Raw genomic sequence first — 70655 nt, 5'->3', positions numbered from 1 at the left:
TTATACATTCATGATATAAACACATAATATTAATTTATCCTTAAAATTAAATAATAAAAAAATATTTTTATAAAACAAGAGCCTTAATTATCCAGTTTTAATTAGCTAAACAGTTACTAAATCAACTTTGGTTGACTTTCACTCGACTTGTTTTCTCACTTCTTTCTTCTTTTCTTTCTTAGTTGTGTATAAGACAAATCAATCACGTGGTTTGATTCATTGAATGAGAATTACATTTTTTACTTTTATGCTCATCTTGCAACATGCGATCAGAATACGTTGGGCCCGATTCATTCAGTTTAATTTCAAATGCGGCTGCATTCAAATTTAGATTTTAAGAGACGATTTCAAGTTTCAAGCATCGATTGGATTAATCGATGCCACCGATTAGATTAATCCATGCTTTGACTGTGACTTAAAGGAAAATATCAAGAGTCCTACGTTTAAAAGAGAAAGACGCTTTAATGATTTTATTAGGGTCAAGGTCAAGAGTCAACTGATTAATTCATCAATTTTAACTTATTAACGATAATTGATGATAACAAAAGGTTCAATTTTATTGACTGTTGATTCAGCAATAACATTTTTTTCACGAGCATAATACAGAAAATGGTGGTCCCAATTCATCCTCCACTCACAGGCTCCAGCTAGTTAACATATTAGCTTGATGACCATAATAATGTATTAATGGCTTTGAATAATGTTTTAAGATCTCGGCGTCTGTCTAGTCTTTTTGTAATTTTTCCAATCGTACCTGACTTCCATCTCATCAGACATCAGCTCAAAAGAAACTAAAGTTTCATAGTTTTAGGAAGAAGGTGTCATGCGTGCATGCTACCGGATTTGGTTTCTTTTACGCGCCCCCACTTCTTCCATCACATCGCCGTACACACCAAACATAGCCTTGGATCTCTCACCATAATTTTAAGTAAATAAATAAATAATTATTTATTCTTTAAATATTTTTTAAGTTTTATAATAAAAAAAAAATCAGTTTTAATATTTTAAATTAAAAAAAAATATATATATATATATATATATATATATATATATATATGTGCTGTTCAAACAGCATGCGCAATAAATAGTTCCAGAAATGTGGGCCAAAGCATCAGAACTGGTTTCCCACTGTGGTACATGTAATGTGTGTAAATTGTTACAATCCAAATGGATCAGGCTAGCTCTGGACTCTCCATCTAGCCCACTTAGTTTTTCACGTTGTGGTGTGCTTGTGCTATGTCTTACCCTTCAGCTACTGAGAATTCGGATGATTTTTAAAGTTCCATATTCAACTTTAAAGTAAGCAATTCGTAATGAATATGTTCATGTGTAACAAAAATAATTTTTTATATGGTCTTAGAAATTTATTGCGTTCATATTTTTATGGATTTTTTACTTAATTTATTATTATATAAAATTAAATTTTACATATTGATTCATGTATTAATTCAATCCAATATTAATATCATTCTAATATTAATTCATTTATTAATTTGTAATTTTATTTTTAAGATAACTTTAAAATTTTTTTAGAGTTAAATGAGTGATATTAAACAAGTGAATAAGCTTTTAAACAAATGGCACGTGTGTGCACCTGAAGATATTATATCGTATGATATTGGAGAAAATAGTGAATCCTTGTTAGAGATGTATATGTTTTAAAAAATAATCAGATATCTTTCAGTGCAAATGTAAGAGCCTTTGAGAAATGTGTTCTTCTTTCAAAACAAATCAAATATCCATTAGGCCCGAAAGATAAAAATCCATCTAATAATACTGCCATCCTAGGATCGTAAAAAATACTGCCATCCTAGTCTCGATTTTACGATCCGCCCTATATTAAAGAAGTCACTAAGCCAACCTCAACATCGAAAGTAGTCATATAGTCCATATAATGGAAAATGTAGACAACTATCAATTTACTCTAAGAGAAATCATATCGATAATATTCATTCATATTAAACGGATAAGTCATGATGAATCCCCTGAGATAAAATACTTGATACGATAAGTAAACACATAAATATAAAAAATAAAATCTTTTATATGACTATCACTTTACTAATTGTCCTACATGCTGCTCAAAAAAGCAAGGATTTGAGGCTTAGTCTTATATGAGCGTAGTTTATATAGTTTTTCGACTTGCTTAAGTCATAGTATTTTCCATAAGTAGGTCGGCATACCCACTAGCCCTACAAGAAATTAATCGGACTAGTTTCCAATTACGTCAACCCAATTGGGTATCGCGTACTATTATTGGTCCCTGTGTCACTAAGCCATTATTACTTTAAAGACAATTTAATTGGACATTGAAATAGGCCCTAATGATTAAGATAATTCACTTATTGACACTTTAGGCATGTCCACTAAACATTGACTCACTTACTCCATAAATAAGGATCTGCCACACCAATTTTTCAAATCCTTATCATGCCGCTTAATACACTCCCATGTCATCCTCATCAGAAACAACCGTAGTGTTACAATTATAAAGCAGTCATATTCCTCTCAAAAAACACTTTTAACACCCGTATTTCTTTAGATTTCTCAGCTATGTGTTGCCATCTAAGACACCCACTTTACCCTTAGTCATCAATGTTTATGGAAAATATTGAAGTTACCTTCTTCCTGTATGCAAATTTTACTGTAACTGAATTAACCTCTTACCAAGACGCGGAAATTTAAAAACGAGTACTCAGTAGTCTTCGCCATTTCCCTCTGTATACATTTAATTCTGTTCTTTTCTCTGATGGGGACCTTTTTCCCTTTGATAGTTTGATGGTACCCAACGTCATGCTCTGAATCACAAGCTACGGTTCATTTGCAATACCAAATTTCCAAAACTACCCTTGGAAAATATATATAATTTTATCAAATAAAATAGTGAATTAGTAATGGGAATAATAAAATGTGATTGTGACTTTGATTAGCATATTAATTAGTAATACTACCTTTTCTTCATTGACGACTGCAATGCAGAGCCTAAAGCTCCTTTCTCCTTCCTCCCTCAGGTCAAACCATCATCTGTGACTGAAAAAGTAGCTTAGCAAAGGTACCATGATTTTGCAGTAGAAAAAGTACTATGTTTTTAAGCATAAAAAAATGGAACCGCAATGGAAGAAGAAGTGTATGTGTGTGTGTCTATATATATATATATATATATAAACGTTTTATTAATTTTTTTTTTTAATGAGCCAGGGGATACTTATTACTGTTATAGAGAGAGAGATAAGGCCAGTCAAAGAACAAAAACACTGTTTCACAAGGATATTTTGCATATATCATTATCATTATTATTATTATTATTATTATTATTATTTTAAACTGTTTTATCTCACTCCTGATCTTTATATAAGGCTGGGGGCCTGCTAGTTTGTCATCACAGACCTACTTTTCTTGACTGCTACTGCTGGCTTCCTCAAAGTATCATAATCTCAGCTCTCTTCCATCACTTTCTCGCAAACTTGCAATTTTCAATTTCAGAGCTCTCTCTCTCTCAAATGGCAGCCTTTTCATACCAACACCACTGTTTTCATCTTGACTCGGTTTTCTTGCCAAACACTTCCATTAAGAATCTGTCCGGCTTTATGGAGGAAGAGAACATCAATACCAGCTGCTTTTCCCAATTTGAGCCTCCTGAACTTCCCCTTCAAATTCCTCTTGATGTTAGATTTAAGGACACTAGTCGTCTTGATCAAAGCTCTATGCTTGCTCCTTGTGATAATGAGCCTTCTGTGACCAAGAAACAGAGCACAGACAACTCCACTGTGGTAGATAAGCTTGAAAGCGGTGAGCAAGTTACCCAGAAGGTGCCTCCTATGGACAAGAAGAGGAAGCATGCAAATGAGTCATCTTTGAATTCCGCTCAATCAAAGGTAGACCATCTCATAAGTTCATTTAAAAAGAGGGATTTACTTGAATGATCAGAATTTTACTGATTCATAATTATACTTTGTTAGCTTATATGGTCATTAATTTTGCTTATGGATTAGGATGCTAGAGATGGAAAAAGCAAGAAACAAAAGAAATGCAATATTAGTGAATTGAAGGATGAAGATAAGAGGCCTAAAGCTGAGAAGAAAGTCCCTGAAGAGCCCCCAACAGGTTACATTCATGTAAGAGCAAGGAGGGGCCAAGCAACAGACAGCCACAGCCTTGCAGAGAGGGTGCCACATTAATTCCCTACTCATAAACTTTTAGAATCTATTTCATTTAGATTTCAATTTCCCATTTTGCCCCCGCAAGAATTAATTAATATCTGTAAATGGGTTCCAGGTAAGAAGAGAGAAAATTAGCGAGAGGATGAAGATTTTGCAACAACTTGTTCCTGGCTGTGACAAGGTGAAGTAATATAGTTTCTTGTCTTAATTTTTGTCTCTTTTAAGAAAATACTGTCTTCTATATTTTCCTTTAGGTTATGTACATATATCTCACAGCTTCATGTGATACGGTTTAAAAATAGGTAACTGGAAAGGCCCTCATGTTGGATGAAATTATTAATTATGTCCAGTCTCTACAGAATCAAGTGGAGGTAAACATAATTATACACATTAAGAAACAGTATGTTGTAGCTGTAATTATGCTTAATTATGATAGAGATTGCTTTCGTGTCATTTTCCCAGTTCCTTTCCATGAAGCTTGCTTCCGTTAATCCTTTGTTCTATAACTTTGGAATGGATCTAGATGCATTGATGGTCAACAGTATAGAGGTAAAAAAAAAAAAAGTTAAAAATCAATAGTATAAATTATTATTATTGTCCAACTTTAAAAACTGTTTATGATTAAAGCTGATGATAGATCTTTGTCTTTGACACGAATTATGCAGGGATTGAGTAGCTTGGCATCATCATCCCCACCTATGCAGCAATGCAACCCGACCCAGCCAACAGATTTTGCTGATGCGGCCACCACCACTACCTTTGCCACGGCAAATAACTATCCTTTCATTGATAATTCATCAGCATCAATACTAATTCAAGGGCAAAGGCCTAATGACTTCATTCATGAGGTATAGCAAGCCTCCAGGCTCCAGGTGTTTAGATAATTATTAATTTAATTGCTGACCATTTTTCTAACAATGACAAAAACATCATTTTCAGGTTAGTGGTACTGATCTATTGTGGAACGTAGATGAACAAGGACAAAAATTTCTTAATCCATCTGGGTTCAGCAACAAATTGTGTTCTTTCCATTAAAATAATACCAGATCGAGCTGCCCTACAAACATCTGGTAAGCCGTCATGTCCTGTCTCATACAAATATTATAATAATTTCAAAAACGCGAATTCATGATATAAATATACATAATATTTGCTCTTTTCTTGGATATATCTTAATTTCCAGCAATGGGATCGATGTCAAAGCCAGAGAGAAAGAAGAAACACAAAGACATGATAAAAGTCAAAACGTACGAGGCTTCTTTAATTTGTTCTTGTAGCATAAGTTCCAATGGAGAGGGCTTCTGCATCTTCAATCAAAAGCTCTGGTTCCAAGTCCAATAACAGTAAAAAAGTGGCATCTAAAACATGAATAAAGGGCAGCAAAATCAATGGAGGAAGATCATAAAGGACATATACAACCGACCAAATAAGACCAGATCTTTTTCTAGATACCTTGTTCTTGTCTATTTTCAACAATTCATAACTCTCTTCCATGCACAAATACCAAGGACCATGTTTGGTGGTTAAGCCTAACTCTAGGAGCTATTTTGCATGGAAAGCTAGCATAGTATATTTAAGTTCCTGTTATGGAATTGGAATTGAATCATTGTGGTTACAGTTATTCGGTTATTGTTGTTATTTTTACTGTTGCCTCTTGAGTTTGAGAGAGGGGTAAAGGAGATGCTGTTACTGTAATTGACATGACTAGTTATGCAAATATTTTTGGGTACAGTTGGCTCATTCGTGCAGTGGAATCTTCTGTGTTTTAGCATTTTTTTTAAGCTTAATTTCCTCACTTTGTCTTGAGTGTTGTGGACAAAGCATCTAAATGTGGGCTTCTTTTTTTTTTTAAAAAAATAATAATAAAAAACCTGTTCATGAACAGCCACTCGCTTGGTTTTTCTCTGACAAGTTGCATCTTAACAGTGCTAATGAATAATTGCTCTTTTCAGTCTTAGAAGAGAAGGAACATAAACATTATTGTTCACAAAATTAAAATTATGGGCTAACTTGATTATTTTTTAGACAATTTTCATTGGAAATACTCAAAGCATGTCTAGCTATGGAATACCCATAACATAGCAGGAATTAATTATTAATATACAATCTACTTTTTTTAAAAAATATATATATACAATATATTTGGAAAATGAAAAATACAAAAATTAATAATTAACAAAATGCCCCAACCAAACTATGGCAATTGTATCAAACCAAAAGAGACAGAACTTGAGTTCAAGCACTACCGTCATAGTAAATAATTTCAAGGATAATTATGAAATTATCTTCTCCTATAATTAAAGTGGGCAATAAGCTGGAAGCCCTCCAATAAAGCCACTTGTCACTTGGTTGCCTATAGTTGACAAAGCTCAAATTAATAAACAATATGTAATATCCAGGCAATCAAAGGCTAATTATATCATTATCTAAAGACAAATCTTATTCCATATCTTGATTACTTCAGATGATTGCAACATGATATGGAATGATTATAAAGATGAAAGAGGGGATTAGCTAGCTCTCATATCTATATATCATAGCTGGTGGACACAGAAAAAAGTACAATAATAATTACCCTTTGATTAATCCATGTGGATTTTGTATAGGTGATCTGCCTGGGCGTAGAGGTGAACCACAAGTTGATTTCTTGCATAATAACTGGTCCATAGCAGAAAATTCAATATTTCCTTTATAGCTTCTAGTCCCAACTGTCCAGGCTCTTCTTCATTTGCTTTTCGTCTACTATACTATACTCTTCCAGCAGCCTTGAGTAGTGTCCATCAAAAAAAAAAAAAAAAAAAGCAGTGCTCACAAAGGTTGATCTCAAAATCATAAACAGATGGTAATTGAAACCAATGATGACCAATCAAATTGAAGATTGTGGTCCAGTGAACTCAGTTTTTGTTTAACCATTGTACGTTAGCCACTTGGCATTTAAACCTGGATGTGAGAGGACATCATTAATTTCTCAGCTTTGCTTTGTCCTCATCTAGAAGTTTTGAACTCTCAAAATTAGCTATCAAAAGTACCTGTTGCCAACTCGATAAGCTAGCAGCTGGAGAGATCAGTCACGTTTGTAGCTCACCAACTGATCAATTTTCCTCTTCCGGGTCCCTTCTGCTCTTGTAGTTTCTTTCTGTTCTTTTATTTATGTTTGGGGTCTCTATGTTGATTGCTCAAGAGACACTTCCATTCCCTTGTTTAATCTTTTTACTTATCCCATTGGTGTGCCTTTTTTTTTTATATCTTTTTTTTGTCAATGCATGTTAATGAAATTTATTTGTTAGTTGTCACCCTGCTGCTACTACAATTTCACTTTTATCAATTACTAACACATTAATATCTGAAACTTCCTTCTCTTTGGGTTGGATGCTTGTCAGAATAGTAAGACCAATTAATAGGAAGAAGATATCATAGCCGCTGGTCCAAATTTGAGCCTTTATTGCATCAAACTACTAACAACTGCTTAATCAATGTTACCAAGAACGAATCTGGTAGAAATAGGCAAGAAAGGGGACAAATAATCAATATGATATAATCAAAGCCATAACATTAAAAATGATTTTAGATGTAGTCGGAGTAAATTGTATAAAAAAGAAAAATTGGGTGCATATATACTTCAGAAATTACACTATAAGAAAAAAGAATTCTGACCACTTTCTAATTATTATTAGCTCAGTTATTTAATAAAGAAGAAGTACAAACGGTGCTAGCTTGTAATACTTAGCTAATAACTTCAAATCCCAATTAGTTATAGTTCTGATCAAGATATATATAGAGTTATGCCATATGCCTTTGTCCTGTCGCCGCTGTTCCCTTTCCAAAGGCATTAAACAGACTGTCCACCAGATTTGCAAGCAAAGGCATTAGCGTGTACAATTGGGGCTGAGTATTTTGTTTACTATTTGATCCTGTCAAACTTTTATCAAATTTATTTAAGTAATATATGATTGAATTCATGGCGAATTTAAATTTAATAAATAATATTAATATTGAGTTCAAGTAGACTCAAATTTCTTGTGTTGGACTTATTATTTGAATTCGTTTATATAAATCATCAATTAAATATAAATGTATATTTTATAATAATATTTATAAATATTTTTCTATATTATATTTTAAATAAATAGACTTTAAAATTGAATATAAACTATTAATTAAGTTATATAAAGCTAAACATGTTCAAATATTATTGAAGTAATAATAATTAGATTTGTAAGGAGTTCGGAAATCGGATATCGTAAAATAAATTTTAATCAAATATGAGATGAATTTCAACATTAAAAAAACTAATTGAATTTGAATCATTAAGTTGATTTTTATGAGCATCATACCCCTATGTATAATTCATAATTTTTTTCCTATTCAAGTCATCATCGATATATATTTAATTTTCTGTAAAGTGCTTTCATATACGTGCACTTCATTTATAAAATCGTGAATCTCACATTAATAAATTTAAAATATAATTTTATTTGAACGATAGATGCACTGTGTAATATCTTCAGGGGATATGCCACACAAACATACCTGGAGAGTTCCCTTTGCTTTTATGAAAATGACAATACAAATGCATCAAAATCTTGGATTGGAATTCACTACTTCAAGCCAATATATATGTGAGCGTTAACATTTCACATCCAATGGGTAATTTGATAAAAGTATTTAATTTTTTTCTATATATATAATTTACACAATCTTTCTTTTATGAAATCTTGCTTAAATAGAGTTAAACCTATTTTATTTTATTAATATAATATATTAGAGTCAATTTAAGTTTTAATGTTATACCACCTATAAGAGAATGTAACAACTGAATACAATTTTCTCACTAATAAAAGCCTCTCAAGTATATTCATATAAATAAAAAATTTACTGTTTCATTTAAAATTTAGAAACGAAAAAACATGGACTTGAAAACATATTGAGTAAACATTTGGCTTTCACAATGGTAACCTTTTCTCCTAAAATCTCAAAGACCAATTTATATAAAATATTATTTAATGCACTAAAATAGAGTCTGCCTTCTTTATTTTATAAGAAATCCACTTTTGTATAAGTTAAAAGAGCATTAAATTCATGTGCCTTCGGTGCACTTCAGAATTTTCAGTGGTGAGTCTCCATTTCACAGTCAGGTTTATAGGACAATGCTTGCTTAGTCGCATGTCTATAGAAGTGGAGGGTGGCCCGACATCAACGTATGGTGACCTTGGCTTTTTGTTTGGCTTTTCCTTCCCTGACTAAGAAGTTCCACCATCCATCTAAATTTGACTTCAACGTAAACCGCCCTTCTCCCCCTCTCTTTTTCGATTTCGTGCTCGTCTCTCTCTCTTGCAATGAGAAACTTGTATATCACGTATAAAAAATTTTTAAAATGTGTTCTAACAAAACTAAAAGTGGCAATATGGAAGCCTTGGACAGCAATAAGATATAATAATTTAATAAACTAAAAGAAAAGCTTTAACTAACATGTTTTTAACGTTTGAGCTTTCAATAATATATTATAATTTAATAGAAATTTAAAATATTAAATAGATTATAAAAAAATGGGGCCTTTTATTATAGTTATACGTCAACGTATAATGTAATACATGCATGGATGGACTCCATCCATAGTATTAAACATCATTTCTACTATAATTCCAATATATAATATAATATAATCCCAATTGGCCATAATCTTGATGGAGGTTAGTGGCCTGCTGGGGCGGGACCATCTGGGCGAGATGCGTTAATTGAGGACGAGGTCCCACTAGGTCCGCTTGGCAATAGAGGAGCAAGCTCGCATGGCAACTTGGGCAGGGCCCCATTATCATTGAATTGCCTTGTCTGTTTTATATATTAGAGATCAGAGAGATGTTAAAGGAGATGGATGACGTTGATTCAATTTGGTAGAGTTCTCATCTATTTGTTGCTCAGGCATGGGTTGTCCAACAAATTAGTGGATTTTATTTTGCATTTTCTACTCTCCATATTGTGCTACTTTTGTCAATTTTTTTTAATTGCTGTATTAATAAAAATTACAATACTTTGACATTTTAACAGTGCTAATTATAACGGTAGACAAGATCAATTAGATTCAACTCAGCTCGAAAAGTTGACTTAAAGGAGAAAATTGTTTAAATCTTTTTATGGAGTACTCTTAACTTATAACCCCATCAATGAGGGACAAATGATAACTATGCTGTATATATATAGAGAAACGATGCATCATATATTTCTTTAAAAACCATTACAAGCATTACATAATTAAACTTTGACAACGTTTTTTAGCCAACTACAATAAGGCAGCTAATTAGCTAATACAGAATGTTGAGCCCCAGCAGCCCTACAATGAGCAAATTCAAGCCCCCTACTGCAACAAGAATCATGGGACCAGATGCCTGAGCAACTGCATCTGCTATAGACATAAAACATAGTATCGTGGGTTGTTTTTCCCTTTATGAACACAACAATTCTAAGGAGAAAAAAAGGAGACATTATTGGAGGGCAAATGTGAAGTGAAAAGAAAAACATATACATGCTCTTTGGACAACAAACATATTTACGTACAAAATCCAAAAATTTTTGAAAATGGTCCCCTTTGTGGCCTTTAATCTTTTGGGTAATGAGCTTGGGTTGGGCTAAATTTAGTAATGGATTACATTTGTGAAAGTTCCCTAATTAAGGTTCTGAAAATGAGAAATTTATTGTGAAAGGGACGAAAGAATGAGCAGTGTCATCTCTCCGTCCAAAGTCTGAGTTGGATTTAGCACGCATGCATGCACCAATATAGAATCAGTACAATTTCATCTTTAAGACTTGATATTGATACCAGAGGAACTCTGCTTTGGTGGTCCTGCGACCATCGTCTATATATGGTCTAAATCAATTCCTCTCCTGTCTCACAAATATCTTGACTCATATGGCAGTATTCAATTATTCATTACTTCTTTGTTTTGATCTACAGAGCTTTTGAAACAAAAAAAAAATGTTTTTTCAATTCATTGAATAGGCATATTTATAGTATCTAAAAATTGATCCGTGATAACATTTAAATTTAATAAAAGAAAAACTTTACGTTAAGCCATTAGCTCAATAGTTTAATGGTCGGGTCTTGTCCCCCTTCCACTTAAGCTGCGCGAAAAAAGCTCAGAGTCAATCTCCCGGAAAAATGAAACTTCACAAGGTCTTTTCCATCTAGATGCAAAGTAGTCTACATCTTCACAGACATATGTCCATTTCATCAAATCTTTGTTTGAGACATTACCCAGATAGTTACATCATGTATATGGATCACCTTAGGACCATTATAGTTAGGACCACCACTCGCGGGGCTTCCGTAATGTATGCTTGCGTAGTAAAAGAGCTAAAGAATTCAATCCCATCATCTTTAAAAATTGCGTGCGTACATAAATACAACTTTAGGCTAAGCCCAACGGAGAGACAGTGTCTAATTAACCAGAAAATTGCATTGACTCACTAGAGCTTGTGTTGGCCGACTAAAGTTGGGCGTCTTCTAAGTCTTACTCCTGGGCTGGACAAAGCTTTGAGAATTGATGGGCTCTCATATCCAGTGACCAAAAGAAGGCCTTGTTCACATTAAAACGACGGCGTTTCTCTTGATGAAAAATAACGCACAAATAAATCCCTTTCCAGAAAGAGATGGCTGTTTTTTTTCTTCCTTCAGTTTTGAGGCTCCAAATTTTAGTTAGAAGAGGCTTTTGCAGTTTGGTATTTTAGTTGCTTTGGCGTCGGGCCTCTCGGCGATCCTCATCTGTATCACCGGCGTATCCAATCTAAGTACGTTTCTATATGAATGCAGATATGTACTCTCGTCTTTGGTAATGAACTGATTTTTAATTTATACGATTATGTAGATGTGATCAACCAGCTGTTGAATGAAGATATAGAAGCATTGGAGTCTCTACAGAGCAGTTTCCTGAAGTGCGTGGTAATTCTTTGGAGCTCACTGTTGTATATTTCAAATGCATCTTCAGTGCTATAAAGTAAGCCATACCTTTTGTAACAGTTTTTGATATGCTGCATTTTGTTAATTTTGGGGGGTGCAAATGGATTAGGTTTACAAGTCGTTACTGGTAGTGATAATTGCCAAGTCTCGCCTTTCCTAGCAACACTGTCCCTAAATGTGTATTTATCTGTTTCAAGCATTTAACGGGTTTTCATTAATATTTTAGTTGGTGGCAAGTGGTATAAACATGGAGATGCTTGAGAAACTTGGGTGTATTTCTTTTGATTTTATTTTATTTTTTCATTACATACGGTGGTTCTCAACTAATATTTAATCCTGCTATTTAATTTTGCTGTACATTTTACTTGAAAACAGAGAGATCCTAAAACTGGAGAACTTGAAGGTTTATCATTTGAATTTAATCTGTGTGAAGCTGTGGTTACATGGGAACAGGTGAGGTTTCTGTTTTGTTGTTTTATGGTCTCATTATATTTCTGTGGAAGCTTACTAACTGTTACTGCATATGGTTCTTAACAAAGGGGTACCTATGACCTCCTCTCAATATTTCCCACAAATGTACCAGCTGGGTTAATCCCCATTTCTTGCTATTATTGGATACTGAAAACAGTATAATGACTCCCTCTTTCTTTTTGCATAAAGTGATTGCTAAGTCCTTTATTTATTTTCCCCCCACACGCACGTACACACTCGCACACACATTTATTTATATTTATATTTATGTATTGATGTATTTGCTTATTGCTTTACAGTTTTTTTATGCTTTAAAATTGATTTTTTATTCAGTGAGTTGATTGTCAGGTGCAGAATAGTACTACTATACTCACAAGGGAGTTCATTGTTGCTTTACCAAATGGATGGGAGGACTATGCGTGGCACAGGTTTAATAAGGGGATACTTATGTATGTATTTACTGGCAACTTGTTAGTAAAATAAATGATTATTTTTGAGTGGATGAATAACAGCTGAAATAATAAATAGAAAAGGAAATTACATTTACTAGTTCCATGTGTGAAGCAGATAAAGTTTATGTAGCTTATATTACATCCTCCTAGCAGGAGAGTATATGGGGAAAATGTCAAACCCTGCCCATAGTTGTAAATATGCCTTAACATAAAAACTTTTATTTGATAAAGAAGTAGTGAAACTTTTTTGATATTTTCATGAGATAAAAGTTTGACTTGGTTGCAGATATAATATTTAGTCAAAATATTACTTTTGATAAAAGAAAAAGTATAAACTCCCAAGGAAGCGGGGGAATCTTCTTTATTTTCCTCTTTGTGAGGAAAATTCACAAGTCATTATTTGGTTTGGCCTTTGCACTCATAAAATTGGACTTTGTGAGCTGGTAGGGACTATCAACGGCTAGTTGCAGTTTTGATGTAGTCTATTTGTGTACTGCAGTAATCATTCTCAGAATAAAACTTTATGCACGGAGAAACTATCATTGGTGCTCCCTGATACACCACCATATGTTCTGTGACAGTTTGACCGATGTGCTGTTATTGGTAATTCAGGTGATCTTTTGAAGACAAAGTTTGGGAAGGAAATAGATGGCTATGATGCTGTTGTCAGAGAAAATGGTGCCCTCATATGGGTTAAGCTTTATATTTGTTGTTATGAATACTAGCTTATTTTCACTTTAAGGATCTGTCTAACCTTTTCTGTTCTGTTTTATGGCAGAACTATACAGAGTATGTTGGCAAGAAAAGTGCATTTCATCTCCTTAACAGGGGATCGGCCAAAGCCCTTGATAAAGTTGTGGAGTTAGATTGTATGTTGCACGCTGCTTTTTATGAGGTCATCAGTTATTACTTAATACTATAGTAATGCTGATTAGCATGGATCTTGCAGAAACAAGGAAGGAGGCCCTTATAATCAAAACAACAATAAATGACATTATGAACAAGATGATTCGGGTTTGTATTTTTTTTTCCTGGCATTTCCTTTATGTCAGTTTTATTTTTGCTAAGTCAATTGCTTGGGGAAGCTGTGTTAACTAAAAAAGTGATGCTCCCTGTATTTTTGAAATTTGACAAGTACATGTAATTTAGAAACTTGGAATTGTTTAGCAAATTTCGGTTTTCACTCATAGAAATATGGACCAAGTCCTTGGAATATGATTCTTGAGCATTTCCCTTTCTTTAGAGTTTGAAAAGCATCCTATCTAGTTTGATTTCTTTGGAAGTTATTACTTTTGTTGAGTGATGCCATTAATTACTTTTTTATCCATATTAATTTTGTATTTTTTTTTGTATGCACTCTTTTTAAATATGATTTGCTCAACTTGACCTTACTTCCAGTCATGGAGCTTCTAAAATTATTGACCAGTGAAGATTTTGAAACTGTCAATGTGTCTAGATTTTGAAGGGCCTTCAAAATCTTTATTTTTTTATTTTTTATTTTTTAAAGTGCCTTCAAAATCAAGGCTTTAGTGTGGTTATGTAGACTTCCCTCAATAAATTTTCCTCTTTATAGATTTCCCTCAACTAAATTATCCTCTTTGTCAGATGTTTTACATAGCATTTCTATTTACAATTATGATGAATTCAGATTTTTTTCTTCTGTTTTTCTCTTTGCCTTCACTTAATTTGCTAATTAATATAATTTATTTTTATCTTTTTTCCTTCTGCAGGAAGTTCCAATAAACATTCCTGTGTATCTCATGTTAGGTGCATCCTTTGGTTCAGCAGTGAAGGGAATTGGCCTCAAGGCTCTAGAATTTGCTCTTTATATTTGTGAGTCAGTTGATATGTATGGTTTTACTGTGGATCCAGGATACAAGGAATGGTAAAAAAAAACTTTTACATTTGGTACTCTAATAGAATTGTTATGCACATTTTTAATACAAATTATCTTATCAATGAACTTTAAAATATTCCTTCAGGACCATATATTTCTCAGAGTCTAGACAAGGTCACACTCCTCTGCATGGAAGGGCTTATTACCAGATGATGGAGTGTTTGGGTGTAAGTCTACAAGAACTCTCAACATTTTTTTTTCTGTGCTAAAAAACCTTTTAAGCTCTGTTAATCCCACAATCATAGGGATGTAAAGTCACTGTTTATTGTCCTAGATAGGCATGCTATGTGGAAGGTTTGACTTGAGTACTGAGACTTAAATTATGTTCACTACTATGCTTACTAGATAATACTATTAGAATCTCAAATAATTTTTTTTCCCTATCAAGAGAACTTCCTATACTCTCTCTGCAGTGAAGTGAAATCATAATACTTGCTTTTTTTGCATTCAATAACATTTTTTTTGTATTTTTTACTCTTGTTATTGTTAAGCTTATTAAAATCCATTCTCCAATGTGAGCTGATCCAAATCATGTTGTGCAATGGGTACCAAGCTCCAGTACAATTAGAGCAGCTAGAGTTGCATCAGAGAAATTGTTGAGGTAGCCTGTCACAACTTTTATTTCATAGTTTTATTGATTTTCATTAAATATTTTCTATGAAATAGCTAGAAATATATTACAGATGTACCATGTAATTTTTATTTTTCTTAAATCTGATCCAGATGCGCAATTATTAATCCTGCAACACAATTGCCTATGTATGATGCTTGGAGAATTTAGGCTGCTATAGTTAAATGGCCATTGAAGTTATAAGAATTTCAAGCAGTGGATGTAATTAGAATTGTTATTGGGATGGATTTTTTTATGAAATGGTCTTGTTAAGTGTGGAACTTGTTCCAAAGTCAATGATCACTAACTTATTTTAGTGGTTTTCTTCTCTGTGGTGGTTTGTCAAAGATAGATGCTTTGACATTAGAATATTATTAGGCTTTTACAAAGAGAAATCTAGTGATGGAAAAAAAAAATCATTTTTCTTGGAAGTGTTAGAGATGATGGTTTAATACTTTTCATTAGTATTGTTTTATGTGGAAAACAATCTCGGTTGTCTCACAGTTTACGATTGTAAGGGCTTATCAGATATTGAGTATATCTCTGAATTTGCGCTCTGACTTCTAAACCGAACGATTGTGGAAACTGATTGTGCTGTCCGCAGCTTCGTTATTCTCACAATTAATTGAAAGTAAGTTAACTGGAATTGAATGCTTTGATTAATTGATTGAAAAGAAAATACAGGCTTTGAAATTAAATGCGAAAGTTTGAAAAATAAATGGCTGATAAAAATAAGATAAAAGACTACATAGCTCTCCTTGTAGGTATCTGGAAGACTGGAAGATACCTTCTCATATTCTGTAGTTACCTGTCCACTCCTTAAAATTGTTTGGAGCTGTTGTTAACCTCTTATCTTCAGATAACCATTTAATAACTTTCCAGATATTTACTTCATAATTATCTTAGGCCATAGAATAATTAAATTAATAAAATAAAGTTAATTAAAGACCTCTGCTCTTCGGTATGAGAACCAAGCTCTATGAATATCAGATAGCGTAGCTAGTTCTTGGCTGCTATGACTGTAATGTCAAATGGCCTAGTTGCAAGGTGAGCATTGGATCTGCCATAAAACTGGGCCAAAATATAGAAGTCAAGATCCTAGAGAAGATTAACTACATCAACCAAGGGGGGTAGCTCTCTGGCTCGAAAGAGCAGAGGAGCTAGGGGTGGAGGAAGTCACAGGAGCTGGAGCCGAAATAGCAGGTACCTGCAAAAAAAAAGGTAATTACCAGCTTAGAATAGAAAGTTAATTCAGTTAATAGTAAGTGTATACTTTAGGAGAAGTAGGCGAAGGGATATCTCCTAGAGAATCATCATCTCCAATATTTGCTGCCTCATGTGTAGCATGATCACTCTGAGAAGTGGTCGTGCCTTGTGTCTCCTCGTGAGTCCCAGAATATCTCTGAAAAGAAGTATTGCCCGTAAACGATGTGTCAGCACTTGAAGAAATCTCTAGATTAATATCATTGGTGTCAGAAACTTCTACGATAATAGCTGGAGTGGCCTGAGGCTTTCTAGCCTTAGGTACATGACGTTGGAGCGCCTAAAGGGAGGCAGTGACGATCCTTCTTGCTATCTCTTCGGGGAGAGAGGAGACTTCCTAATTTTGGGCCTGTACATCTTGGCTGGTGCCTTGGTCTTCTTGGATGGAGGAAGCTGTGACTGGGAAGGTGCATTTTCCAGCTTCCTGGAGGGAGGTTTGGGTCTAAAGAAGTTTGCCTTCTGGGCTATAGCAGCAGAGGAAGTGCGTGATATAAAACCTGGAAAAAGCTGTAGAGATTAGTGAAAGAATGAGTATAATAGGATAAAAACCAGAAAAAAGTAGGTACCTGTGGACAAAGGTTTGACAACGGTTTCATGAAACCTGAAGGACCACCAGCTCTGAAAAGTGCGGCATAAAAGGTCAATAACCTCTATCACCCCACAAAAATAGTCTCCCATAGAAGTTCAAATTTTTACCATAAAAATGTTGTCAAGTGAGGTTCATGGTCGGGGCAGCCTTGCGGGGAGAGGGGAGGAAATGTGGGTGTAGATGTAGCCTATGTGGATGTGAGGTTAATTCTGGTGGAAATTAGCCCAAGTGAGGTTAACTTGGTGGTAGCTGCAAGAAATTGGGGTGCTAGCACGTGCTTCGTTGACATTGGCCATGCTGGAGGCCCAAACAAGGTTCATTGGATGTGCTAGGTGCACGAACGAGGTTCACTAGCGGGCTGGGGCACAACATTGGGTGCTGGGCACGTAGGTAGCGCACAAATGAGGTTTGCAAGGCGCACAGGGAGCGTGAGTTGGGCGCACAGCGGCAGCTCGAAATGAGGTTCACGCACAGAATTGCTTGCGAAGCACTAGGCAAAACGAGGTTCACCTGCAGCAGACTCCAGAAGCTTCCAGACAACTCCAGCGCCTATTAGGCCAATTGTGGGTAGTTTTGGGCAGAATTTTCTGGAGACTTCCAAACTCGTTTAGGAGGTTCCAGAACTTGGGAACCAACCCAGAAACTTCCTAAACAACCCAAATTTCAGCAGAATACCGTGGAAGGGTCTAGATACATAGAAAAGGAGGTTCCTTGGGATTTGTGCCAAGACACCTAAAATATCTACTTCCACCACCACCACCAAGGGAGCTTTGTACACCAAAAAATTAAGGAGGTGGATAAGGGACAATCTTGGCTACATATTTGAGGAGGTGCCCAAATTTCTATGAGGGTTTAATCCTAGCCCTTCATTTTAAGGAGGTGGAAGAAAATATATCTCCACCCTCCATTTGATGCAAAATTTCCACCACATGTTAAGGAGGTGGAGCAACTATAAATAAGGGTTGAGCCCCTCATTTAGGGACATGCTTCGTGTGCTAGAGGTGCTAGCAATGCTTGGAAATGCTTAAAGAGTTAGAGTTCTAGGCATTCTCTTGTAAACTCAAAGTTTTGTACTTGATTCTTTTCAAGTGTAAATACATACTTCTCCTTTCTAAAGTGTCTCATCTTTAGTGTTTACACACCTACAAATCACCACATCACTTTGCTTCCCTTTTATTACTTTTGTCACCCTTGTTAGTCTTTGTTCAGCTAACTTAGATAAGGAGAGGCTGACTTAGTCTCCAAGTGAGCTAAGTGTCGCATGGCTGTGTAGAGTTTGGTGTTATAAACTCTTACTCCGTGACACCTCCATGGGAATTATCTGGTAAATGTTCTACAGCTGTTCTAACTTGTAACTATATCAACCCACGTTTGCTGAAGATGATAAATTGATTTTGCTGCCAGTGACTAAGTTAGCACGATTGAGAATGCCAAAGGAAACACCTTGAATGAAGCCTAGTTGTCAGCACTAAAGAGAAGGTATGTATAACTCTAGTCCAAGCTTCACTATGCCCAAATGAGTGCCAAAGGAGGTACCAGTGTGTAGGTGCCGTATAGCCGTAATGGAAGCCCAGTGACTAACAACTTCATTTGTAAAAGTGACTTTGGAACAGATAAGCCAGGTGGGAAGGCTAGCAGACTCAAGGGTTTTAGTGTCATCAAAAGAAGTGAAGCCAGAAAAGACCCGAGCAAGTAGCTGAACTAGGAACTTCAGTACCTGGCCCTCATCCCAAGTGCAGGCCAAAGAAGCAACTCTCCTACCAAAGAAATTATCAACAAGGGTTGGTAGAGTATTTGCCAGCTTAGGAAAGTAAGACAATAACCACAGCTGTATAATCCAAAATGTACCATTCATCTTGGTCAATAACACATTATCTGACACCATGATAGATAGAGCTTGGAAAATAGAAGCCAGCAATATGGTACCAAGAGCACAGGGCTGACCCATGACAAGAAAACAAGCTAATAGCAAGTACTTACTGAAGGGGCGCCCAAAGGAGGGGCAGAAAATGAATTTGCAAATCAAGCACCAGATGAATAGAGTATGGTCGAACTGACCGATGATGGCGTTGTACTCAATAAGGGCACTATAAGAAGTGAGTTTTTTTAGTTGTATTTTAAAGGTAACTTTGTGAAGGAGCTAGGAACCTCCTTGCCAATAATAGGTAGGCCTGTTAGGATCTTTCAATTTGATAGACATTTGTCACAACCCAACCTATGGGTCGGACCGGCACTAGGACCTGGGCCAGCCTAAAGCCCCCGAGGCCCGTAGTAAGCCTAACTGTTCATTAATCCAACTCTAAGGCCCATTTGGGCCCAATATCAAGAAATTAACCGGACGGAGTCCGGCCATAAAGTGGACCTTTCAACGGGGAGTTTTTGACTCACCCGACCTGTAAACAAAATATAACATCAATTGGGGAGCTCAGCTCACCCTCCACATACTCATCATCATAAACATAAATGGGAGCTCAGCTCCCTCATCCAATCCATCAATCACGCATAGAATATTATGTTTACAGGCCCAAAATAACAATTTAGTTTACAGACCCAATTCAAATAATGTTTCTATCACATGCGGAAATGCTAAGATTTAACAAATTTATACAAACATTAATACTCGACCTGCGAGGAAGAAAGCAGGTTAATCTAAAAAATATCCTCCTGTGGCCTGAAAAAAATATTGAACAGGAGTGAGCGTTCGACTCAGAGAGTAAAATATCAATTTTAACCATAATCTCTATAACTATCTAAAACTAATGCATCCTATAGAGTGAAATGCAACATCAACAATATTTTTACATCATAACATCAAAAAGGTAATTTGGAGCACTCACACACCCAGTAACATCAATCATAATATATGTGGGAGCTAATCCCCTATACCGCTCTCTTAATTCCAACTGTGCCAGCGAAGAACTCAGTTCGGACTTTCACTTAATAACCAAATCGGGGTCCCAGCGAAGAACTCAAGCCGTGTCTACCCAGAAGGACCGGGTCCCAGCGAAGATCTCAAGCCGTGTCTACCCGTCCTATCCATAGTCCACACCACATCACACGCACGCCAACGCACACACACTGCTCCAAATTACCACAGCAACATACATGGCACTTTCACAGTTATGAATGCAACATAAATCGTGCCTAAAGTTTATCTACATAGATATATGCATATAAGTGATGCATGGGCATGCTTGAACATATAATAATAGTGAAATTACATTTAAAATTAATATTTTACTCACAGACTTGACAACGGTTACTGTGGCGGCTGGGCGGAGGAAGAAGGCTGTCCCGGCTCACCTGAAAATTACATTACAATTATTTAATACAAATGACTCAATACAATTCAAGAAAAGACCAAATACGTCCTAAGTCGTGCCGAAAATCCGGCAGAGTCTCCCCTATACCTAGGACCTACCCAACCTGCAAAATGGCTCAAAACACACTTCTATATTCACAATCCATATATCCACAACTCAATCACATCACACAACCCCTCTTGGGCCCATCAAATCAGTCATCCATCACAATATGTAAAATTTCAATTTAGTCCTTATAATTGATCATTTTTGCAAAAACTACCCAAACAAGCTCTAAAAATTCTAAAACTTTGCCCCGCGGTCCTTAGCAATATTACTAGGCTATTGCAAAAAGAATCATAATTTTCTGAGCTACCACGAATATTTTATGAATTTTTAATCCTATTTAAGTACTAGAAAATTACGAAAAAGTAAGGTTCGGGTTTACCTTTGCCGATTCCGACTTCGGGAACGCGCTCGGGACGTCTGACAATGGGGGGTAGCCAAAACCTCGGTCCAATTCGGAGACTTTTCCGGTAACGGGTCTGTCTGGCCGGAAATTCACAGACCCGGTCAACTGTCGAATTTCCGAGAATTGAGGATACCTACACGAAGCCCACAACACGGGGGTTAGTACATAAATTTTTCAGAATTTTCTAAGCTCATTTAATGTTCGGAAAGACACTGCGAAGTTCCGTGGGACCCAACGAAAAACGGTGTCCGAAAAATTCGAAATTTATGTCGCCGCGAAGCTCTCGACGAGTGGAGCGCTCTGGTACTCTCAGTTTTCTCGTAGGATTCACGGTTTGCGAGAAATCTAGCCCGAAAGTCAAAATGGGCTAAAACTTTCTGGGCAAAAATTGGACAAACCGCTCGATGGATTTCGGTGTTCTTGGTGTCTATGGAAAGCTCTCGACGAGTAGATGATTTTAGACACAAGACCCGGTCCAATTGGTGGCCGGATCGGTCGGATTTCAGCCGGGAAGTCGAGGAGTCGCGCGCGCGCTGCGCGTTGTTTCTGGGGCCGTTTTCCGGCGTTCCAGGCGGCGGCCGGCCGTGGGGGAGGGCTGAGGCGGCGCGCCGGCGAGGTGGGAAGGCAGGGGAGGTGGCGGCGCGGCAAGGGGAGGAGGGAGGAGAGAGAAAAGAGAGAGAGAGAAGGGGAGGAGGTCGGGACGCGCGGAAGAAAAGAGAAGAAGAAAAAGGAGCCGGTCCGATTCGACCGGTCCGATCCGGTCCGGCTCGATTCGGCTGGTTCGATTCGGAATACAAAATTTTGAATTTTTACTCTGCCTCGGGACCGAAAATGAGGTCAAAAAATTCCGAAAAATTTTCAGAAAACTCAGAAAAATACGTAGACTCTAAATATATTTTTAGTTTTGCCACGTGGTCTTTAAATTAATTTTTAAAGATCATCAAAGTTTATATTTTCGGAAAATCGAACCCGATTTTTAAAATCCGAAAATTCTCAAAAAAATTCCTAAAATTTAAATAAAATTAAAATACCAAAAATGCTCATAAAATAATAAAATTTAAAATTCTGGAGTGTTACAACATTAGCCCCATTAGCAGGATAAAAGAGTTGCAAGATCTGGACCATAGCCTTAAGGAGCCAGCCAGTAACCCAAGGCAGAAAGGTGGTGCACATTTGGTTAGTTTAATGAAGTCATAAATATCTAGGAGCTTCCAAGTACAAGAGAAGTGGGGTTGGAGTCTGTCTATCCACACCTCCCAGCTAGAGGATTGTCTTGGCCAGGATTTGATGTCACCTAGAGAGGGGAGAGACTGCAATTCATGATCAAGCAACAACTCTTAGTAGCTCCCCAGAAGGAAAGGAGGTAGTGGAATGTCATGTGATAAAACGAAAGGACCAATAGTGACAACCTCTACCACAAGACCCTATAAGAAAAGGAGTAAGTGATGTCAGGTACTTGGACAAAGAATCTGTATTAAATAAAGTGAAGCAGTGGAAGAACATAATATTTATTGAAAGAGGACTAAGGGAGCACACCGAATGAGAAAGGAGATAAAGAGAAAAAAGGTAAGAGTGAAATTACTTTTGAATTTAATAATTATGGAAGAGTATAGAAAGAAAAAAATAAAGTGAGAGAAATTTTTTTAAGTACCATTAATGTTAATGTTGTGGGAAGTGTGATCTGCAGCAATTAAGAGATTTACAGTGATTAAAACTCTATGGGAACTGGAGTGTGCTAAGATAAGACCAATTTAAATTTTAAATTCCCGGGAAGTGTGTCACCCCATTTTTGTTGCTCCCCGAAGATCCAAATTTTTCTGCTTATGTATTGCTTGCTGGCTGCCTATTTTGGTCCCATTTATGTGTGCCGAATCTGCTTGAGAATGGGACATGGATTGCATGGCGCTGCATGGGGACTGGTCACGTAAATCTTGCCATTTATCCTTGGGATTTTCAGGAGTTGGGACGCACCATCAGACCAGATTGGTCATCACGTGGAGGAGTGAGCCTGGTAAGGCAAACTGACGTGTTGAGAGGGACCAGGAGCTGATTGTGTGAAGTGCAAGTGTAACGCACTAAAGGGAGCTGCACATGGGGCGGTGAACCATTCCTACGTGCATGAGAATTGCATGCAAGGGACTTGGGTGAGAGAACAACCAGCCATGTGAGTGGAGATTGGGGCCCAGCAGAAGTGGCGCCAACTTTCCCTCCCAATTACTTCATGTCAAGTGGCAAGTGGGCTTAGTGGAAGCTAGGTGGCGCCTCCCCAAACTGCCTCATGTTTTTCCATGATGACTCACCTATCTTGTAGCTGTATTTGGGACACTTTGGGCTGCCATTTGTTGGGCAGAATAGGGACAACTTGTAAGGGGTATATAAGGGGCTTGTTTCCCATTACTTTGCATGTATGAGAGACTATTGTAATTGTGAGGCGGTAGAGAGTTTTCTTTGGCAATTTGTACAGCATTTGGGACGTGCAATATACAAGGAAGCTTTGCATCAGATTTCTCTTCTTCTTCCTTTCTTTATTTCGTGTATGTTGCGCATGGTTTGGGACAGGTTTGTTGTCGCTTGAGTTGGCTTGTTTGTGTTGCTTGAAGTGTTGGGCTGTTTTCAATCCCTTGTGGAGGATTGTTGCCGTGGGTTTTGGGACCTAAGAGTGTTGGCTGAGCTTGCTTTGTTGAGTGCAAGTGCCGCACGGTCCTTGTAGTTGGAGTTTAAACAAAAGTGCCGTGACAAGTGGTATCAGAGCATTGAGAGTTGCTCGGTGGGAATGGCTGACACTAGTGACCAAGAACAGGCTGGCGGCACCTCTGTGGCAGAGGAACCTACAGTGACGAGGGGAAGGAGAAAAGGGCAGGCCAAGTCAAGAGAACCATCTCGGGTGAGGGAAGAGGTAGGTGACTTTGAGACTAGGCTGTCCAAGTTAGAACTTCACGTGGCTGGTGAGGAGTCAAGGGTTGATGGGTTGGAGAACCGAGTGGGGGAGCTTGCGGAGGACCTAGATGAGACTAGGGGAGATATGCAGGCTGCTCTCAACATGACCTTAGACAAACTAGCTACCGAAGGTGAGGTTCTAAGAGTGTCCCAAGCTGAAGAGGTTTCTGCTTTGAGAGAGGAAAACCGTGCGTTGAAGGAGGAAGTAGAGAAAATCAAGGACGACCTTGCGATGCTGAAAAGGGTTATGAACCAAGGGAGTGGGACTGACCCGAATGTCTCTCATGCAGTCCATGCAGCTAGGGTGGACGTGCCAAAGCCTAGCGCTTTTAAGGGTTCCCGAAGTGCCAAGGAAATCGACAATTTTCTTTGGACACTGGACCAGTATTTTCGGGCATTAGGAGTTGATGATGATGCCAGAAAAATTGATAATGCTCCATTGTATTTGGCGGACAGCGCCATGGTGTGGTGGAGAAGGAGGTTAACAGATGTGGAAAAGGGTACTTGCACCATTTCTACGTGGGAAGAGTTTAAGAGAGAATTGAAAAAACAGTTTTACCCGGAAAATGCTGCTACCGAGGCTAGAGGGAGGTTAAGGCGCCTTACACAGAAGGGAACTATCAAGGAGTATGTTAAAGACTTCACCGAGGTGTTACTTGAAATCCCCGACTACCCGGATTTAGAGGCTTTGTTCGCTTTCAAAGATGGGCTGCAACCTTAGGTTAATTTGGAGATTGAATGAAGGGGCACCCAGGACCTTGCAACTGCCATAGCCATTGCTGAGTCTCTTGTGGAGTTTAAGAGGATGGACAAGTCCAAGGGGAAGGACGGCAAGAGTAAGGGCAATGGGGATAAGGGCGGAAGTAAGGAGGGAGGCAGCAAAGACACGCAAAAGGAGGGAAACGGGAAGAAGGGATGGCAAGGCAAGAAGGACACGCGGGAAGGGAAATCCAAGGGCTGGAATAAGGCGTCCAGGCCTGGTGAACGTGGTCCCTTGAAATGTTTTCTGTGTGAGGGACCTCACAAAATGGCAAACTGCCCGAAGAGTGGAGGCCTTACTGCACTGACCGAGAACAAGGGTGAAGCTGCACCACGTGAGGAAGGCTCAAGTATGGGTTCACTGCAGTTGGCGGCAATTGTGAAAGGTAAGCAGATTGAGACTGGGGTTGGCACGAAGGGAAGATTATTTGCACAGTTGAAAATTGGCCAGAACGAGGTTCAAGCCTTGGTTGACACCGGGGCATCGGACAATTTTCTGAGACTGGAAGAGGCGCAGAAACTGGGTATCACATTCAGTGGGAAATCAGGTTGGTTAAAGGCCGTAAATTCAAAACCAACACCTACACATGGAGTGGCTGCCAACGTGAGTGTTAAAATTGGCGAATGGACTGGGCTTATCGATTTTTCGGTAGTGTCCATGGATGACTACTCATGTGTACTGGGGATGGACTTCATGGATAGGGTGAGAGCAATCCCTATTCCCTTTGCCAACAGCCTGTGTATTGTGGAGGATAAGGGTGCGTGTACTGTTCCATTGAGAAGGGGAAAATCTGCTGGAAGCACCTTGTGTTTGCGATTGGCTAAGGCGTGCATGGCTGGAACCAACGTTTTTAGTGGCCCTGCAGGCCGAGAATAATGAGCAGTCTGGGGTAGTTGTGCCGCATGAAGTACAGTCTGTGTTGGAAGAATTTTCGGATGTAATGCCCAGGGAACTACCGAGAGAGTTGCCACCCAAGCGAGATGTTGATCACTCTATTGAACTGCTGCCTGGATCGAAACCCCCAAGTGGAGTCCCTTACCGCATGGCACCTCCTGAGTTAGAGGAGCTGCGTCGGCAGTTGAAAGAATTGTTGGAGGCTGGTTTTATTCAGCCGTCCAAGGCACCCTTTGGTGCGCCAGTGCTGTTTCAGCGGAAGAAAGACGGAAGTCTCCGAATGTGTATCGACTACAGGGCTTTGAACAAGGTTACGGTGAAAAATAAATATCCTATTCCGCATATCGGAGATTTATTTGATCGGTTGGGGGCAGCCCGATGGTTTTCGAAATTGGACCTACGTTCAGGGTACTACCAAGTCAGAATTGCCGAGGGAGATGAACAGAAAACGGCTTGTGTGACTCGGTATGGGTCGTATGAATTTCGGGTAATGCCTTTCGGCCTCACCAACGCGCCTGCTACCTTCTGCACCTTGATGAATCAGGTATTCCACCAGTTTCTTGATCACTTCGTTGTGGTTTACTTGGATGATATAGTTGTGTATAGCCGAACACTTGATGAGCATGTGGGCCATTTGCGGCTGGTTTTTCATGAATTGCGTAAACATCATTTGTTTGTGAAAAAGGAAAAATGTGAGTTTGCAAAGGAAGAGGTGGCGTTCTTGGGGCATGTAGTCGGACATGGGATGATTAAAATGGATGAGGCTAAGGTTAAGGCCATTGAAGAGTGGGAACCGCCCAAAAGGGTACCAGAATTGCGGTCGTTTTTGGGCTTAGCCAATTATTATCGGAGGTTCATCCCGGGGTATTCTCATGTTGCCGCACCACTTACGGATTTATTGAAGAAGGATAAACTGTGGAGTTGGGATGAGAGGGTCCGTGAATCTTTTGAGAAACTGAAACAAGCACTAAAAGGGGAGCCGGTTTTGAGACTGCCAGATTTTGCCGCACCATTTGAGGTGCACACTGATGCTTCGGACTATGCTATCGGGGGTGTGATCATGCAAGACCGACATCCAATAGCTTACGAAAGCAGAAAATTAAATGATACTGAACGGAGGTATACTGTCCAGGAGAAAGAGATGACAGCCGTTGTCCATTGCTTGAGGACTTGGCGTCATTATTTGTTGGGGAGCCGCTTCGTAGTGAAGACGGATAATGTGGCAACAAGCTATTTTCTCACTCAGAAAAAACTGTCACCTAAACAAGCAAGATGGCAAGCATTCCTTGGGGAGTTCGACTTCGTGATGGAGTACAAACCGGGAAAGGCCAATCTTGTGGCCGATGCACTTAGCCGAAAAGTGGAGCTGGCAGCAGTAACCACACAGCCCACTCCTGACCTGCTGGGGCGCATTGGTGAGGTTCTCCAGCAGGATCCTCACGCCCAGCTATTGCGTGAGCTGATTGAGCAAGGCAGGACGAGGAGGTTCTGGAGGGATGAACAGGGGCTGATTCGGACAAGGAAGGGAGCAGTTTTTGTACCGAGAGGCGGTGCACTGAGGAGGTTAGTTTTGGCCGAATGCCACGACTCGAAGTGGGCTGGTCACCCGGGGGCGCAGCGCACCCAAGCCTTGGTCGAAAGAGGTTACTACTGGCCTAGGATGCGGGACGATATTGAGCTGTTTGTGAGGACTTGCCTCGTATGTCAGCAGGACAAGGGTGAGCAGCGAAGGCCGGCTGGCTTGTTGGAACCTCTCCCAACGCCAAGCCGCCCTTGGGAAAGTATTTCGATGGACTTTATTGTTGGCTTGCCGAAAGTGAATGGGCTGGGCAACATTATGGTCGTTGTGGACAGATTGAGCAAGTATGCAGTATTTATTCCAGCTCCGGTTTTGTTTGATGCAAAGGAGGCAGCGAGGTTATTTTTCCGTGGTGTTGTGAAGTACTGGGGGCTGCCGAGGGACATAGTTAGTGACCGAGATGCAAGGTTCACAGGCCGATTCTGGACAGAGTTATTCAGAATTATGGGGACCGAACTGAAGTTCTCCACCAGTTTTCACCCACAGACGGATGGGCAAACCGAGCGGATTAATGCATTACTTGAGCTGTATCTGAGGCATTTTGTTGCCGCAAATCAGAGGGACTGGCCAGATTTGCTGGATGTGGCGCAGTTTTCCTACAACTTGCAGAAGAGTGAATCGACGGGGGCAACACCTTTTGAGATAGTTACGGGGCAGCAGCCCCTCACGCCCCACACTGTGATGATACCGTATAGGGGACCCAACCCGAGTGCTTTTAAGTTTGCCAAGGGGTGGAAGGAGACCGTGGAGCTTGCTAAGGTCTCCTTGGCCCGAGCCACCAAGAAAATGAAGAAGTGGGCAGATTCAAGGAGGCGGCATTTGGAGTTTTCCGAGGGGGACATGGTACTTGTGAGGATGTTCCCCCGTACCCATGGTAAACGGCACAAGGGATTGCTTCGGAAATATGAGGGACCGTTTATGGTTGAGCAGCGGATTGGGAAAGTGGCGTATAGAGTGAGACTGCCTGCACATTTGGAGTGCCATCCGGTGTTCCACGTTAGTCTCCTTAAACCTTACCACGCAGATGAAGAGGACCCGGCCAGGAATAAATCTAAACGGGCACCAGTAGCTATAACGAGGAGTTTTGAGCATGAACCCGAAGAGATTTTGATGCACCGAGTGGTTCCACAGTGGGGCGCTCATCCTGGATATACCGAGTACTTGGTAAGATGGAAAGGTCGTGCGGTTGAGGAGACTAGTTGGGAACACGAGCTGAGTTTGTGGCAGCATGAGGATCTACTGAAACGCTACCAGCGTGAGGCAATGAGGGCATTGCCGGATTGAGTGGGGGAGGATGTCACCCCATTTTTGTTGCTCCCCGAAGATCCAAATTTTTCTGCTTATTTACCTCTTGCTGGCTGCCTATTTTGGTCCCATTTATGTGTGCCGAATCTGCTTGAGAATGGGACATGGATTGCATGGCGCTGCATGGGGACTGGTCACGTAAATCTTGCCATTTATCCTTGGGATTTTCTGGACATGGGGCGCACCATCAGACCTGATTGTCATCACGTGGGGCGCTGAGTATTTGAGAGCAACCTGGCGTGGCGTGAGGGACCAAGGGCTGATTAGGTGCAGGTGCAGATGGGGCGCACTAGAAGGGAGCTGCACATGGGGCGGTGAACCATTCCTACGTGCATGGGAATTTCATGCAAGGGAATTGGATGTGAGAGTAACCAGCCATGTTAGTGGAGTTTGGGGCCCAGCAGAAGTGGCGCCAACTTTCCCTCCCAATTACCTCATGTCAAGTGGCAAGTGGGCTTAGTGGAAGCTAGGTGGCGCCTCCTCAAGCTGCCTCATGTCTTTCCATGATGACTCACCTATCTTGTAGCTGTATTTGGGACACTTTGGGCTGCCATTTGTTGGGCAGAATAGGGACAACTTGTAAGGGGTATATAAGGGGCTTGTTTCCCATTACTTTGCATGTATGAGAGACTATTGTATTGTGAGGCTGTTGAGAGTTTTTCTTTGGCAATTGTACAGCAGTTTGGGACGTGCAATATACAAGGAAACCTTGCATCAGATTTCTCTTCTTCTTCCTTTCTTTATTTCGTGTATGTTGCGCATGGTTTGGGACAGGTTTGTTGTCGCTTGAGTTGGCTTGTTTGTGTTGCTTGAAGTGTTGGGCTATTTTCAATCCATTGTGAGGATTGTTGCCGTGGGTTTTGGGACCTAAGAGTGCTGGCTGAACTTGCTTTGATGAGTGCAAGTGCCGCACGGTCCTTGTAGTTTGGTGTTCAAGCAAAAAGTGCCGTGACAAGTGCATCAGGGACATTGGAATATTTTTTCAATTTTTGAACAGTAAGCAGATACGCTAAGTCTAATCTTTATCCACCCAGAATGGCTTAATCAAAAGCAAGTTCACTGTTAACTTTCCTCTTCTCTCCTTTCTCGTTCGGTATGCTCCCCAATCCTCTTTCTGTAAGTACTATGTTCTTCTACTGCTTCACTTCATTTAATACAGATTTTTTGTCTATGTACCTGACATCACTTACTCCTTTTCTTGCAAGGTTTTGTAGCACTATTGGTCTTTTTGCTCTCTCACATGACATTCCATTGCCTCCTTTTCCTCTGAGAAGCTACCAAGAGCTATTGCTTAATCTTGAATTGCAATCTTTCCTTCGTCCAAGTGATATCAAATCCTGGCCAAAATAATCTTCTAGCTGGGAGGCGTGGATAGACAGACTCCAACCCCTTTTCTCTTGTACTTGGAAGCTCTTGTGTATTTATGACTTCATTAAGCTAACCATATGTGCACCACCTTTCTGCCCGGGGTTATTGGCTGACTCCTTGAGGCTATGGTCCAGATCTTGCAACTCTTTTATTTTGCCTATGGGACCAATATCTATCACATTGAAGGATATTAAGGTCCTAATATGCCTACTTATTATTGGCAAGGAGGTTCCTAGCTCCTTCACAGAATTGCTTTCCAGATACAAGAAACTGGATCGATTCACTTCTTATAGCCCTTATTGAGTACAGCATCAGCCAATTCGATTATACTCTATTCGTCTAGTGCTTGATTTACAAATTCATTTTCTGTCCCTCCAGTGTGTACCTGCCGTTAGCTTGTTGTCTTGCCATAGTTCAGCCTTGTGCTCTTGGTACCTGTTAGATAACAGCCTGCACACCTAGTGAAACAGAGGAATAGGGAGAGAGAGAGAGAAAGAAATAGATGAGAAAAAAGATAGATTGGATGAGAAAAGAAATAAATTGGATGAGAAGAGAAGAGAATATTCAGAGATGAGAGAAAAGTATTATTATTTATTGATTCTTGGAATGAATCTCCTCTAGTACATTTCTCTTATTTATATAGCAAAGACTCCCTCTACAATAACTATTCTACTCTCCTCCTCATACAACTATTGCTCCATTCCTATTATTTCCTTTCCCATATTTAGCTCTGCTGTACGTGACAATACCTCTCCCCATGAGCACATTCTTGTTCCCAAGAATGTGAAAATTCAGGAAATAGGAACTGAAAATTGCAGGTACTTCCTTGTTTGCAATTGGAAATATGAACTGAATGGCAAAAAAAAAAAGGCTGGAAGTTTCAGGTACATCCTTCTCATCAGCTGAAAGTATGAACACTTAAGTGACAAAGAGTTAATTTTCTTTCTTTTTCTTCTCCCAATTTCCCATGTTTGTTCCTTTAAGATCACAATACCATTTGGTGGTTTAATTTTCTTCCTTTCCCTACTTGACATTTCCCATTTATCTTCCATGAGACTGATAAGAGTAAAACAGTTGAATTCACCATCTTTGCTCCCTAAATACTGCCATGTACTTCCAACACCCACACTTTTTGAAACACCTTTATATTTCTTTTTTTTCAAAAACATTCCCAAGAAGTTCTGCAGCAAAAAGTTCAGTTTTATGAATGAATTGTGCAATTACATCAGATTCAGCTCATACTTTCCCCATTGCAGACTCTAGTTGCCCATCATCACCATCCTCATATATCTCACCTATGCTAGACATATCAACAATAAATCTTACTCCATCTCAGCACTAAGTTGATCTTCGTATTTTTCTTCTAATCCCAGCTGTGGATGAATTGTTACTTTTTAAACTTCAACAGATATGTCGTCTTGGTCCTCAGCAACCATGTTTTCATTTTGAATTGAATTTAAATGATCTAGGACAATCACCTCTCCATCAATAATATCAACCTTTTCCGCTTCTCCATCGCCAACAATATTAACCTCTTTCTTGTCTCCATTACCATGAAGAAATGTTGCATCATCAAAAAGGTCAATCTCCTCCTTAACATCAAAATCTCTTATCTTTCCTTTTTGATTCAGCAATCCCTTTTCACTACCATTGCTCTAAGAATTCTTGGGTAATGAGTTTGGCCTTTCTATTTGCTCTTCTAACAATTTATCGAATTTTTGCCATCTTTGATACAGCAACTCCTCTAAGCTTTTTGTTACTCTTCTTTCAAAAATTTCTAGCATTCCCTTGAGATCCTTTTGTTCCCAAAATTGTACTTCCGTGGTTTGATGCTCTAAATGTATTTTATTTCCAAGAAAATTTGAGGAAGAAAATATTAAAAAGAAAATCAGACCTAAAGCAGGGATTCAGAACATGGAACTGATATTGGAATTGGAAGAAAATTACAGAGAAAGGAAGAAGAAAAGCTTGTGAAAGGAACAAAGAACAGGGAAATAGAAGTTGAGGCAAAAATAAGGATTTCAAGAATTTCAAGAAGGAATAGAGAAAAGAAACCTTTACAGTGCAGAAATCGAAAATAGAGAGATTGAGAAGAATTTGATTGAGGGACAAGGAATAAGGTAGCTCTTAAAATGGGGAAAAAATCTACTTTTTAAAAATATTTTTTGAATTTAGGAAAAGTCTAGTTCTCGAAAAAAAAAGAAATTAGAGACAAGGTGGAGGAAGAACAAAATTTCAAGAATTTCAAGAAACGGGTTGAAACGCTGGAAATGAGAAATTAAAGAAGGGAATAGAAGAAAGAACCAGAAAGTAATATAAGAAGAAAGAATTTGATTCAAGATTTTCAAAAAAGAAAGAAGGTGAGAAAGGGAAGAATTTTCAATGAAAGAAGGAAGAATTTTCAAAGGAGGAGAAAGAAGAATTTAGAGGGAGAGAGAGAGAGAGAAAATAGCATAAAGAAACCTGGAATTCTGGAATACTCCCATTGATCTGTTCAGGCTTGTGACTCTAGCAAGAAGGATTGGAAGCAAACCCAGCTCAAAATCGGGTGCACACTTAGTAAAATAGAGGGAAATGGAGAGAAAAAGAGAGAGATGAGAAAAGAGATATATTGGATGAGAAAAGAAATAGATTGGATGAGAAGAGAAGAAAATATTCAAAGATGAGAGAAAAGTATTCTTGTTTATTGACTCTTGGAATGAATCTCCTCGAGTACATTTCTCTTATTTATATTACAAAGACTCCCTCTACAATAACTACTTACTCTCCTTCTCATACAACTACAGCTCCATTCTTATTATTTCCTTTCCCATATCTAGCTTTGCTATACGTAACAGTACCATGTTGTTGTCTGTTGTTTGCTGAGCTCTATCTACCATAGTATCAGATGATGCGCCATTGAGCAAGGTGAATGGTGCTTTTTGGATTGTACAACTGTGGTTATTCTCTTACTTTCCGGAGCTGACAGATACTCTTCCAGTCCCTATTGATAGTGTCTTTGGTAGGAGAGTTACTTCTTTGGCCTGCATCTGGGATGAAGGCCGGGTACTGAAGTTTCTAGTTCAACTACTTGCTCGGGTCTTCTCTGGCTTCACTCCTTTTAATGACACTGAGGCCCTTTGAGTCCTTCCCACCTGGCTTATCTTCCAAAGCCACTTTTACAGATGATGTTGTTAGCCATTGAGTCTCCATTATGGCTGTCCGACACCTACATATTGGTACCTCCTTTAACACTCGTCTAAGAATAGTGAAGCTTGAACTGGAGTTATGCATGTCTTCCCTTTGGTGCCAACAACTGGGCTTCATTCAGGATGTTTCCTCTGGCATCCTCATTCGTGCTAACCCAATCACTAGCAATAGGATCAATCTATCATCTCCAACAAACATGGATCGATACAGTTACAAGCTAGAGCAGCTGCCAGACATTTGCTAGATGATTCCCATGGAGGCCATTGACCCTTTCTGCCGCACGTTACAAAGCTGGTGGTCTTCCAAGTTTCATGAAGCTGTTGTCAAACCTTTGGGCACAGGTACCTACTGTTTTCTGGTTCTCATCCTGTTATACTCGTTCTTTCACTAATCTCTACTACTTTTTCGAGGTTCTTTACCACTCACTTCCTTTACTACTACATCCTAGAAGGCAGCCTCCTCTAGACCTACACCTCCCTCCAAGAAGTGGGAAAGTGCTCCTTCCTAGTCACAGCTTCCTCCATCCAACAAGACCAGGGCACCGGTCAAGAGGTACAGGCCAAAAATTAGAAATTCTCCTCCCCCTCCGAAGAGACAACGAGGAGGATCATCATTATCTTCCATTAGGCACTTTGACCGTCATGTACCCAAGGCTAGGAAGCCTCAGGCGAGTCCAGCTGTTCTAGTAGAAGCTTCTATTGGTGGTACTTCTTTCGCTTCTCAGAGTGGTCATGCTACATAGAAGATAGTAGATGTTGGAGATGATGATGATTCTCTAGGAGATATCCTTTTACTTGCTTCTCCTGAGGTACGCACTTGCTATTAACTGAATTAACTTTCTATAATCTAAGCTGGTACTTACCATTCTTTCTACAGGTACCTACTACTTTGGCTCTAGCTCCTGTGATTTCCTCTACCCTTAGTTCTTCTGCTATTTCGGGCCAAAAAGCTGCCCCCTTGGTTAGCTGCCCCCTTGGTTGATGTAGTTGATCCTCTCCAAGATCTTGACTTCTCTTTTCTAGCCCAGTTTTATAGCAACTCCAGTGTTCGCCTTGCAGCTAGGCTATCTGACAATACAGTCATAGTAGCCAAGAACCAACTATACTATCTGCTATCCATAGAGCTTGGTTCTCATACCGAGGAACAGGGGTCTTTATTGCTTTCTGCTTTGTCCACCCTGATTGTAGCAAAAACACCGTTCCAAGATGCTCAGACACAGGTTGTTGAGATCTTGCTTGCTAATGCCAAAAAGGTTCAGTCTTTTGCAGCACTCTCTGCTTCTGTGATTGCCTTCACCACCAGACACCGTGAGTACAGGGAGGTAGAATAGGCCTCTCTTATGCAACTGGAGGATGATTTGTTAGCTGATCACATGATAGGCAAGGGTGTGATATTATTTGAGGGTGAGGTTTTAAGGGAGCTAACCGCACTTACAAAGGCTAAGATTTGGGAGCACAAGTTCTGTTCAAACTTCCTAGCTTCCTACCGAAGCCACTAGGCTGCTCTTTGTGATCTGTAGATTCCTTTTATTTGATTACTAGTTTTATAAACCAGTGTATTGATTTTCACTGTGGTACATTTATTCTTACTTTATGTTATCATTGATTTGACAGTTATAATGTGAATGATAAGCAATGTGTTGACTTTATTTATTTATATATGCTGCAAGTGGTTCAAAAGTCAACTTTTGATTACAAAACTTATCTTATCTGCATGTGATTAAATTGAATATCTAGCTATTTTGTTGACTTTCATTACATTGTTCTATGCAGGAATGCTATGTTAGCCATGGGATCGGCTTTAATGAGACCGTGGGTCGACCCATAACTATTATCTTCTGTTTGTTTGTTGCATTTCCCACATAGTGGAAAAGTATTTCTTAAGGTTCCTGTGAAAAATAATCTCAGCTGTCTCACAGTTTACGGTTACGCGGGCGTGCCAGATACTGAGTATATCTTTTAATTTGCGCTTTGACTTTTAAACCAAATGATTGTGGGAACTGACTTATTATACGCAGTTTCGTTAATCTAACAATTAATTGAAAGTAAGTAAACTGGAATTGAATCTTGCGCTTCGATTGATCAATTGAAAAGAAAATATAGAGCTTGAAATTAAATGCGAAAGCTTGGGAAATAAATGATAGATAAAAATAAAAATAAAAGACTACTGGAGTTTGGGTTGTTTGAGTTATTCTGGTTGTTGGGGTGTTTTACATTGCTGCACATTTGATTCTTATAGCTCTCCTTGCAAGTACTTGAAAGACTTTGAAAGACACCTTCTCACGTTCTGCAGGTACCTGTCTACTCCTTGAAATTGCTTGGAGCTGCTGTTAACCTCTCATCTTCAGATAACCTTCCAATGACTCCCCAGATATTTGCTTAATAATTACCTTAGGTCATAGATTAATTAAATTAATTTCACAAGAAATTAATTTAATTAATTTTTATACCTAAAAATAATTAATAAATAAATTAATTATTCTTTGTGTATCCACTTGACGTTTTGAATACTTGGAAATTGTAAAATTCACTGATTAAATGTCCTTTGCATAAATGGGTTGACACACTATTGTTGCCTTAACTTTTAATGCCTGTTTTTGTGTATTTTTCATGTGTTGGCTTTATTAAACTTTCAACGTTACAAAGAAGAGTACATTTTGCAGAGAAAAGATTCATTACTTCCTGGTTACTTGCAAGGAAACTCTGCCTCTTAGATGGTTGGCCTTATCATCTTAGGATTATTATGTCTAGTTTTTTCTGGTATGTGAATGTTAATATATTCTTGGCATCCATCATAAAATTCTCCTTTGTTCTTGGTGTATTATACGAAGTATGTAGATCTTTTTTTTTTTTTTTTTTTTTTTTGAGAGCATGTAGATCTTGTTACCTAAAATGCTGCTTTCTTGGGCGTTAATTGCGTTACTTATGTTGCAGGAAGTATGGAGCAGGATCTGGAGACCCACTGGCTGCGTGTTCCATTAGAAAGAAGCAAGTTAAAAGGTCTACAGCTATTTCAAGTCTCAGAAAAGTGGCTATCGATCATCATTGCTAACAGATTGAAACTGGGCTGTCTGGCATAGAGCCAGCTGACTGAACTTTTCAAGTTATTTATTCAATGTACACTGCACAATAGCTACCATCAGGAAGGACTGTACGTGCTGAAAAATTCTTTCTGAATAGCTTTGTAAACTCTTTCTACTCTGCTTGTTTCACAAAATTTTTGTTTTTCATAGTTAGGAAAATGTTGGTGGAGATGTCAGCCCTGTTTGGTATTGAGTTTCAGCGTCTGATTGACTGCTGAATAAAAATACTATTTTTGATGTTGTTAAGAAAAATAATTTAAAAAAAATTTTATTATTTTAGTGTTCTTATAATTAAAATTAATTAAATTTAATTTTTAATTATTTTTTAATATTTTTTAATTAATATATTTAAAATAATAATTTTTTTTCATAATAATTTTAACAATAATATTAAATAATCATGTCATTTTTTTCACAGAGGTGTCGGAGTGTAGTTCAATCATTCTAGGAGTTAGCAGCAGTTTTAATCAAATTCACCCTGACAACGAATGGTCCTCGCAGCCCAGGGCTTAGTGATGTGTTTACTTCTTTTGGAAACCTAAACTACTAATCCTTTTATTTCTGTTTATGGGCTTGTAATGTAATACATAGCCTTTACCATTGAATTGAAATTAATATTTTCAAATACAAATAAGCATATGTACAATTACAGTTTAAGAAACCTAATTATCATTTTATAATTTAGTGTAGTGCATTTAATTTTAGTTTAGTTTTATACGATTTTTATTATTGATAAATTAAATATTTATATAAAATTAATTAATGTATATATGATGTTTTTTGAAGGATAATGAGGCGATTATTGGGAAGGGAAAGGAAGCAGAGCTACACACGTGAAAAGCGCGTAACGAAGAAGCGTGAGAAAAAAACTGAATTGGGCAGAGGGACACGCGTCGGGCAATGAACATCTCCCACTCAGCTCCTGGATTTCATCTCCCACTTCTTGGACACACACTCACTCACTCACTCACTTCCTCTCTCTCTCTCTCTCACACACACACACACAATCGAACTGCTCTATCTTTTTTCTCCATTTCCTCTCTCTCTCTCTCTCTCTCTCTCTTTGCACACATATAAGAAATGATCTCATACACATATTAACAAACCTACATAGGAGCAGAATAGACACAGTGGACCCAAGTTCAGCCGCCGGAAAATTGCCTGGGGATCTCAAACTTTCGTCTTGGGAAATGGCGGACTTACCTCCATCGGAGGGCCATCTAAACGGCGGCAGCTCTGCAGGAGAAAGAGGAGGACCTCCAATTGCAGTCACGTCATCGGAGACCGTCGGCTCCAAGCGCCAGCGGAGGCCCAGCGTCCGTTTAGGCGAAATCGGCGGCGACCAGCTCTACGACACCCATCCGCGGAGGACCATCAATAATAAGCAATGGAAGCATCATCAGCTCCTGTCTCTCGATCACAAAAAGGATCCTAATACCTCTAGTAAAGGCTCAAAGACCCGGGCTTTAACCAATTTAACTACTAGCGGTGAGTTCAATGAAACCCTAGATGAGGACAAGGAGGTCAATTTGGATACCGTCGCAATTGGAAGCTGGAGAGTCAAGGATTCGAAAAAGCGGGCCTCCAATGCCACCACCAAGCGAGTCAGATCCAGTTGGGTCTCCAAAATCGACGATGCTGGTGGTGGCGGTGCAAACAACAATGCCGAAGGAGATACGAAATACAGTTGTGGTGAAGATGTGGATGATACTTATCGCGGATTCGACATGGAAAATTCAGAAAGTCCGTTAAAAGAACATAGTCCTATTCACTCGCTTGAGAATTTGGGAGACGGGAACGAGAGAAACGAGAGGGAAATTTATTACAATAGATGGGCAATTAGGGCAAGGGATAATCATAATCATAATCGCGACGGGATTGAATTATCAGGCCCATCGGATACTGACGCCAGAGATTACAGGAATAATGGGAGGTGTGGTGGTGGAGGAGAGGATGGGGTGAGGATTTGGCTGAATAGTATAGGGTTGGGGCGGTATGCTCCAGTTTTTGAAATCCATGAGGTGGATGATGAGGTTTTACCAATGTTGACACTGGAGGATTTGAAGGATATGGGGATTAATGCTGTTGGGTCAAGAAGAAAGATGTTTTGTGCAATTCAAAAGCTTGGGAAAGGGTTTTCTTGACGGTAGTGCATAAGCCAGTAGTTTTGGTTTTTCAACAGAGGATTTTGTCTCAGCCATGGTAATTTAAGATGCATCATGTCTGAACTTAATTTGAGTCATTTTGTTTCTATTTAGTAGTTGCAGCAGTAATAGTTTTTGGAATGAGTAGGATATTTTGGGTTAGTGTTTCTTATTGCACTATATGAATGCATTTTTAATTCAGTGCAATTTTCTAATACATGAAATTCTTATGATTTAGTTGATGTAGTTATAGTTATAGTCATGAGCTGAGTTGAGCTTGGGATTGAGGCTTAATTGAGTTGAATTATAGTTATATTCATGAGCCTAAACACAAAGAAAATGATTTTAATATACTTAAGAAAAGAATTCTTAATCCAAATTCAAGCATTTTTCATTCGTTTGTCCTTGCTGTGAGTGAAAAGGGAGTGCTGAATAACTTCGACATGCATAAAAGATCATTAGCAATGATGTTAGTAATTGTTTTTTTGCAAATTGCTGTACTTGAAAAGAAATGTTCAACATTTAATGTAGACCATATCTGTGCACTTTTGCTTGGCTTGTTTTCCTTAGCTAATGATACCTTACTGAACCCTATCTGTCCTAAACTTACCGTGTGAGCTGGGAATAGTTGGAATTGTGTTTTTGCTTACTGATTTTTGAGTTATGACCAGTTCTCATGGTGATGGTTCATTTGCATTACCTTCATGGGGTTGAAGGGTTCCCATTGTTATGCACAGAACATGTTGAAATTTTTTGTACAGTGCCTTTTCAGGTGTTGGGAGACGAATCATAATGAACTTTTTGTGTATATCAAACTTAGTGCTTAATGGATTTGGTGGCAGAAAGTGCAAACTATCATATTTGATTCACCTTTTAATTGTGTCCTCATGCTGACAGTAGTTTAGATTTTTTTTTTTTAATTTGTTTAAATTGTTAGTTAGCATCTCTGCAAAAGAAAGTGATAGAGCGGGCTACTAATCCTAATAATTTTTTTTATGCTGCTTTGCTTGTTTATTTGGAAAGGCTTGACCTTTACTCAAATGGTTTTGTCAATACACATTAGAGGTATATTCTATAAATCATCCAAATCACCTCAAGCATGACAAGTTAAAACTTGTTAATAGTACGAAATTCTGTTTGAAAAGGGTTGGGGATTTTGTGAATCGATGTTTGATTGTATATTTTGTTAGAATGTATTTATGTAAATTCCTGTAAGGGTAGTTCCTGTGTTATAACGTTAATTAACTGTTAGTGACCCACGATTTTCCTTTTAAGCCTATCCAATGTATGACCCTGGTGATCTCAGTAATGCTAGAGAGTGCATGGTCATTTCAATGACCCATCGTTTGTTTCTTCATTTGAAGGTCAATGAAGGGTTAATGCTTCTTTGATAGGACACAATTGATTGCAAACAGATGCGAGGATTTTAAGCTGACATGACTTTAGTGAAGTGGTTTCTTTGCGAAGGTTTATTGCTCCAATTTGCATGCGAGGGCTGCTTAGATGCTCACGGTTTAGACTTAAGAGAAAGGCCGATCAAAGATCATTGCCATCTTCTTGTAAATGCTGCTAACCTTCAATGTCAAATTGCATCTATATTTTAACATTTCTACATTTTAGTGTACCTCTGCACATTAATAGAGAATAATAATGATAGTAATCTCTTACTTTTTGGCTGTTGAAATGCCACCTTTGCTTATTAAAAGAAAGCTGGCGAGCTTGCGGACGTGAGCACAACATCTAGCTGGCGGCAGACTCAGACTTGAGGTTCAGTAGCTGTGTCCGCACAAGCATAATGTCTTATCCTAAATGGTAAGGAAGCATTCATCATCAAAATAGTAATAATAATAATTGTGAATGCAAATTTCATGTTCGGTTCGAGTTTGGTGGCTTTGAGACCGCCTATGGTGAAAGGTACCATAAGGTAGGACTTGGACAGCCGGGCTATCAAAACAAATTGCTAGCCTATTATGAAAGTGAAGGTTGGAATCATATATTGCGATCCCTTCGAACCAGAAGGGCATGAACGCATTATTATAGTTCTAAGTGGAAAAAATACTTGTGAATTAAATGAATTTCGTTTTTATCTGTACATTGAAGCCAAAATCCATATCCGATAGAACATTACATATGAGAAAGATACGAAAACAAGCCAGACAATTCTGCGTGCACATAAATGGCTACAGAACTACAACATTCCCCGATTCTCAGAGGAGATCTGGAAATAATCAAAGCCTACAGCTTCTTCTAGACGCTACAAAGTACACATTGTTCACCAAAATGAAATTCAATGAAAATTCAAATGCTCACTCCAACTTCATTGTGATTTGCTCCTGATGCTGCTTGTTTGGTTCAGCAGGGAAGTACTTTATGCCGACGAGGTCACCTACCTTACTTATAACCTGCCAAAAGAAAGAAGAATTGCCATTACTTGGCCGGTATCTAGAAGCACTAACCTGTCACCTACTTGAATTGGCCTGACATATTCTGCTTGCCTAACCCTGGGGTTGATCGTAGGGCAATAGCAAATAAAAGGTCCAAAAGAAGCCACTCAAGGAATTTGACAAATGGCAAACTGAAAGAACTCAAAATTTACAAGAACAAAGCCATGGCTTTCCTATCACCAAATTCTGAACAAGGGGCAATCGAATACGTAGTTCTAAGATTAATGTTTGTCTAATAACCATGTATCCCCAATCAGCAAACATGATATTCAACAAGTTAGTAAACACCAGTTCATGTGCATAAACCTTCAGTCTACAACATATGCGATGAAGGGCTATAAAGATATGAAAAGCAGAGTCCATATTAGCAGGCTTATTTACCTCTAAAGCTTTGAGAAGGTCTTCCTTGGTATGAGAGGCAGATATACAAATACGAGCCCTGGCTAAAAGTAGAGGGGTAGCTGGAAAAGCAACTGTAACAACAGCTACCTGTAATGATGCCGATCAATCTTCATAATTAGTGGCAACAATAAGAACTATCAAATCATGAGGAAGCAGCCAGTAAAAATGACAATATAATCCCACATAAAGTAGATTAATCCACAAGATCAACATGAAAATACCAAACAAAATTAAGTCGCTCACATTCTGTCTTAAACACTCCCGAGAAAACGCAGGGATTTTTGCAGGATTGTAAAGCATTATGGGCATAACAGGAGAATCATGATCTCCAAGAACCTCAAAACCCATCTTCTGCAGCTCTGACCTGAAAAAGTTGCTGTTTTCACGTATTCTTGCAAGTTTTTGAGCCCCTAATGCGACACAAAAAACACTGAAGTCATAATAAAACAAACTTGGTATTCAACTTGAATCCAAATGATTAGCACAATAGGAAACTGCACTTCAAAGAAAAGAATGAAGGGATTATTTTTCAAATACCTCTACTGGAACCATCTTCTCCAAGAATGACCGCTATGGAAGATATAATTTGTTGTGCAGCCGGAGGTGATATCGATGTTGCATATAGATGAGCTGGACAAGTGTACTTAAGATATTGTATAACCTCCTAAAACAAGAAGCAAACTTAGACATCAGGCAAACATAAAATATTCACAACTGTATTAATCAAATAGAACCAATATTAGATATGCTGCAATAGGGAAAACTGTGAAATAAGCAAATTATGAAAGTTCAGTGTCCACAGTTGACATCCTCCATGATATCTAGAACTAGTGGGCATGACCAAATCATTCAACTGATGATACTTTATTGAAAATTTGACAGGGCCAACAAGGATCGTCATGATAAGCTCTAAATAGATTTGAGTCTCACTGATCATACAGTGATTTCAACTTTGTATAGAGGAAAAACCAAACATGGTGAAAGAAAGTTCTTAATGAGAACAAGGGAACCGCCAAGTTGTTGCCTTTTGTTTTACATATGACTAAAGACAGAGACCTGACGCAAAAAGTTTTGCTGTTAACTTTCTGATTCACAATTTCCAATCCAACCAAGCCTTATATAATATTGAAATTCTTTAAAATGAAGAATGTAAAGGCTTCACTAGAACAATAAAACACTTATTATGATTATGGGTAAAACAATTTAACAGTGAGAAAAGGTGAAATAAAATATGGTGACAAAAAATGCCTTGGTGACATATTCTCCTTAATAACTTGGAATTGCATTACACCTAAGATTAGGGACAAATAAATAAGCAACAAACCTTGGATGCAGCAATATAACCACCACATGATCCAAATGATTTTGTAAACGTTCCCATCATAATATCCACATCAGCAGGATCCACTCCTAACAATTCACAAACACCTCGTCCTGTCTTTCCAACAGCTCCAATGCTGTGAGCCTCATCCAAGTAAACATATGCCTAAAATAAACATTAAACAGAAAGAAAATTAAAATATAGAAATGGAGGAGTTTGGCTATAGAAAAGTATGTTGAAGTTTGAAATTTTTCACAAATGAATAATTGTAACAGGATATTATGCTTTTCATTAATTCTTCCACATTGTCTAGCAATTAGTCCCTCACAAAAACAAAATTCAAAACATTTCCAGGTAAAATTATTATTACTTGAAGAAAAAATTGAAATGCTTCAACATGTATAGTTTACCAATATATTAAATGTATCACCTTATATTTCTTGCATATAGCAACAATCTCTGGAAGTTTGCAGAGTTCCCCTTCCATGCTATAAATACCCTCAACAATGACAATTATCTTCTTCCAAGGCCTATGCGTTCTAGGTTGTCCCTCAGCAATTTGTTCTCTCAATACTTTCTCCAAGTGAGATGGTGCTAAAACAAACATAGCAAATAGATTCATAGGCATGAGAACACTGAAATATTCCTTACAGAAACCAAAATAGACATCTACACAAAACTTACTATTATGTTGGAAAACTCGAATCGTTGCTCCTGATCCACGAGCACCATTGACAATTGAGTTATGGTTCAAGGAATCACTAATTATCAACCCTCCCTGTTAATAAACATGATGGAAATAAGCAATACTTTCATGATAGTCAGATATTAAGATACTTGCAACAAAGATTATGTGCATACTTTCCCAACCAGGACAGGAAGGATGGCAGAGTTTGTAACATAGCCCATGCCAAAGACGATGGCAGCTGGCTTTCCAACAAAGTTTGCAACACACTCCTCCAATTCAGTGTGCACTGTTGTAGTTCCTAATAATAATAATAATAAGGCATTGTTGACAAATGCCAAAACAAAATGAGGATACAACTTACTGCAGATTAATATGCATACCTCCATCAACACGAGTACTACTAGTACTTGGGGAGAACCTATTCAATGTATCAATGACACGTGGCGTGCAATATTCATCAGCTGCAGCAAAGCCGAGGTAATTGTATGATCCTAAGTTAAGACAACTAGTTATCTTTGAAGTTCGTCTGCACAAGATATAATTGGGACAATTAATCCACAAAATGCTTACAACTCAGCCTATATCTAAAAATTATCTCTGAAGAAAATAATTGCACAAGAAATTAAAATTGCTTTAAAATGAAAATGATATAAACTTCAAAACAAATTGATTACAGAACTCACTTTAATGTCTTGTTATTGTCATTGGAGTAACGTTCAACCACATCAAACCAAGCATCAGGAGCACTTGATATAGGCCGTCCAAAACAGTCCTGCATGAGAGGAAAATATAAGAAACGACAACTGCTAAGCTAGTAAAAGTAAACCATTGTGCTTAAGCACAAGATAAAACCATGCGGCAGTTACAACCCCAGATAAGCCTGTAATTATGAAATTCAACATAAGAAGTCCAAAAACTCATACAATTGATGCCATAGAGGACTCCAGAGAATGGATGATACATCCATGCATGTATGCATCAACCAAATAGAAATGAATCTTCCGCCGCAATTTTAAACTACAACACTTCAAAATTACAGCCATCCAGCTTAACTTAAGAACATAAAATGAGTCTAAAACAGAAATGAATTATTCCAAGCCTAATCAAAAATCACAAAGATTTTCAGCAGAAAATCACAACTGCTAGTTGATTTTTCAAAACAAGTTCTTGCACACATCTCGTTAATGAGTCAAAAATCAGCTCATATTTGAGATATTGCAAGAAACTTAAGAGGAAAAAAAAATTGTCGCATGAAAAAGAAAAAAGAGTAAAGCGTCACGAGAGAACCAAAATAAACCTGAATTCGAAGATAGAGACGTCGAATGTAGAAGTCTTCAAGCCCTAAACAGATCGGCGCGTAACCCTAGAATCCGAAGAGAAACGCGACGTTATGACAAGAGAACAGGAGACTTTGGAACTCAACTATGAATTAAAATGAAAATGCTAGAAAGACCTGAAGATTGCTGGCATGCCACCAATCGAAAATTTTCCTGAAAAAATCGCGGAATTGGCCAAAAGCAAAGAGCAATCCATAGCTGAAGTATGTGGTCAACGCGGTCAGATACGGGATGGTTATCATTGCTTCGAGGGGAAATGCAGTGATTGTTAGATCTAGTAACTGAGATTGAGAGGTTTCAATTGAAATTGGCGACGCAATCCAACATCAGAGATTTGAATTTCTGTCGCAATTGAAAAATGATCAATCGATTCGATCGATCCAGCCCCTTCCCCTTCCCCTTCGGTTTGATTTTTCAAATTTCTTTTCCGTTGTTTTTGACTCTGACCACAGAAAGAAATTAAAAAATCGCATTAAGCAAGATCTTTTTTTTTTTTTTTTTTTTTTGGCAAGAGGCAAGCGATCTTGTTCTCGAATCATCTGTACGCCATATGTGATGATGTATTCTGTTTAATTTGTTTTTATTATAAAGGGAAATTATTTTGTTATAGAAAACATGAAAATTTAATAAAATTTTATAATATATTTCATATAATTTTTATAAATTAATATTGTTTTATAAAATTAATAATTATGAAAAAAGTATTAATTTAATAAAAATATATTTTTTTAATATTTAAAAAAACACAAGTGCAATATTTTTTTAAAAAAATTAATATGCAAATTATACGTAACAAATTTTATTAAAAAATTATGGAAAATGAGTGTTGATTAATTATAGTAAATTACATTAAATTAAAATAATTAATTGTGTTATATATATTCTTTATAACAATTATTTTTTAATTAAATTTAAAAATTTTTTGTAATTAATAATTTTTTAGGGAAAATATTAATTTATAAAATTCACATAAAGTAAATTAAAAAATTTTATTAAATCTTTTTATCTTTTATAACAAAATAATTTATTTTATAATAAAAACAAATAGCCATATGTGAAACCCAATTCAACCCCTTATGGAGTTGGATTTATTTTTATACGGATGGGTAGTTTGACCAATTATATAATATAATTTTTATTCATTTGAGACTCAAATCTTAGAACTTTATAATTCTAAAAATAAATTAAAACATTTAAATCAATTATTTAATCACAAATTAAAGAAATTATCAAATTCACATGGTTCTGCACCTTCACATTATTTGTTTATGGTGAATAAATTGTATTTTAAAAAAAGTCTATTAGAAAAAAAAAATAGAATTCCCGGAATTAATCTTAGATAAATGTCAAGGATTTGCAGTTTGTCACCACATTGAGCGTGCATTGATTAGGTTTTTTTTATTTATTATTATTTTTCTATATTTTTAAAATTTAATTTAACAATATTAAATTATCTCTAAGATTATAAAATTTTACAAACTTTAATATTGAATTTATTTTTTATTTAATAAAAATAAACTATTGGAATTAAGAATAAAATAATATTTTATTTATGATATGCTCAAATAAAATCAAATAAATGGGATAAATTTTTACAAAAATTATATAAACCAGGTGAGCATTCTAAAGAAAGATAAGACATCGTAATACATACTTAAAAGTTTGAAAATTTAATTAGTAAAATGGTTGTTTTGTATTTACTTTTAACTTTAAATTTAAAATATATTTTTTAATTTATAAAATAAATTAATAATAAGTAGTTAATTGTTTAATAAATTTATTTTAAATAACTTTTAAATAATTTAAATGTTTAATTAAAAATGATTTAATTAGTAAAATTAGTAAAGTGTTATTGTTATTAAAATAAAGATAATACTGATATTTTAAAAAATTGTTAAGATAATATAATTTTTTATTTAATTAAAAAATAGATCTAAAATAGATAGATAAATTATAAAACTTCTGATTTATTTTAAATAATTTTTTTAAATTTATTTATTAATTAAATCTAAAACTAATATATTTATAAATATAAATAAAATTAAATTATTTATAAATTAAATCAATTACTCTCAATATTTTTAGCTTGAAATCCTATTAAAAGTGGGACAGATTCTGTCTCCAAAAAGTTGAATGGCTAAACATTAAAAATCTTATAACTTTAAAGAAAATCTTGATTAAAAACAAGCATGAGACACACCATTAATTTGGTGCATGCACATCAACTTGATGAATATGGCTGCAAACCAATGTTCATGTATGCTGATAAGAATAGCAATACATGATCAAATTGCTTAGTAATTTTTTTTTTTCACCAGAATATAGTAATCTATTTATTTATTTATTACCTTTTCGGTCGTGCATATCCTAATCTTAGGATCCTGCCTCGCTAGCAAAACGACAATGAGCATTTTGATTTTTGAGAATGGAAGAGATGTAGGCCTAGCATGAAAGATAAGAGCCAGTCGGACTAGCCGAAGGAGACTGCCTACGAGCCACAAAAGAGCTCCAAAGCCAGGTATATCCCACCACATTATTCTGCTGCATTATTCATCTGTTTGAAACCCTATTGGAGGAGATAGGCAAGTCATCCTTGGCTATCAAACATAGCTCTTCATCTTCATACAAAGCCTCTCTTCCTCTCCTAATGGCTAGAGAGCTACTGCACTGAATTCGATGATAATGTTCCCATTTGAAAACCCCATATTTATAGATAAAATGAGTGAGAAGATTATATTCCCATAGCCATACAGGCATACACACAGTCTAGCCGATATTCTTTTTACGTCCGTCTCTGACATAACACGCAATTATATATAATATTTTTTTTTATATTATATATACTCAAAATGGAATATATTCTAGACAACCTTGCATCAATATTCATTTTGCTAGGTGTCGTTTTTATAGCCCTCAAGCATTGATGAAAAAACTGAGAGGCTTACAAAGAAAAACAACTGGCTATAAAAAGAAATTGAAGTAAGAGAAGTGCAAATGCATTCGCGTTTAGCATTGAATCAGTTCATTTGACCTCTAGTTCCTTGACAGGCGTTGTATGATTCGTGACTGAAAGTTTATATCTTTATTAAGTTATTTTTCTAGCAACAGAGTTTAAAGCACCTTTATTAAGTTTTCTTTGTCTTCTAACCATTTTGTTTGTCTAATGAATTTATGATCAATAAACAGTAACAAGAAGAATTGATGGATGTTAGTCAGTTGATCTTGACCTTTTTTTTCTTCTAATGACTTTATATTATTACATCATTATTCTTTATGCAGTAGTAGGATCACTAATCACTATCAAGCAAATGTCGTAGCCAATAGCAAGGAAAAATTTGTCAACTCCTATAAGCCAACCATATTGGTTATATTCTATTTGACTTGATGAAAGAGTCATGTTTTTCAACCCCGGTGGCGAAGACTTGAGCATTGCATGATATTCCAAGCTTCTTCATTAAAAAAGTAGCCCCAATAGGAACAGACTCATCTCTCAGTAAGTTCCACTTTATCTTCTTTAATTTATGATTCTTCGATTAATGGAATAAATAGGACTCCCTATATATGGCATGGTGGATGCTGCATGCCACACTTTTTGGCAGGGCCATTGCTTTGCGTAGTTTCTTCCATTCTTACGTAATTGTAATGTTGGGTAGAATAAATTATACCTTAAAACTTAGAAGGCTGTCCATATCTAACCACAAAACTTACAGTGAACCTCCTTTCTCTTCTTTCCCAGTTGCCGAACCAGCTTTGGCTTCTAGAAGGTTCGGTGGCGCTGCAAGTTTCACCGGTTCTTTTGTTGTTCGATCTTCTAGGGTGGCTATATAATGGGTTGGCGATTTCTGTAATGGGCTAATTTTATGGGCCTCAAAGGCTTTTCTGCTAGTTTGATGTAATGTTGCCCAACTGTTGCTATTCAAAAATAAAAATAATAATAATAACTTATAGTGATGCTTAAGGTTAGCCCACGAAATCTGTACCATTGAACTATGGGCTAGTTGATTGATTAGAAAGAAAAAGACTTTATGCCCAAAACCAAAATGGGATTGGATTTCGATCCTCAATTTGGGCTTGGGACTGGGTTGGTTCTGCTTATACAGAGTGCCCAAATTTCAAAGAATCGATATTCAGAGCGAGAATATTAGGAGCAATGGTGAGAAAAGGAAGTGTTTTATCATGATATTCATACTTGGTTTTCCTGCGCGTAAACTCCGTCTAAGATAAAGATTATATAATATAACCCCACAAGCTGAGTTTGCACTTTACAACTGCAGAGTCATCAGAGCAATACATAACTAGTGTTCTCATTTCACTTCCACATCTGTGGCTCAAAGTGGCGCTTTATCATTGCATGCCATTAAATTAGTTGCCCTCCGATATAGACATAGTATTAGTATTATTTATATATGAATAAACCCAACAAATATCATTATAATTAAGGTTAGTTGAATATGAAAATGATATCGAACTACTCGATTGGCCTCATCCATATCCAATATCAAAAAATCAAGTAACAACTTTAATTCACACAAAATGGTATATGATGTATACCCCCTTGTTATTTTTATTTACAGTGAAGTGACATTATTGTGTATATCCATTTAATTAGTTGTTATCATCTGATGATCTACAATAATAACAGTTAAATAAGTAATGATGATATGTCTACTATATTGATAAAGTAAATAGATTGAATTGGGCTAAATTAAAAATTGCATAAATCATCTAAAAAGAAATGGAAAGAAGTAGGTTTCACCCTATGCAAATAATATTTAACATCATTATAATTTTCTAACCTAGTAGGTGATTGTCCACACATCAACACCGCAAGGTAATACGACTTACGATTTCTACGTTTATGCAGCCTATACTTCCGCTACGCATTAGACGTACATGCATGTTAATCATCACATGATTTCAATGTTAATCACAACAGCCATATATAAACTAAGAGAGAGAGAGAGAGAGTAAAGTCCAATCCAAGTAATTATATGGAAACTCCATTATTTGATTTTGAGAGAGGATTATTTTCCAAGCTAGCTAATTCTCATTACCAATTCCAACCCTCCCTCACCCTTCCTTTTATATATATATTGATGCTATCGGAGTTTCAGGAGTTGGTCCTAATGTTATATAAATATGTAATATAAAAAGAGAATGAGATAAGTGACCTTTTAACATATCACTCCGACGTTTAAATGAAAGGATTGTATATAGAAATATTAAAAAACTTGTAATGAAAATAATAGAATGAGAATATGACATTGCTTCATTTATAGAGGTAATTTTGATTGAATATCTGAGATGATCTCAATAAAATTCACTCTTTATTTGATTGTTAGTATGATTATTATTCAATACGTGAGATTCGATCTCTGCTTTATTTTTGATATGATTATTGTTCGGTGTATCTTTCATTTACTTTATTGAGCAAATAAAAATTTTGTTCGGACTTATTTTGTTCAGTTCGTTTGACCTCTTGACCAGTAATTGACTTTTTGGCCATCACATTTAAAATTCACGTGAAAAATTAACTATTTAACTTGAAATTTAAGTGAGTAGTATTGTGTGTGTGAGAGAGAGAGAGAGAGAGAGAGAGAGAGAGAGAAGGTAAATAGTAATGAACAAGTGCAGAAACAAAGACCAATTCCAAGTTACAACTCCAATCGTTGCTCCATCTGTTACCTTTTGCGCTTTTTCTTCTCGTCCCGCTAAAATTAACAGCCACTTACGATCTCCTGCTAATGGGTCCTCAACCCGAATCCGACATATCAAATCTCACAAATGTCTGATGCGTGATTAGTTAGGCAGGTGAAACTAGGGAGTAGAGTTTACGGTACACTGACCAATACTTCTTTCACTGTCCAATAACTGTTTAAAATTTCATTTGACCATTCACATGATTTGCGTTGACTACAATCAGACGATTTATGTGCAGCAGTGACTTTAATACAGTAGATAATTGTGATTCTAGCAGTCTCATAAGACAGCGAGCAGGCTCCGAACTTTCGCCATCTTACCTGTCAGTATCCTGACAAAGGTTCCGTATTACTATTGAAAAGGAGAGGAGCCCACACTCTTTTTAATTCTGAGGCCTCCGATTCCGAATATTGATCTCTGACAATTTTGGCTCAATTCCTGATTTTTTATCTACGCTATTTTTCTACCTGCGTAGGTTTCGCGTGTTGAGCACTAATCAATTAGGCTTCACTTTCATAGGCAATGTTTTTCATCCCATTTCCGAGCTGAGATATCTTTCATCGAAGAAAAAAAAAACAATGAAATTAATTCAACTATAATATGTCAAAATTTCGCTTGTTTGATTCTGAATTCTCCTAAATTTAGTCGAATTGATACTCTCTTCCTCAAATCTTACTAATAAAAATTAAAATAATTTATATTTTTTAGGAAAACTAAATGTTGAATTTGCTTTATATAAAGAAAATTCAAAATAAATTTATTGTTAATAAAATAAATCAGATATGAGACTTTTAGCGAAGTAAGGTTAACTCACACAGAAAATAAAAGTAAAAATAAACTATTAATAAAATTTTAGTAATTTTAATGAAATTTATATTTTTATATATTCCTTAAATTCATACACTCGTTAAACAAAATGGAAATTTTGGCAATGCTAACTAGACACTCGTTAGATGAGATTTATCTAAAGATGAGATTTATCTAAAACACTCGAATTTTGAAAAACGGCATTGGTTAAACACAAATTTTCTCGTAAACAGATTTTCACTGGTGGGAAAAATATGTGCTTTACTGTTTTTACCGATATGCAGGTGACATCCACGCTCCAAGCTTGCGTCTCAAATCGAATCTCACCATTTCCAACAGTTACATTAACATTTGTTCATCCACTAGCACACAATCTTCGGTCTTTGCTCCGTCGTTACCCAGCACGCCCTTTCGTATCTCTCCCTGACTCTCTATTTCTCTCTCTAAAGCGTAGACTCTAAACCCTAGTTTCCCTAGTCTTTCCTTCTCTTTTTTTCTCTGAAATCTCCTAAAAGCCTGTAAAGCGCCATGACAGTGGCAGAAGACGATCCTATCAATGTCTCAAATCAGCTTCTCCAGTCTCTTTTAGACGAAATCATTCAAGTACAGACCTTTAAAGGCAAATGGGCTCTTATCAGAACCAAGCTTGCTGATCTCCATATCCAACTCACCGATTTTGCTGACTTCCCGGCTTCCACCTCCAACCCACTATGTCTTGACCTCCTTCACTCCATTTCCCATTCTTTAAACGATGCCGTAATTTTGGCTAGAAAATGTCAGACGCCTAATTTCACAGAAGGTAAGCTCCGGACTCAGAGCAATGTCGATTCCGTTTTGGCCAAGTTGGATCGGCATGTCAAGGACAGCGAGATTTTGATTAAAAGTGGGGTTCTTCAAGACTCTGTCGTTTCAGGGGTCTCTTCTAAGATGGAGGCAGTGAGGGCCGAGTCGAGGAACTTAATCACCCGATTGCAGATTGGTAGTTGCGAGTCGAAGAATTCCGCCATGGACTCACTGCTCGGGATGCTCCGGGAGAATGATAAGAATGTAATGATAGCTGTTGCACAGGGTGTTGTTCCCATACTTGTTCGTTTACTCGATTCGAGCTCCCAGGAGATGAAAGAGAAGACTGTTGCGGCAATTTCAAGGATTTCGACGGTGGATAGTAGTAAGCATGTGTTAATTGCAGAGGGTTTATTGCTTTTGAATCATTTGCTTCGGGTTCTGGAATCGGGAAGTGGGTTTGCAAAGGAAAAAGCTTGCGTTGCCCTTCAAGCTTTAAGCTTTTCGAAGGAAAACGCGAGGGCAATTGGGTCTAGAGGTGGAATTTCTTCGCTATTAGAAATTTGCCACGCGGGCACGCCCGGTTCGCAGGCTTTTGCTGCTGGTGTTTTGAGAAATCTCGCCGTATTTGAGGAAATTAAGGAGAATTTCATTGAAGAGAATGCTTTTTTCGATCTTATTGGCCTTGCGGTGTCTGGAACTGTGTTGGCTCAAGAGAACGCAATCGGGTGTTTATGTAATCTGGCGAAGGATGATGACAATTTGAAGATTTTGGTTGTCAAGGAAGGGGGCCTTGATTGCTTGAGAACCTTCTGGGATTCAGCTCCTCCTGTAAGAAGTCTCGAAGTTGCTGCTGATTTATTAAGGCACCTGGCTTCGAGTCAAGTTATTGCAGAAGTGCTTGTTTCTGATGATGGGTTTATTCACAGGCTTGTGGCGGTGTTGAATTGTGGAGTTATGGCTGTGAGAATTGCTGCTGCCAGAGCTGTCTACGAGCTTGGTTCTAACACAAAAACCAGGAAGGAAATGGGTGAATGCGGAATAATTGTTCCATTGATTAAGATGTTAGATGCTAAAGCTGTGGAAGAGAAAGAAGCAGCAGGAAAGGCATTGTCAAATCTTGTATTATATGCAGGCAACAGGAGGATTTTCAGAAAGGATGAGATGGGGATAGTGAGTGCAGTTCCGCTATTAGATCCTTTGATACAGAATTTGGATAAGAAATACCCTGTTTCATTATTGGCCTCGCTTGTGCATTCTAAAAAGTGTAGAAAACAGATGATCGCTGCTGGTGCCTGTGTACACTTGAAGAAACTTGTTGAGATGGATGTAGCGGGGGCAAAGAAACTTTTGGACGGTCTCGGGCGGGGTAAGATTTGGGGCGTCTTTGCTAGGCCATAGCAATCATACGATTCTTGAATTGGTGCATTCAGAAACCTTGATTAGAAGATGATTGGTTCATCTTTGTGTACATTAGCTGTGTTCAAATTTACTTATTTTTATGATTTTTTTTTTTTTGGTTCATACTATTGTCAAGTTGCAGTAGCAGTGAACGTCAGTAGCTTAAATGCTTAATTGCCGTGGGAGAAACTCTTGTAGAGCCGCAATCTTTGTTTTTTGACATAACTAGATTGGAGTTCATATTCATTATTGTAAACTCAATAGTGTTTTTGGTAATTACGCATGGGTATTCTCGGCAGCTTTTGCTTATGAGATACAAGATACATTCAAGGTAAATAATTTTGAATTTGCAGTAAGAGTCAACATTAGTAGCTTAATTGCCGTGGGAGAAACTCATTGTAGAGCTACGATCTTGGTTTGTTGACCTAACTAGATTGGAGTTCATGTTCATTATTGTAAACTCAATAATTGATTATACTGTATCAGTGTATTGTGTTTGAGAGCACACTTTCTGCTTTATTAGTTGTTGACTTGTATGGTATCCAAACGCTGGCTAAAATTAAAGGGATAGCTGTATCAACTCTGTAGGCAGGTCTCCTTTTCCCTTTGTGAGTTGTTAAGACACATGAATGTGTCGGCTTGTGATTCTTGTACACAGTTTTTATGAATTTCTTGTTTTAGAAAGATTTCGGATGGGTTTCTCTACTTTTGCAGGCTGCTTAATGTAAATATAGATGTAAAATTCAATTTTTCTTCAGATTTTGGTAGAGATGTTCTTAACTTCTTACTGACACAGGGATCAAACTAGGGTCGTTTGTACATTCCAGTGTCCATCTCCCTGGACCCTGTTGATGCTTGCTTGAATGGGCAAGAATGGACATCATCTAGTATCAATTTCATAAAATCCTTAAAATATTTTCTTGATAAATATTCCTGCGTTATTCTATATAAAATTGTGATTTTGATAGATAGCGTCCATGTGAGATTGGTATGAAGTAGGTCTAGACCATGTGCTCTGTGCCATACTCAGCCCTCTTGTGTCGACAGTTGCTTTAAGCATGGAAGCGTTGAGGACCAACATAAACTTGTTTGCTCTTTCCAGCGAGCCCTTGCCTTGTTCAGAGACTGGTTATTGGTGGAACCTGGCTGTATAAATAAAGAAGATGATAAGAACCAATAACATAAGCTTTTATTGCGGGTCTTCGCATTTTTTAGTCAATATTAGGACTTGGATTCTTTTTGTGCTTTCGTTTTCTCATTCTCGAGGCTTTTGGTAAAAGAGGACCTCATCAATCGAAAGTCTTCCTTGAATTGTAACTATCGCCACAGCCACTCATCATTTATAAGGGAGAGGAAAAAAAGATGCGATTATCCCAATAAACAGACATGTAAATCCCAGAAATCTAAGTGGGAAACAATTTTGTAATATGTCTTGAACCAAGAAAGAACCTTGAGAGATTATGGTTTGTTCTGGTGGTGGCCAACTATCTATTTCATATTAAACTAATATTAAACTAATAATTCAGTGGTTGAATATGTATATATATATTAGACAAATAATTTAGTAATCAAGTATTATACCTTCTCCTTTTAAAAATTTGTAATGTGATAGGGAGAAAACAATATGAAAAGAATTAGAGTGCCGTGATGGGTGTTGTGGCTTATTAATAAGTTTTTAATGTTTTCAGTGGTTCAATGGTTAAATTATAATTTTTTATCATTTAAGGAAAAAGAGAAAGATTTTAAAAGTTTTTAGAAATTTTTGAATTTTTCATAAACTTCTAAAAGTTTTATTTAAAAAAATTATTAATTCTCATTAATTCTCATATATATATTATATATATATATATATATGTATATGTATTAAAACATCATATTATCGCATAGCATGATTTTGTAACCTTTCTAGATTCGAGTCCTCATTGTCTCTTGACAAAAACTGCTTCCCCATCATACGTCGTCCCAAACAGTTTGCAATTCGGCGAAAATGGTAGGAATGCCCAATGGGTCGTGTCCGTCTAGGAACAGAAGCTGGGCTCATGAAATAAGGTGCGGCCCATCGATGTTCAGGCCAGGGTTACCTCAAATTTTAATCGATGCCCAAATAATGGATTTCTGATTTCCGTTGTCCAAGAGGAATCTGAGTTCTTTCTTTCTTTTTTAATAATTTCTATATGTATTTTTTTTAGCAATTAAAATTTTAAGTTTTCTTGATGACATGATTGAAAATTCATATCCCTATAAGCATACCATGTGAAGCTTTTATTTATATATATATACATAAGTAAAGTGGAGAACTTCTGAGGATCAAATTAATAATGTAGTATAAAATTAAAAATATAAAGTAATTGAGATTAAAAAACAGAAGGATTTACTCTAAATTTCTTAGAAAAAGGTGTCTAAAGTTTTCTTATTGATGAGACAATACATCTCTTGAATTAGAGCTTATTTCCCCATTTTTAAGTCGCATGGGTGAATACTTGTTGAAATACTTATTGTTGGAATCCCCACATCGAAACAATAGGAAGTAAAAGGACAATATATAAGTGGTTAGATTGCAACATTGACTTGACTAGTTATTTTGATGTGTAAATCAATCTAATCACTTATATAAATTCGAATTAAAATGAATTGATTATAATTTGACCGATACTCTCTGAATTTAACATGATATTAGAGCCCGTGTTATTTTAAAAATAAAAAATACAAACTAATTGTCAAGTAACAACTATGTGGTTGCACTTGAGGGAAGAGTGTTAGAATCTCATATTGAAACAATACGAAGTAAAATGGCAATATATAAGTGGTTAGGTTGTAACATCGACTTGACTAGTTATTTTGATATGTAACGCAATCTAATTACTTATATAAGTTCGAATTAAAATAAATTGATTATAATCTCTCCGAATTTAACACTTGTACTTACTTCAAAGTATGGTAATAGAAAAAAATGACATATTGAATTGTTGGATCATTTTATAATAACTTTAAAGTGTCTTAAAAATACAAGTAAAATGTTTTGTGAATGATTCATTTATTAAATATTATTTTTACGTCGCATTATTTATTACTATATTGTCAATCTTAGTTTGAGATTTAATCTTTGTAATCCATCACCACCTATTAGATACTGAATTGGATTTGATATGTGATTTGTGATACCTCGACATTTAAAGTGTTGATCAAGTCGAGGAAGTCAAATTAAGGGACACTAAGAGCATATTTAATTTGACTGCTTATTTTTAATTTTTTATTTAAAATATATTTTTTTAATTTGCGAGTCAAATTAAAAATAAGTAATTAATTATTTTATAAAAATATTTAAAAATAATTTTTAAATAGTTTAAATATTTGATAAAAAGGTGTTTCAAGGTAATTTAATTTATCAAAATTATAAAAATAATATATGTAATTATATGTTATAATTATTGAAATAAGAATAATGTTAATATTTTTAAAATTTATTAAGATAATATAGTCTTTTACTTATCAAATAGTAATTTTAAAATAAATAGTATATTTATTTATGAATTTTAACTTATTTTAAGTAGTTTTTTTCATTTATAAATCAAATAAAACGTTATTCTACTTACGACATTCTACTTATAAATAAGTTTGAATAACTTATATGTCAAACCAAATATCCTCTAAATTAGATTAGTCCATTCCCATCATTTATTTAAGAACTCTCAAATTGAATACCAATAATTTGTAAAATAATTCATAATGCCATTTATCACCATTTTGTGAAATATATAATTTTACATGGTTCAATTGCAAGGAGAAATCCCACACGAAATTATTAAAATTGGCCTTTCGACATGGAATACCATTACCTACCGGGCATGGAATTGGAAATTCTTGCAACAGATAATTCGTTCAATATTTCGTAAATACAAATTAAGATATGTATAATCACAATTAGAACTTCATCAGGACAAACTCATAAATTATGAATATGAAAACAACAAATTTTGTAGTATAATTAAAAAAAAAATACATGCAATATTTATTTTTAATATAATAAAAAAATTAATTAAGTGATATTTCTGATGATTCTAAAAAAAAAAATAACATTTTGTTCGAAAAGGAGTTTTTGTTAAGTAATTAAAGGTTTTTTAAAATTTAAAAATCTAGAACTTTTGTTGATAGAAGGTCTAAAATATGATTTTTGAAAGTTTTTAGAAATCTTTAAAAATTTTCATTTTTCAATCCATTAAATTAATGGGTTAAGATTTTCTCTTTAAAATCTTTACGTATTTTAAAAAATCTTCATTTTTTCTAAAACACTAAAAAATTATAAATATGTGAAAATCATAAAAATTCTTACCTTAAAAAATTTTATTTTATAAATCCTTATTTACTCTATCTCCTAGGAGGGAAAATAGCACTCAATTTAATAATAGATTTGAGACTCATTAATCTTTTGGAAATTTTTTTTATTTTTCAGATGACCTGTCAGGAGAGAATAAGCTTCTTCAATTTCCAAGTATCATATGTGCAGATACTGCATTTAATTTTCCACCTCTCCAAGCATGAAAATGGATATGGAGGCAATAAGAGAAAACGAGAGAGCGAGGGAGACAGAGAGATCATCAAGTTGGTTCCTTTTTCACATAGAAAAGAGGTTCTTTCAAGTTCACAAGACAAATCCATATCACCATCATCTTCCTGTTCTTTTCTGCGGTTTATTTCAACACATCAGCAACATCATATTCAAGCTCTACCTCTGAATTTGCCTAGAGTTGCTTGCAGAAGTGATTGTAAGTATCAGCAAGAAAACCAGGGACAAGTACGAGAGAATCAAAGTAATCGTTACTCTGTGACAGAATCTGGCAAAGTGGTCGCAGATGGGCATCCAACCAGAGTGGCTATTCCCATACTTCCCCACGAAACCTATTGCAGTGGCAGCCGCGCATCCAGCAAGAACCAAGCACATCATGAACTATCACGGTCAAAACCCAAACAAAATTATAAGAAACCGAACCTATAGGATCTACATATTGACCATTTCTTGAAAGTTAGGAGCAATAAGATTACATAAAAACCAAGTTACCAAATCATGGAGGAACATGAAGAAAAAATGGGAAGAGTTCGAGCCATAACGAGCAACAACGAAGAGGAACATCAAGGACAGCACAGAGAAGGCACATACAACAACATTTGCAAGGGCAAAGAACCTGCAATGTATAGGATTAATGATTCCAAAGGACAAGAAAGGGAAATAATAATAAAGGGTTACAGAAGTTTTGTTTGATCTTTTTTACCTGAAAGCTGAGGAGTAGCTATATCGAGCATCTATGACAAAGATACCAAGTTGAGTGGATTCCTTGTTAGTAAGCGTGAGCCAAGCAGTGGCCAATGTGGCTGCAATTGCGAAAATTCTCAGGCAAAACTGAAATGCAATGAACGTTTTTTGGGTTTTGAACTTGTGTTCACCGTTTTCCATTTTAGAGTCGTTTCTAAGAGACTCAGAAACAGGGGAAAGATATAGAAAAGGCAATGGAGAAAGGCAGAGGAAAAGAGTATGAAGTTATAGGATTAGGATGTATTTATAGAAGAAACAAGCGAGGAATCTTTCAAGGCCAGATTGATAACTTGATGGAGCTTTTCAAGCGCAAAAACAGATGAGTCTTATATCTCTGTTTTCCACTCAATTATAGATTTCTTGCTATATTCTTTGACCAGATAAGATCTAGAACCATAAGTACGGAGTTTTTTTGCTTGGTGGTAGTGGAAAGCCCATCCATGATCCGACTCCTGATAATATGGTATTGGAAATAGTATTCTTTTGGAATTCGTGACAAGCTCACGTAGCATTCTTTTGAGAATATTTTTCTCTCTTTTTATATATATATATATATATATATATATATATATATATACACACACTAACAAAGTTAAAATATTTTGTTTACTTTTTTATAAGTAGGCCTTATTTAAATAAAATTATTAGGCCATTTTTATTTTTAGCTTGACTCACATTTTATTTTGAATTTTTTAAATTTTTTTATATTATTAATGAATAAATTTTGAAAATATCGGCATCTAATTTAAAATTACAGAGGATATGTTCAATATTTTTGAAAATATTGAACTCATTAAACTAAATTTAGTGGACAACTAGAGCTAGGTGATATGGTTATTAACATAGGTTTAATTTAGAAGTACATAAAATAGTGAAGTCTAGTTACTATATCTGTCATTAGTTTCATATATCTAAATGTTATAATTGTTGCTAAGTGAATTTTTTATTACTCAATAAAGAAAAAATTTAATGGGGCAGTATTTTAGTAATTAAAATTTTTTTTATTAGTTTAATTAAATAAATATTTTAATTTTTAAAAGATTTATTTTTATTGACTTAATAAAATTAAAAATTTAGTTGTCTACATTATTAAAATTTTTTATTAAGTAATAAAAAAATATTTTAAAACATATTAGCTCAATAATTGGACACTCATAAAAAAAATTAAATTGTGAATAAATATTACTATGTACCATATTCTATTAAAAATAATAGATAACCTATATTAATAAAAATTTCATTAGCCTAATTAAAAGTTTTTAAAAATTTTTCAACTTATTCTAAAATAATTTTTCCTTTTAATTTAGAGTACTCTAAATTAATCTTTAACTCACAATTTCCCTTTAAATAGTAAAAATTTTTACCTAAAAAATCAACTAAGTAACTAGGTCTACTTAAGTCAATAATAAAATATATTAATTGTGAATAATATTTAAAGTTTTTAAATTAAAACATGAACCAGAATATGAAACCAACTTTTAAAAATATTAAATTTAGATAATTGGTCCACTAAGCAATAAATGTTTGGCCAAAAAAATAAATTGGCCCATTAATTGGCGATATTTATGTACCTAGGTTAAAAGGTTGTGAGTTAATTAATGTACTTAGTAATAATTTGATTCTAATACTGTTACAACGTCAATTAAATTAACAGTAAAAATTAACGTTTTTTAAATTTTGTTAAGATATTTTTATTAGCTTTAACGTGGTCGCTTACTATTTAAAAATACATAAAAATTAATATAAAAATTTTAATTTTTTAATTGATAATTTTTTCTCTAGGTTGTTTTAAATATGGACTAATTAATAAAAAAAATAATTTCGAGTATTTTAAACATAAGTATATACATTTTAACAAAGTTAGGTTAATAAAAAATCATTTACCCATTATTAAAATGGGGTTATAAAATTAATGAGTAACGATTAGTTTAACAACCTCAATTAGAGGCCAAATATTTATTACATATTGGGCTTATCAAAAAATTTTTACTAAGATAATAAACATTGGGCTCACTAATTAGTAGGATATTATTGACTCATATTAAATAATGAGAATTATAATATTTAGATATATGGCCATTAAAAAATTTTAATTTAATGGATTAATATTTAATACATAAATATTAATCAATTAATTTCATGTAAAATATCAGCCCATAAAATTAATAATTTAAAATTATTAACATTCAAATATGATTTCATATTTTAATTTTATGTTTAGCTGTTATATCTATAAATTTTAAATTACTATACCGTGACTCTGTCTTAATTTTCGATTTGATAAGTGTAATGATCAAATTAACATTAGCCCAATTAAAAGATATTTCTAAACGGTATATCTAGAATATTGGTGACCAATTAATCTGTTTTGTGACCACTTATTTTCAATTTAATGTGGCTAGGTATACTTTTATATCATTATTTTAGTCGCTATTTCTATTAAATGAAATTTTAAATTGTTTGTCCATATAACTAGTATTTTAAAAAGATTGAATTTATTATATTGGGCAAACAAAAATATCAAATTTTAACCAATTTTAAAATATTTTTAATGATTTATGTACTATAAATGATATTTATTTAAAATTGATATATTTTAATTCATTGATATTACTAGAATATAGGCTATATTTAACAATATATATTTAAATTTTCTAAATAATTTTTAGTTAGTATATATATGTATATATGTATTATATATTTTGACTTTTTTTAGGTTCAAATGATTTTGTTTGATTCGGTCTAATTATTATATTCATTATTGGTCAATGTTACATGGACTACTAATGAATATAACAATTAAATCTAGTTATTTTATGTATTTACTTATAATTGATTAAAATTTTTATTGGTCCATATATTCTTAACTGTATTTCACGATTATAACATTTAGAATATAGGCTAATAAAGAATTTTCATGAGACCATATTATAATAATTTAAAAGTTTTTTATTTTAATATTATATTAGTTTATTGGCCCATATTCTGCTTATAAAAAAATATATAATGCTTATAAAAAAAATATATTATTCTTAGAAAAAAAAAAGAATTTTAATATTATATTAATTTATTGACCCATCTATGATCCGACTCGTGACAATATGGTATTGGAAATAGGCTTCACATTCGGGTAAACGTTATAGGCTAGGTTTTCTTTTTGGATTCTTTTATTTATTTCTAAAATGAAAAACCAAATTCTTTTTTGTTAAGAGATTTTAATGCTGTAACTAGAGCTCTTTCAATGGTTCATGTTTCCCTTAGACATGAAACAAAGATCATTAATAGCATTTGAACTTCCTTGCCAGCACTACTGCCACAACATGGTAAAGAGTGTGGCCCCATTTTTCTCCTTTATTTTTTTATTTAATAAATTTACCAGTACTTAGTGCCCATCTCTTGCTTTATTAAATGCATGCATATTTACCTGGAGTCATCACAAGTTCAAATCTTATGGCATGCGCAGCAGGCGTAGCTAGCTAGCTCAAGAATTGAAAATACACACCATGTGCCTGAACTGAAGCCGTTGAAACTTGAAAGGCACATCTGCCCATCTTCATTTTTATTATTCTTCTGGTATCAATTAACTTCACGCCATGCTATTGCCCAATATGGGTGACCAACAATTTCTTCTATCTTTACTTGAATTTGTGGAAAATTCTTTATCTATGACTATGAGATTAGAAATGACAAACAGGACAAACGAAAAAAGTTTGACACGGCTTTTCTTGCCAGAGCTTTTGATCGATTCTTGGCCTGTTAGCCATGGGGTTTTGTACTTCTCGTGGCTTCCAACTTCTTCTTATGTAACTACACTCTTTTAGTTGTATATGTATATGGGGCTACACTTTTCATTAAATCTTCTACAGACAGATTCAAGAGATCACAAACGGATTTTCTATACCTACATTAGGTAATTTGTGCATCATTTTCCGTGATTTATATAGCCATTAATGCTAGATAACACTACACTCAAAGGAAAAAAACTTGCCCAAATCATAGAGTATCAGAAAAAGAGAAGATGCGTATAAATATATTCATTCAGCTTGTCTGAACTAGCTATCAACTATTTTTTGCTCTTAAAAGAAAAATATTAATTATGTTTTTAATACATCAAAAATTCTTAAAGAGAAAAGAGCTCTCAGAATTTAATCCCAGACTCTTATATTATGAAGCAACACTTATGAGTAGGCTATTTGTAAATTAGTAACTGGTCCATAGCAAAACAAAGAGGCAAGTGCTAAACTCTAGGTTTGCCCCAATTCCGATTATTTGTTTTGATTATTACTTGTATTAACCTATAAAGAATAGGAGCTAGGGTTCAGAGAATTAGAGTTGATGCAATTAGCTGAGACATAATGAGGATACTAACATGCAGCCTTAATTACCCAACTTAATTGCATTCCATTTAAAAGATTTTAGACATTTAGAACAGATCTTTGATGATGGATTCCCTTCCATCATGCTTAGAGTAGAATGAGGTTATCAATTATTATTAGATGTGGAAACTAATCACAAAAGCTCAACGTTTTCCATGGTGAATACGGTATAAATAATGACCAGAAACCAACCGCAATAACGAGTTTAACTTGTACAAGTTCTGCTAATCCAATAAGGGAATGCCTGTAAATCATCATAAATTAATGAAAGAGACAACTTTGCTCATAGAAGAAGTAGACTCCACAAGGGAAGTGGATGGTAAAGACAATGATTTAACTCAGTATACATGAATCATAATTTGTGTAATTACTTATTTAATTTTATAATAAGTAAAATAGCAGTGCTTGCTTAAGAAATACAAAAAGTATTCCAAGTGCTTTGGTATTGATATTGAAGTATGGGTTGGTCTATATTTAAATTTATGTGCCCATATTTTGTGAATATTTTTTATGCAGAAAGAGAGAAAATAATAATAATAATAATAATAATAATAATAATAATAATAATAATAATAATTATAATAATAATAAAATTAATCAGTAAAGAAAGGCCGAATTAAAACATGATGATTATAAAATTAAATCTGATTTATTTGAAAAAAAAGTTAAAATTATTTACAAATAAATGGGAGGATGAAAGTAAATTATATAACACATATATACAAGAGTTGTATAACCAACTTCTGAGAGGATAAGCTACCGGGGTTTTTAGACGTCGAAGTACTTGGGATCCGATGGATAATCATATTCTACATGTAGCTGCAATGTGGAAAAAAAAAAGGATGTTTCATTTGTCAGGATGGCAGACAAAATAAGTAATTAATGGATGCCTTCAACCATATTTATTGAGGTTTAACATTCTGATATTTTCTTGAATGGGGCACAATAGTTGATGCCTCAACAGAAACTGCATCTTAAATTCTACAAATAAATGAAAATGACTTTCCCTATGTAGGTCAGGCATTTTTCAAGACCCAGAAACATAGACCACCTAATTCCAGAAGAAGTCTTCCTTCTTCATTTTCTTTTTTTTTTTATTTTTTAGGAATTGCAGAAATCTTCCCTTTTTTTTTTGATAAATTTCCAGAAATCTTCCTTACTATAGGGATAACATCAGAATAAATAGCACCACCACCAACAACAAAGTCTAAATGCCAAACTAGCGGTTATATGGATTATTTTTTATCATTGAGCTTTGTTCGTCATTGATAGATCTATCAGCCAGAAAATAAGCATCATTCAAGACAAACATAATGAAAACATCAATGAAGAAACCATCCATTGAAATTCTCTCTCTCTCTCTTTTTTTTCCGGTTCATTATATGAACATGATAACAAAACTGTAACTCATGCAGATGCCAGATGCCTAGGAATGCTCAGCCAGAAAATAAGAATCATTCAAGAAAACAATAAGCAGATTGAAGCATGCATTTCTCAAGCATAAGCTATAACGGAGATACAAAACTTACCTTGCCCTCATCAGCATCTGAATGGCGTTGTGGGAACACCACCTTCATATTGCTATACAAGTAGAAGCGGCGATCCCCTTTCATTTCCATCCTGTTTCCTGTTGGTGCTGATAAAGGATCAGATTTGCACCTCCGGACTGACCTTGGGGCTTTCTTGGGGAAAGGGCACAAAAACCGGAGATGAAGAGCATAACGCAGGACACCAGCTCCAGTAGTGTTTTCATTAGCCTTAGAAGGGCTATGTGCAGATTTGCTTACAAATACACTGATTGAATTTGGACGGCTATTCGCCTCCACACCAGTATTTATACATTTACTACTGTGGTTGGCAGACCTTATTGTATGTTCGGCATCAAGTCCATTTAAATGGGAAGTCTCCCTCCCATTAGGTAAAGAATGACTACTGTCTGGGATTGAAGATTGTTTGACATCACTTTTTATGGCAGAATCTCTGTTCCTCCCATTCATTCCAGACGAGTATAAGGTGATCTTTTGGCGCAGAAATGTCTATTAAAATTTGCATGGGAGCAAACAGAAAAGAAGGAAAAAATGGTCACTTTGGGAATCTCAACACATTTTAGTTAACCATCAAACAACAGAAGGAAACAAAATAATGCATGGAATAAATACAAGATAATTTCATCTCCCTATATTAAACTAATTTTCAACCAGAATGCTATTTAGTTTATGCAATTGATCCATTTCAACATAAAGAAAAAACCTTAATTAATTTTATACATAGTCATACCATATTTGTATCGAGTATTTTAGATTTTTTTAATGTTCAGTGGTACCGAAAAGTGAAAACCTATTAGAACAAGGTATTCATTTAGTCAGGTCTGAGCTGCTTTATTTATTTATCTTTTTTAAAGTATCAGCTGCTTGATTCTTTGTTCCATAAAGATTGCAAAATTCTTTATACTCTTCCTTCTTGTCATAAAAGTGCAATGTCAAAGATTTAAAGAAAATGCCTCTTTCCCAATACAGATTTTTCTCCCCAAGAAAGAAAATCATTGTTAATGAAAGTTATAGTTTCCAAATGCGAAGAATTTTAATGAAACAATCAGATGCAATGAATGACAACATGATCACATCAGTGTCAACTCTTATAGCTGCAGAACATATTCCTAATAATCAAGCCACAAAGTAAATTTTCTAAAGTTTTTCAATGAAACAAAGTTCCACTTACATAATTCCATAACTTTCTCATTCCAGCTTACCTTGGTACCAGCTGGCATGTCACTTAAATCATAGTTGCAAAAGAAAGTGTGAATAGGTGTCTTTTCTGGATTACTAAGAACCTGCAGAAACCAATCCCATCTGTCAGTATTTCCCTGGAGCTAAAGCACCATTGGATAAATAAATGCAGATAAAAATGTATAGAACAGCTGCTCGTGAATTTTGTGCCAAAGTTCACCACCAGACAAGTGTTGCATAATTTTCAGTCCCAATAAAGTTAAATCCTGCTCCTAGCTTCTTTTTCCCCCTCATTCCTTTTTTCTTGCATGCACTTTAGCATCCTGCTTAAGGGTTTCAATATCTCCAACAGAGGCAAGAAGTGACAAAGGCAAATTCTTTGGTCTTATACAACTTTCAGTAGATAAAATGTATTGATTTTCCCTTTGCAAATTTTGGTTGGGGTGGCAGGAAAACTCAACAGCATGCAGAGTTAGAGGAAAAGGGAACAAATTACCAATTGTATCCGCCCTTTCACAGGGATGCGCATCCTGCTTTGTTCTGCTTGTGAATCATTAATGCTCAGGCTCCTTCTCATTTTTGTGCCACTGCATTTTTTTGATGGCAAATTCCCTGCTGCTAGATCTATTGATGAATAGTACAGCAAGTAGTTATCTCCATCTACACTAGTTACTGCAAATGGAAGTTTTCGTGATTGTGGCGAGAAATTCCCTCCAGTGACATTAAGAACAGCAAGGAAGCCATCAATTCTCTGAATATAAGGAATGACAAAATAGGAATTAAAAAGGGCACGCACTCTAATAAAGTCTATAATTCAGTACTACTACTAATCAGACACATGAAAAGCACCTTGTATCAATATCATCAGTTAAAAGTGCTAACCTGACTAGCTTTACCAGATAATAACCGACCAGATAACAGGGACTCCTCAAATGAACCAACCAATGACCTTCTAACAGGCAATCCACTAAGAGTTCTACTCAATTGGACAAATGGAGAAGTAAGATTTGAATCCTCACTCCATGATTGTGCCACACCACTAGTAATCTCTGGAGTAAGAACATCAAAATTTTTATGCAAATTATCAAAATCCTGCAATGATTCATGTAGCATCCTAGAGTCCTCATGCTTCTGGGAAGATAAAATGTCAGGGAAAGTTCCATCAAGTGACTGTTCTATGTCCTTGAAGGTCAAGTATTCATCATTTAACTTTTTCGAGACATTGCTGAACAATCCTGCAGAATTTATTCTTTCAGGAAGTTTTGGACCAAGAGGAGACAATGACAAGGGGGATGATACTGCCTTTTTTACAGGTATTGCAATCGCCCCAGTTTGGGACCTTACCTTTGTTGCTTCTTCAGAATAATTAAGTCCAAATGGTGAAACAAATTGATTGTGAGAAGTCAGCTCTTTGTTCTCAAGCACAGGACCATCAATGAAGAAAATGGAGTTTGCCCCATAACTATCATTCTGTGAATTCTTCCACTCCGATTGATAAGATGTACACCAGTTTGGGGAATCAAAATAATTAGGGCTGCCAATATGAGGTTTCTTATGCTCTTGTGATGCACAAACTTTATAATTATCTTTGCCACTCCAGAAATTACTCATGCAAGTGCTGTCACCAATGTCTAAGGAATCACCATTAAACTGATCTGGGAGAAGCATTCCACTCAAAGGAGACAACAACCGCTTCCTGACTAGCGATCCATTGGATTCAATTCTATCATCAGTGCTATTAACTGCAGTAGAAAAAGACTGGTTTTCATTAAATAAATTAACAGGAGAATTCAAACCCCTTGATTCAAAACCCACAATCCTAGCAATAGGTGTCTGAACATTCTGTACACTTTTATTAGTTAACCACCCATTCTTATGATCCACGATGGTTTTCTTTTGGACATCTCCAGAAGAAGAGCATTGAAAATCCATATGCATTCTATTGCCAAGATTTGCTCCTTGCATCCCACTCAAATCACAGCTGCTTACACCAACAATCCGGGGTGGGGGTGGCACCAATGTGCTCAGAGATGCTGCCACTTCCTCAGCAATGCTACCAGAGGACACTTGAGGTAAGCCCATTCCTAGAGTTGAGTATATTATCCTTCAAAGAGTAAAGAGGATCCTCTGTATGGTACCTTATCTACTCTTATGCTCTCTGTTACTTAATTTCTCCTAAATCCCAATCAATCAAAAACACCAGAATCCACCATCATGTTTGTAATGAATCAGTTGGATTCAAGTCCTCCAATTTAAGTGGATGAAGAATGTTAAAATTGGAATCTTTACTGGCAGAGGCTGCTAAAATCCACCAATCAAATGCAACTTCATTTTAACCACAGTTCTTCCATCAGATTGTACAGATAAACTACAGCAAACCAGATATCCAAACAGAACTGGAAGAAAACGATGCATCACCCTGGAACAGCGTACAAATCTATATCAGATATATATTGTAATGATACAAAAGCATCAGTTTTACGTCTGCATAACCCTTGTAAATACTCAGGTTAACGAATCAAAACTGCAGAAATTAGATTCTCAATTGAAAAATGATCCATCAGCCACGCAGAGCTCTCAAAAGTCATACAAATTCTTAGTGAGCATTTTGCTACAAGTATAAATAGAAACAGTAGATTCCAACCCACTCTTCCTACACAATCAACAAGCACAATAAATGAAAGAAATTTGACTTGATGTTAAGGAACCAAAAGCTAAGAAAAGAAAACACACAATTATACTTCTTTTTAAGTATCATTATCGCCCTGATAAAACTAAAACCAGCATTTGAACAGAGGCTAGGAAAACTATTAGTCTTTCAGCTATTTACAAAAACCAAAAAAAAAAACATAAAACCCATTTTATGATTTCATTTTCCACCTTGATTTTCTGGGCAACCAAACATAAACAAATAACAAAAGCTACAACATTCGAACTTCAATAAATAATGTCGACACCACCGAAGCAAAATCCCAAAATTCTCATTGAACAGAAAAAAAAAAAAAAACACAACTACTGAAAAGGAGAGAGCAATCACAAGACGCACCGGCGAAGCCTGCGCGTATATAAAACCAAAGAATAAAAACCATGGCCGCACCGGACAGCCTAAAATCCAACGACCGATCAAGCCCAGAGAAAACAAACTGCTTGAAGGTCAATTAAAAGTTCAATAAAAAAAAAAAAGCAGCAGCAGCAGCAGCAGAAATCGAAATCTCAATTGTTCTTAAATCTTCTTCTTCTTCGTTCTCTTTAGATTCCCTTCCCTTCTCTTTAGCGGTTCCTAGCGTTTCCATATATTTCTCTCTCTCTCAATGAAAGTGTAGTGAATTATTATCCGTCTGACTCAATATATTTGTAGGCCTACCAAATGGAAAGCAGAGGGCAGAGAGCAATCGAGAGTCATCGCTTAACCAGAATTTTCTGCGTGGCTGAATTTTTAGTATCCACCTTTTTTTTCAATAGACCACAACTAGCATATAAAACCACAGGCTGGAGGCCTCTCTCTCTCTCTCTCTCTCTCTTCCTCTGGGTGTGCGTGTCTGTATTCAAGTTGAGGCTTGCGGCTCTGTTTCTCTTTCCGCTAGCTTTGGATACGTCTGTTATACATGTTAGAGCTATGGGTAGGGAAAATATAGGTTATTAAGTATTAATTTACAATAAAATTTTTGTTAAAAATTTTATTTTTAAGTAATTGTTAATTTATTTAAATTAATGATGTATTTTTATCAAAATGAAATTACTACTGGCGGAGGATTTTGTAAATGGCGGTGATACTCATAGAGAAGGAATCATGCATACAATGAGATACATGGCAAGCATATCCATGTCCCCACAACATTCTGAAATAGAAATGTGTGGTGAATCAATAGCAAAACAGGGTCCAACAAATGTGTCCTTCCGTAGCCACGCCGCACTTGGGCCGCTTGGCACGTCATGCATTGGATTGTCCATTACAATTTACAAATGCCCTATCATGCACAGCTTGGTACGCCGACTCCACCCAATATCTCCTCGCTTTGGTGATTTTTTTTCCTTATCGTGGTGATGAGATGATGCATAGTTTTTCAGACGTCGTGTCTTATTTTTCTAGTTGAATTTCACTCTCTTTCTACATAGCCTAATATGCTTATGTCACGCATCCTTGATTTTATCTTATAGCTAATAGATCATGTAAATTTTATATTTAAATCTCTTTATACTGAGAGAATTTTTACAAATTTTTAATTTTAGAATTATTTAAAAGGAGGTAAACATTAATATTTTTTTAAATAATATAAAAATAAAATTTTAATTTTAAAAATTTTTAGAGGGCAAGGGACGTCGTTGCGCCTCTGGCTGGGGCTGCAATTCATAGGGGCCTAATTTTTGGGTAGTTGGGTTTATTATAACAAGTTCCATGTTTATGAGCAACACAAAGCGATTTGCATTTATAACATGTTTTCCGACTTGCATGGTGGCTTTTTTTTTTTCTTATTTTTTAACTGGTAGGTTCGGCAAAAGGTCAATTTATGACCGGAATCAATATAAAAATAATTAAAATTAAATTAATTAAAAATAAAAATTAAATTAAATTCATTGATTTATATTCAATTTAAAATTAATTCTTTAAAAATTAAAAATTATATTTAATGATCAAATCAAAATAAAACTAACTGAATTGAAATTAATATTTTTATCTCATTATTTAGAAATTATTTTTTTATAAGAATTTAATTTAATTAATTTTTTTATTTAATTTTCATATGTAAAATTGAAAATTTTAATTATTTTAATTTGAAAATTTTTATTTTAAAATAAATAAAAATTAAATATAATTATATAATAATTCAATCAAATTATTTTTCTTATAGATAATTTATCTTAAATGAATCCTATAATTTTGATTTTGATTGCGTAAAATTTTAGCAGAAGACACCATTCTTTATTCTTTAGTAGTT

General features: G+C 35.9%; 6 protein-coding genes, 1 long non-coding RNA gene and 1 other non-coding gene across 12 annotated transcripts; 5 read left to right on the top strand and 3 right to left on the bottom strand.

Annotated features, from left to right (window-relative positions):
- The first annotated feature begins 3371 nt into the window (after positions 1-3371).
- LOC110671847 (basic helix-loop-helix protein 80) lies at positions 3372-5900 on the top strand. The gene is made up of 8 exons (XM_021834448.2): positions 3372-3875; positions 3993-4166; positions 4276-4341; positions 4463-4531; positions 4623-4709; positions 4826-5008; positions 5100-5230; positions 5344-5900. Exons 1-7 carry the CDS (start codon positions 3501-3503, stop codon positions 5193-5195), a joined length of 1050 nt encoding a protein of 349 aa, XP_021690140.2. The 5' UTR covers positions 3372-3500; the 3' UTR covers positions 5196-5230; positions 5344-5900.
- Positions 5901-11646: 5746 nt separating this feature from the next.
- On the top strand, positions 11647-17590 carry LOC110671919 (uncharacterized). Its single transcript, XR_009142647.1, has 10 exons — positions 11647-11942; positions 12020-12148; positions 12489-12564; positions 12931-13031; positions 13647-13726; positions 13813-13903; positions 13984-14048; positions 14765-14919; positions 15017-15098; positions 15423-17590. It is a non-coding gene; the product is annotated as an uncharacterized LOC110671919 (transcript).
- A 12011-nt stretch (positions 17591-29601) lies between these two features.
- On the top strand, positions 29602-35215 carry LOC131171960 (uncharacterized). Of its 3 annotated transcripts, none has more exons than XR_009142649.1 (3): positions 29602-33540; positions 33651-34007; positions 34076-35215. It is a non-coding gene; the product is annotated as an uncharacterized LOC131171960 (long non-coding RNA). The 3 variants fall into 3 exon arrangements; XR_009142650.1 differs by having other exon boundaries at positions 33648-34007; XR_009142648.1 differs by having other exon boundaries at positions 29602-34007.
- A 2028-nt stretch (positions 35216-37243) lies between these two features.
- LOC110671853 (uncharacterized) lies at positions 37244-40109 on the top strand. Its single transcript, XM_058132617.1, has 2 exons — positions 37244-38483; positions 39790-40109. The coding sequence occupies exon 1, from the start codon at positions 37472-37474 to the stop codon at positions 38423-38425; it is 954 nt and encodes a 317-aa protein (XP_057988600.1). The 5' UTR covers positions 37244-37471; the 3' UTR covers positions 38426-38483; positions 39790-40109.
- Positions 40110-40491: 382 nt separating this feature from the next.
- On the bottom strand, positions 40492-45161 carry LOC110671852 (long chain base biosynthesis protein 2a). 2 transcript variants are annotated; one of them, XM_021834463.2, is made up of 12 exons: positions 44734-45161; positions 44578-44643; positions 43964-44052; positions 43661-43806; positions 43454-43566; positions 43277-43370; positions 43023-43186; positions 42596-42757; positions 41809-41935; positions 41515-41681; positions 41251-41358; positions 40492-40827 (listed from the first exon to the last, which is right to left on the bottom strand). In XM_021834463.2, exons 1-12 carry the CDS (start codon positions 44857-44859, stop codon positions 40732-40734), a joined length of 1458 nt encoding a protein of 485 aa, XP_021690155.1. In that variant the 5' UTR covers positions 44860-45161; the 3' UTR covers positions 40492-40731. The 2 variants fall into 2 exon arrangements, with proteins under 2 accessions (XP_021690155.1, XP_021690154.1); XM_021834462.2 differs by having other exon boundaries at positions 43454-43578; positions 44734-45160.
- A 6318-nt stretch (positions 45162-51479) lies between these two features.
- LOC110671923 (uncharacterized) lies at positions 51480-54013 on the top strand. Its single transcript, XM_021834548.2, has one exon. The coding sequence runs from the start codon at positions 51653-51655 to the stop codon at positions 53306-53308; it is 1656 nt and encodes a 551-aa protein (XP_021690240.2). The 5' UTR covers positions 51480-51652; the 3' UTR covers positions 53309-54013.
- A 3887-nt stretch (positions 54014-57900) lies between these two features.
- Positions 57901-59045, bottom strand: LOC110671926 (CASP-like protein 1F1). Its single transcript, XM_021834550.2, has 3 exons — positions 58576-59045; positions 58365-58488; positions 57901-58253 (listed from the first exon to the last, which is right to left on the bottom strand). Exons 1-3 carry the CDS (start codon positions 58755-58757, stop codon positions 58032-58034), a joined length of 528 nt encoding a protein of 175 aa, XP_021690242.1. The 5' UTR covers positions 58758-59045; the 3' UTR covers positions 57901-58031.
- A 4577-nt stretch (positions 59046-63622) lies between these two features.
- LOC110671857 (uncharacterized) lies at positions 63623-69398 on the bottom strand. Of its 2 annotated transcripts, XM_058132615.1 has the most exons (7): positions 68765-69397; positions 66601-68137; positions 66215-66469; positions 65742-65822; positions 64809-65028; positions 64522-64763; positions 63623-63811 (listed from the first exon to the last, which is right to left on the bottom strand). In XM_058132615.1, the coding sequence occupies exons 2-7, from the start codon at positions 67798-67800 to the stop codon at positions 63761-63763; spliced, it is 2049 nt and encodes a 682-aa protein (XP_057988598.1). In that variant the 5' UTR covers positions 67801-68137; positions 68765-69397; the 3' UTR covers positions 63623-63760. The 2 variants fall into 2 exon arrangements, with proteins under 2 accessions (XP_057988598.1, XP_057988597.1); XM_058132614.1 differs by having other exon boundaries at positions 64522-65028; positions 68765-69398.
- Between the last annotated feature and the right edge of the window lie 1257 nt (positions 69399-70655).

The sequence above is a fragment of the Hevea brasiliensis genome, chromosome 13, assembly GCF_030052815.1.
Source record: "Hevea brasiliensis isolate MT/VB/25A 57/8 chromosome 13, ASM3005281v1, whole genome shotgun sequence".
Classification (NCBI taxonomy): Eukaryota; Viridiplantae; Streptophyta; class Magnoliopsida; order Malpighiales; family Euphorbiaceae; genus Hevea; species Hevea brasiliensis.
The sequence above is the reverse complement of the archived record's forward strand: the minus strand, read 5'-3'. Positions and strand labels throughout refer to the sequence as shown.

Excerpts from the sequence above, each read along its gene's own strand:
- LOC110671847 (XM_021834448.2), top strand. The coding sequence starts at position 3,501 with ATGGCAGCCTTTTCATACCAACACCACTGTTTTCATCTTGACTCGGTT. Across the intron at positions 3,876-3,992 it reads TGAATTCCGCTCAATCAAAG|GATGCTAGAGATGGAAAAAG; the intron begins GTAGACCATCTC and ends CTTATGGATTAG. Across the intron at positions 4,342-4,462 it reads TTGTTCCTGGCTGTGACAAG|GTAACTGGAAAGGCCCTCAT; the intron begins GTGAAGTAATAT and ends GTTTAAAAATAG.
- LOC110671853 (XM_058132617.1), top strand. The coding sequence starts at position 37,472 with ATGGCGGACTTACCTCCATCGGAGGGCCATCTAAACGGCGGCAGCTCT.
- LOC110671852 (XM_021834462.2), bottom strand. The coding sequence starts at position 44,859 with ATGATAACCATCCCGTATCTGACCGCGTTGACCACATACTTCAGCTAT. Across the intron at positions 43,187-43,276 it reads TCGAGTTTTCCAACATAATA|CACCATCTCACTTGGAGAAA; the intron begins GTAAGTTTTGTG and ends TGTTTGTTTTAG. Across the intron at positions 42,758-43,022 it reads CTATATGCAAGAAATATAAG|GCATATGTTTACTTGGATGA; the intron begins GTGATACATTTA and ends TGTTTATTTTAG.
- LOC110671923 (XM_021834548.2), top strand. The coding sequence starts at position 51,653 with ATGACAGTGGCAGAAGACGATCCTATCAATGTCTCAAATCAGCTTCTC.
- LOC110671926 (XM_021834550.2), bottom strand. The coding sequence starts at position 58,757 with ATGGAAAACGGTGAACACAAGTTCAAAACCCAAAAAACGTTCATTGCA. Across the intron at positions 58,489-58,575 it reads AGCTACTCCTCAGCTTTCAG|GTTCTTTGCCCTTGCAAATG; the intron begins GTAAAAAAGATC and ends TATACATTGCAG. Across the intron at positions 58,254-58,364 it reads TCATGTTCCTCCATGATTTG|TTCATGATGTGCTTGGTTCT; the intron begins GTAACTTGGTTT and ends TGACCGTGATAG.
- LOC110671857 (XM_058132614.1), bottom strand. The coding sequence starts at position 67,800 with ATGGGCTTACCTCAAGTGTCCTCTGGTAGCATTGCTGAGGAAGTGGCA. Across the intron at positions 66,470-66,600 it reads TATCTGGTAAAGCTAGTCAG|AGAATTGATGGCTTCCTTGC; the intron begins GTTAGCACTTTT and ends CCTTATATTCAG. Across the intron at positions 63,812-64,521 it reads CAGATGCTGATGAGGGCAAG|CTACATGTAGAATATGATTA; the intron begins GTAAGTTTTGTA and ends TCCACATTGCAG.